General features: G+C 47.1%; 2 protein-coding genes and 3 long non-coding RNA genes across 5 annotated transcripts; all 5 read left to right on the forward strand.

The window, feature by feature from the left end:
* Positions 1 to 7782: 7782 nt before the first annotated feature.
* On the forward strand, positions 7783 to 8691 carry LOC149404141 (uncharacterized). The gene is made up of 4 exons (XR_016295499.1): positions 7783 to 7819; positions 7903 to 8045; positions 8141 to 8535; positions 8618 to 8691. It is a non-coding gene; the product is annotated as an uncharacterized LOC149404141 (long non-coding RNA).
* Positions 8692 to 8867: 176 nt separating this feature from the next.
* Positions 8868 to 10675, forward strand: LOC149404142 (uncharacterized). Its single transcript, XR_016295578.1, has 2 exons — positions 8868 to 8973; positions 10198 to 10675. It is a non-coding gene; the product is annotated as an uncharacterized LOC149404142 (long non-coding RNA).
* Positions 10676 to 34184: 23509 nt separating this feature from the next.
* On the forward strand, positions 34185 to 36213 carry LOC149404143 (uncharacterized). Its single transcript, XM_089605948.1, has 6 exons — positions 34185 to 34264; positions 34365 to 34571; positions 34670 to 34756; positions 35067 to 35252; positions 35610 to 35678; positions 35798 to 36213. The coding sequence occupies exons 1-4, from the start codon at positions 34185 to 34187 to the stop codon at positions 35068 to 35070; spliced, it is 378 nt and encodes a 125-aa protein (XP_089462074.1). The 3' UTR covers positions 35071 to 35252; positions 35610 to 35678; positions 35798 to 36213.
* Positions 36214 to 36236: 23 nt separating this feature from the next.
* On the forward strand, positions 36237 to 37474 carry LOC149404144 (uncharacterized). The gene is made up of 4 exons (XR_016294506.1): positions 36237 to 36544; positions 36695 to 36909; positions 36993 to 37075; positions 37166 to 37474. It is a non-coding gene; the product is annotated as an uncharacterized LOC149404144 (long non-coding RNA).
* A 7153-nt stretch (positions 37475 to 44627) lies between these two features.
* Positions 44628 to 45590, forward strand: LOC149404145 (uncharacterized). Its single transcript, XM_089607421.1, has one exon. The coding sequence runs from the start codon at positions 44628 to 44630 to the stop codon at positions 45588 to 45590; it is 963 nt and encodes a 320-aa protein (XP_089463547.1).
* The last annotated feature ends 25416 nt before the right edge of the window (positions 45591 to 71006 follow it).

Genomic DNA, 71006 nt, shown 5'->3' on the forward strand with positions numbered 1-71006 from the left:
CTCCAGGACCGGCCCTCCTCGGCCGGCGCTCCAAGGCCGGCCCTCCTCGGCCGGCGCTCCAAGGCCGGCCCTCCTCGGCCGGCGCTCCAAGGCCGGCCCTCCTCGGCCGGCGCTCCAAGGCCGGCCCTCCTCGGCCGGCGCTCCAGGACCGGCCCTCCTCGGCCGGCGCTCCAAGGCCGGCCCTCCTCGGCCGGCGCTCCAGGACCGGCCCTCCCCGGCCGGCGTTCCAAGGCCGGCCCTCCACGGCCGGCGCTCCAAGGCCGGCCTTCCAAGGCCGGCCCTCGGCCAAGGGGTTCCTCAAACACCTCTTGGCCGCCTATAAATAAGAGGGTCTCTCCCTCGACCCAGGTAATCCGAAATTTGAGTACTGAAACGCTGCCGAACTCATAACTCGCTCGTTTCTCTCAACTCTCGACCCCTAAACACTAAACCCTCTGTCAACCACCTCAATCCTACTAATGTTGAGCGTCGGAGAGGTAAACAGAGGCAACCCCTCTGTTTCCCCTTTGTAGTTCACACCTCTTCACTTGTGTTTCAGGTGCTTGGACGAGATAGACATTAATGACAGCTAAGGGACGACTTGAGATATCAAGTCCGACACGCTCGAGCCGGAGTGAGACCACTTGGTCCGGCCTTGGGTCTAACCATTTCCGGTTCCTAAATCGTTGTCCGAAAAACTACGACAACAGCAGTGATTGCGTCTTTGTCGTCAAAGCGGTCGACCTTATTCGATTCTTCAGTGAATCGGGCGAGGTATCGTCTAAGAGACTCGCCATTTTCTTGCTTGATTGACCACAAGTACATCTTGGTCTTCTTTTGGACCATAGATGTAGCGAAGCGTGACAGGAACATGTCCTTCAGGTCTTTGAACAATCGGATGCTTCCCGGCCTTAAGTTCTTGAACGACTCGAAGCCGGGTCCGGCGAGGGTAAGACTAAAAGCATGGCACATGGCGCCGGGAGCGACACCCTGCATCGTCATCCAGGTTTCATAATGCTAGATGTGGTAAGCAGGATCTGCTTTTCCATCATAAGGAGCGAGGTTCGGGAGTTTGAAATGTCCCGTGCATACCTCGGCCAATATCTAAGCCGTGAAAGGTGAGGAACTCTCCTCAACAACCCCATAGGCGCTTCCGTCTATTCCATGTTCTCGGAGATCTCGTACTTCATTTCGAAGATTGTGGATCATTGTGATCACATCGAGACCGGTAGTCGGAGTAACTCCCTATTCGGGAGGAGTTACCTGCCGCCTTTCATTTGTCCCTTGACCCGTGCGGCGGTTCCCGTTAGTTGGGGCCGCTACGGGGATGTTTGGCCGAGAGCTTAGTCGCTCTCTTAGGTCATTGCCACGCTCGATGCGTTGGGCGGTCAGGTGGTCCCTAAGATCAGGGCTGGTCGTACGGAGGCGCGCTCTCCGCGTACCTTGACTTTCCGCAGCATTCTCCCTTTGACCTAGTCGGTCGAGGGCCGAACATCGGGAATTCCCCTCATGAGAAGCTGCCGGCGCGTCGCCTGTCCGGGGTAGGGGATTCGAAGGACCGGCTTCAAACACGGCGGGGTGTTCCCCGTCCTTCGTGAGAGAAGTCTTGATATCCTCCGAATCGCCAGTACCCTCGTAATCAGGGTCGCGGTCGCGGCTTTCCTCGTTGAGGTTTTCAGGATCCCCGTTTGGAGTCATTGTGTCATGCGCGGGTTGCTTCGCAGCCAGTCGGCTGTGGTACCTCGCGTTCTTCGCCTTTAGTTGGCGGATATTCTCCTCCAGCTCCATGATGCGGTCGTCCCTGCTATCTGGAGATGGAGATGGTGAGCGAGTCGAGCTCTCTTCGTGGAGCGACTCTTCGTCACCATGCACGTGAGACCGCAAGAAATATTTTTTGGTCCCAGTGACGTTATCGGGGTTGTTATAGCCCTCAGAACGTATGGGTGGCTGACAACTCATCTTTTCTCAAGTTCGAGAAGGTTGAGTTCGTAGAAGAAAAGAAGAAGATGAACAGAAGGGATTTCGGGCTGAACAGATCGGGAAGTCCCCTCCTTTTAGCGCCAAAATGTTGTCGCACGAAAATGAACAACTATTATATACCTCGGGCGGTTCGATCCAAGGCCGGACCAAGTGATCGCACCCGGGCCAAAAGTGTGAACTCGAAAGTCTCGAGCTAGGTTTTCTCCGATCAACCCGCCTCTCGGGAGAGGTAGGGGGTGAGGAGGAGGAGTGACCGTGCCTTGGGTGTCGGCTGCCTATGTACCCGTGTGTGGGATCAGGTCATAACGTAGTTCAAGCGTGTAAGACGCAGTATGAGGCGCGGAGCCTTGGTGGAGAAGCGTACTCGACGAAGGAGACGGTGCGCGGAGGAGTCCTCGGCGACGTCTCAGAACCTCGGAGATCGCGGGCGCGAGAGAGAATGTGTGTTTTCTCTCTTTTGGAGACGTGGAAGACTCTAAGTCAAGAGTTCCTTATCGTGGCGGAGATTCCGGACGCGTAGGCGATTCCTAGTTGGAAATGCAGGACGCGTAGGCGATTTCTTGTCAGAAATGGCGGACGCGTCTAGTGTGCTAGACGCGTAGGCGATTTTCAGTCGAAAACCGTTAGAGCACTCGTGGGCTCAAGATTAATCGTTCGATCAAGAGAGGCGGCACTCGGGAGTCCCCGGAAAGCGCTTCAGAATCTCCGAGAACGAGAAATCGAGGAGAATCCGTTTCAGGCCAAGGATGGCATCCAGAGAAGCAGAGAGAAGTCTCAAGTTCCTTGAGAATGAATGGGATGCTTTTCCCCTAAGTGGGAGGGGGTTTATATAGGTGTTTGAGGGCCTTAGAAGGTCCCTTTTTCGTCCATGTGGGACTGGGGGCGCGCGCGCCGTCAAGTGGAGGCGCACGACGCGCGGCGCCCGGGTCACCAGGCGCGGCGCGGGACGTGCGACGTGGGATGCACGGCGCAGGGGGCGCGCGGCTTGCTGTGCGTTGCTGGCCGGCGCGCCTGCGCGCACGGTGCATGGCCCGTCTCGTCGGACTCTTGCAGGCCTTTAGCGGTGTTCGAATACCATTCTTGCCACGTGAAATATAAAGGTTTCCACTTGACGAGAGTGACTCGATTTGAGGACCAACTCGAGGCTCGACTCGAGGAACGACTCGAGGCTCGACTCGAGGAGAACGACTCAAGGCTCGACTCGAGGAGCGACTCAAGGCTCGACTCGAGGAACGACTCGAGGCTCGACTCGAGGAGAACGATTCGAGGCTCAACTCGAGGAACGACTCGAGGCTCGACTCGAGGAGAACGACTCGAGGAACGACTCGAGGCTCGACTCGAGGAGAACGACTCGAGGCTCGACTCGAGGAGGACGACTCGAGGATCGACTCGAGGAGCGACTCGAGGCTCGACTCGAGGAACGACTCGAGGCTCGACTCGAGGAGCGCGTCGAGGGGCGTGAGGATTTGGCACGAGGACTTGCCAGTCGACTCGTGACAGAAGGCTTGCCGCTCTTCGAGACCTCCGTCCTGACCATCGGCCCTTTGAACGGCGTGTCTTCTAGGCGTCTCGGGTTTTCCGAAAATGACCGACAACAGACGCCAAGCTTGTTCGCCAGCTCCAAGCCAACGATCAGAGCCTCGTACTCCGCCTCGTTGTTGGAAGCCTTGAACTTAAACCGCATGGCGTATCTCAATTTTTCCCTATCGAGATTTGTGAGTACAACGCCGGCGCCAGCCCCCCGGGCGTTTGACGCACCATCTACGTGCAAGTCCCAAACTAGTCCTATCGGGCTGTTGGTCCTCTTCTTCGACGACTCGTTGTGGTCGTTCTCCTTGTCTTCCTTGTTCTTGTTGCCTTTGTCGCCCTCGTCAATTGAGGGTGCGCCTGTGAATTCGGCTATGAAGTCGGCGAGGGCTTGGCCCTTGATGGCGGTTCTCGGTTGGAACTCAACCCCGTACTCGCTCAACTCCTGGGACCATATGGCCATTCAAGAGGAGGTCCCTTTTTGTAGGGCCTTCTCGATGGGATGTCCCGTGCGTACCACGATGGGGTGCGCTTGGAAGTAGGGTCAAAGTTTTCTCGCGCTCATGACAAGGGCGAGGGACAATCTCTCGATTTCCGGGTATCGGGTCTCGGCGTGGAGGAGCGCCTTGCTAACGTAATAGACCTGCCACTGCACTTTGTCTTCTTCGCGTATGAGAACTGCGCTCACGGCCCTACCGGAAACCGTGAGGTAGACATACAAGGTCTCGCCATCCTTCGGTTTTGCGAGGAACGGGGGGGGAGCTGAAGTAGGCTTTCATTTCACGTAACGCCGCCTCTCACTCCTCAGTCCACACAAACCCGTCGGTCTTCTTCAACGCCTTGAAAAACGGTTGGCACACATCGGTTGCCTTGGAAACGAATCGCGTCAGGGCGGCGATCCTTCCCATCAAACTCTGTACTTCTTTCACCTTTTGTGGTGACCTCATTACTAAGATTGCCCTAATCTTCTCCGGGTTGGCCTCAATCCCGCGACAGCTCACCATGTAGCCCAAGAACTTTCCGGACTCAACCCCAAAAGCGCACTTGTTGGGGTTGAGCTTCATCTTGTAGCGTCGCAGGATCGTGAACATCTCTCTAAGGTCTCGAACGTGGTCGTGGGCTTTGAGGCTTTTGACAAGCATATCGTCCACAAAGACCTCCATTGTTTTGCCAATTTGATTAGCGAATATTCGGTTCACCAGCCTTTGATACGTCGCTCCCGCGTTTTTGAGGCCAAAGGGCATGACCTTGTAGCAGTAGAGTCCATGGTTCGTAACAAAGGTGGTCTTGATCTGATCCGGCTCGTGCATGCGGATCTGATTGTAGCCTGAGTAGGCGTCCATGAAGCTCAACAACTCGTGGCATGCTGTGGCGTCCACAAGTTGCTCGATCCTCGGGAGAGGGAAGCTGTCTTTCGGGCAGGCTTTGTTGAGATCTTTGTAGTCGATACAGATCCGCCACTTCCCGTTTGGCTTCTTGACCATCACCACATTGGACACCCACTTGGGGTACTCCGTCTCCCTGATGAAGTCGGCGGCGAGAAGTTTGTCAACCTCTTCATCAATGGCTTGGTACCTCTCTCCGCTGAACGCCCGTTGCGGTTGAACGCGCTCAGCCACTCTCTTGTCGTCGTTGAGACGGTGAACCATTATCTCTGGGTCGATCCCCGGCATGTCGGCATGTGTCCACGCAAAGACATCTTTGAACTCGCAGAGGAAGGCGGCGAGCTGGGTTCGGACCTCGGATGGGAGTTGGGCGCCTACCTTGACTACTTGGTCAGGCTTGGCATTGTCCAACACGACGGGAACGAGGTCGTCCGGTTTCTCCACCTTTCGACGCTCGACATCGTCCCTCTGGTCCAGTTCTCCGAAGGTGCCTCCTTCCTCTATCTTGCATGGGAGCTTGTCCCCGAGCTGGAAGACGGTGCTCACCATCTTTTCCTTTTCCTTCCCGTCCACGCCTTGAATGTAGCACATTCTTGCCAACGATTGGTCTCCCAACATCATGGCTATTCCCTTATCAGTAGGGAATTTCATCATCAGGTGGTAAGTGGACGTAATGGCCTTCAACCGATTGAGGGTCGGGCGGCCGATTTTGATGTTGTAGGCAGAGGGTTGGTCCACGACCAGGAACGACACGATGTGGGTGACCTCGAGCCCCCCCGGTGTCCCGAAGGTTACCGGGAGGTCGATGGTTCCCTCCGTCATGACCCTCTCCGCGGCGAAGCCGAAGAGTGGAGTTGAGATCGGGGTCGATCTCATCCCGGATAGCTTCATCCTGTCCAGCGCCGACTTGAAGATTATATCGGCGGAGCTTCCATTGTGGATTAGGATTCTCCGGACGAGGTTGTTGGCGATCGGGGCTGAGACGACTATCGCGTCAATGTGTGGGTGGAGGACTCGTGCCGCCTCTTGGCCAGTGAAGAACATGGACTCGAATGGGGTCGGAGGAGGAGCCTCGTACATATGGTTGATGCAGTGCGCTATTTTCCCTTGGGAAACTTCACGCACGTACTTTTTCCTCTGTGAGGCCGAGTCTCCAAACTCCGGGCCGCCCATGATCGAGCCCACGACATGCAGTTGTGAGCTCTCCGGTTCCTCAATTGCTGCTCGGTCCGTGACGGTCACCGTCGCCGGACCCTTCCTTTCTTGCCGCGGGCGCTCTCCGTGTACCGCGGCCGCCCCGATCGTTCTCAGGACATATTCTTTCAACTTCCCAACTTGAATCAGGGCCTCGATCTGACGCTTGAGTTGGTAACATTCGGACGTCAGATGCCCGTGATCCTGGTGGTATTCACAAAACTTGCGTCGATCCCTCTTTGCGGGATCCTTCGTGAGAGGAGTTGGACTTCCCAGCTTGTCACGGTGCAGAGCCAGGATCCGCTCTTGCGGGGTATTCAGGGGGGTGAATGTCGAGAACTTTCGGAAGCTATCGACATGCGGTGATCTCGGCCCGGGGAGGGAGTGACCGTTAGGGGCCTGGCCTCCCTTGTTCCTCCTCTTTCGAGGGTCGGGACGATCTCCATCCTGGTCATCGCGGCGGCGACTACTTAGTCCCCCTGACTTCCGGCCGTCTCGGCCATCGAGATAGTCCTCGATTCCCATATACGTGCGGGCTCTTGACATTAGCTCCGCCATGTCTCGCGGGACTTTTCCAACAATAGACTTGAGCAAGTCGCTCGTGCGAACTCCCTCGGTGATTGCCGTGATGGCATTCTTGTCGTCGAAACCTTCGACCTTGTGAGATTCCTCGGTGAAGCGAGCGAAGTATTGTCTCAACGTCTCATCTCTCCCTTGCCGGATGGAGAGGAGGTGGGTCTTTGATTTCTTTTGCACCATGAGAGTGGCGAATCGCGCAAGGAAAGCCTCTCACAGAGCCCGGAAGGACGAGATGCTCCCCGGTCTCAAGCTTCGGAACCTCTCAAATCCCGACCCCGTTAGGGTCAGGCTAAAGGCTTGATAGAGGGTCGCGTTCGACTGTCCTTGCATTGTCATCCACGTCTCGTAGTGTTGGATCACTACAACAAATACAGTTTTCGGTGCGGATGACTTTTGGGTGCGACTTTTCGCACCTAAAAGTCGCACCAAAATTACTTTCGGGTGCGACTTTTCGCACTCAAATGTCACTAAAGTCGCACAAAAAATTTCGCTGATTTTTTTAAATTTGGGTGCGAAAAGTCGCACCCAAAAGCCCAAAACATACTTTTGGGTGCGACTTTGTCGCACCCAAAAGTCCAAAACATTTGGTCTAAAAATTTAGCGGGATTTTGTTCCCTCTTATTTGTTTGTTTTTTTTTAGGGATTCCCTCTTATTTGTTTTCACCAAAGAATCCGGAAAGGAAAAAAGAAAGAAGAAAAGAAAAGAAGAGAGAAAGGGAAAGAGAGAGACCGAGAGAATGAGAGAGAGAGAGAGAGCTGAGAGAAGAGTATCGGCCGATGGAGACCGAGAGACCGAGAGAGAGGAAGAGAGCGAGGGAGTGAGCCCGCGGAGGAAGAGCGAGGCTGACAGCCACCGTGACCGGGCCACTGGACGCGCGCGCGGGCTGAGAAGAAGCGAGCGCCGCCGCGAGCCGCTGAGCGCGCCGCCCACGAGGAGACGCCGGAGAGCGTGTCATACATTGTTTGCCCTATTGTGTTTTTGTTTCTAACCCCATATCTTTACACAGGCTTTGCGAGAAGGTTTTGATTCATTCGGATTCATCGGACATAGAGCTTTCAACACTCAATAAAACCCCAAATCCTTAACCTTAGAAAGCAAAGCATAAACCCCGGGGTGTGTCCTGGCGAGGTCCCTAACCACTCGTGCCCTTGGCGGAACAGAGAAACTGCCAACGGTGTCGTATATACGTACTGTGTAGTAGTAATTATTTTCTGCCCTGTTGTCGTGTACTTGTTTCTAACTCGATATCTTTCACAGGATTCACAAGATGGGTTTAATTCATTTGCTTCGTTCTTTGGCGAGTGAGATCGATGCGATTTGCAAGGCTGGTCGGAATCGAGAAAGACGGGAACCTCAAGCCAAGAGAAATAGAGCTTTCAACAGTCAATTAGTCCACCAGTGTTAGTGAACAATCTCCTATTTTATTTACTGATTTCTAATAGTGGTGTTATTATAAATAGTTATGTACTTACATGTAACAATTGCCTCAAGGAAGTCCTATTCACACTTGCGGAGGAGCTAATACTTGGGCTTACGTCAATACAAGCAGCGAGTTATTCTGTTTACCATGATCCTGTTCCTGGGTGACACTCAGATTAGTATGTATTAGACATTATCCAATACATTACACTGTATCTAATATCATATGTAATTGACCATGTTTTATTTCTTTTTATTTAATTTTGGGTTTGTTGCGACATTGAACTAGGATAGCTGGGCAACTTTGCTGAATATCCCAGGCATGAAGGAAGACTTGGGGCTTTGGATCCAAGCTTTATCTTATTCAAAGTTCTGTACTGTTTTGTTGTGAAGGAATGAGCGTTTTATGATTTCATTGGTTCGAGATACCTAGTTGAGAGCAATTTTAGGATTCGTGCCCAGCAAATTATGGTATGTGAAACAGCCATAGTTTCGGAACTGATGGAAATATTTGTTTGGTGTTCGAGTTCTGACCAATCTCGTGTTGAACCAGTTGCAGTGTACTGCCTTCGAAGACTCATGGAACTTTGAAATACGTGGTTTCTTAGCTTATCACCAAGAGAGAGGTACTTTGCAAAAGAAAACAAAAGAGTAGTAGATACTTTTTATAATATTATTGAATCACAGTGTTCATTAAGTGACAGACTGTTATCCACGTGTTCTTTCCATGTTGTCGAATTTCTTTTCTATCCAAAAGTCAAATTTAATGAACAGATCTTTTCAACTATGCTTTTTGTAGATCATGGATATGTCTTTTGATTATGGGGATCCAATTTGACCAGGCCTTCCTTGTTGATTACGAGGACTATGCAAGGATAGAGCGTGATGAGGAAACTCAGAAATTTTGAGGTAATTTGTTCATATTTTCCTTTCGAGTTTTTTTCCTGAACAACTTGAGATATCAAAAGAAAGTATTAATAATAAATTTGAATATCAAGCAAAACCATTCTCTTTTAGTCTTGTTTTTTTTATATTTGATTATATCTTGCATGTGTTGATATCTCGATGGACATCTATCTCAGAATTTACAAACATACTGGTAGATGTGTCGATATAACATGGTTTAAATGTATGTACTATTAGGCATAGGCTTTAGCCCATTGGCCTCTTGATAACATATAAATAAAGACCTCCTTAAGTGTCTGTTTACAGCAAACATTGCTTTTTCAAAGGACAACAAACATTTTCCAGTCCATAAAATTAGCATACCAGCTTTGCTCCTCCAGCACATTCACTGTATATTCTGCATATACTACGTAAATGTAGTTCCCTCATTTTTTTAATCTGCAAAAAATCAATTCCATGGGGGAATAAAAGGTAACACTTATGGTGGTGTTAATCTCGTTTAACGTGTTAACAACATATTACCCTCTGAGAAATCTCAACTCCGCTGTCACCTTCTTTGCTCTCCTCTGATGCTGCAGAAGTGAAAGCACAAATGTTTGTGTGTTTTCTTATTCTCTGTTCTTGGATTGTGTGCTTAGTATTTCTCATTAGATGAATAATGCCTGTCAAATTTGAGGATGATTTTCTGGCTTTTGGGACGATTTCGATTTTCGGTTTGATATTATCGTGTTAGGATTTTGGGCAAGGAGAGTTACGGATATCATCGTTTTTTTTAATCGATTCAGAAATTAGTTTGGCAGGAATTTACTTAACTGTACTTGGACACTTAACAGTGAATTTGGCTCAAGTAAATAAAATAAAATAAAAACTGTAGAATACAATACAGAAAACACCGTTGGAGTTAAAATCTTGCAGATTAGTCGTTTGAATTACAATGTTTTGTTTTGAATTTTTTTTAGATGTGAACAAGAGCTTGGAATTAATTGACCTACTAAGAGAGATCGTTATGATTTTAGGCAAGGAGAGTTACGAATATTATGGTTTTTTTAATCGATTCAGAAATTAGTTATGCAGAAATTTACTTAACTGTACTTGACACTTAACAGTGAATTTGGCTCAAATAATAATAATAATAATAATTAAAATGTAGAATACAATACAGAAAACACCATTGTAGTTAAAATCTTGCAGATTAGTCGTTTGACTTACAATGTTTTTTTTTTTTAGATGTGAACAAGAGCTTGGAATTAATCGACCTACCAAGAGAGATCGTTGCCGAGATCATGTCCCGAATTTCGACCAAATCGCTGATGCGGTTAAAGTTCGTCAGCAAGTCATGGTGCTCCGTGATTCGATGCCTCGCTGAGTGCCGAGAGATAAGGCGAGCATTGTCTCGACGCGATAGCTTCCGACTTCGAAACGTTCGCGGAGTGCCGAGAGTTTCGGGCGATGTTGTTGACGCTGCCACCGCCGTCCGGGGACTCGACGCTCCGCACGACAGTTCCCAGCGCATAGCCCATGTGGGTATATATGGTGATATTCACCTTTATTTTGTTTTAACTACCTGGTGATAGATTAAATTTTTTTGAATAAGGAAACTAGTTTGTCTTCTATACTGAAAATGTGAAATACATGATTCGGTCTCTTTAAACTGTTGATGGCATAACATTTATTGGGTTATGAGCAGTCATGTAGTTTTTGTGTTTGTGTGAGTGTATTTGTGTTTGTGTTTGTGAGTGTATGATTTGAGATACGAAATACGAATTGAAGTCACTTTTAAATCAGCTGACATCTAACATACTGTCAATAAATATGTTTTTTAATAGATTTAACGTCACTTTATAAACAAGCGTCGTCTAAAGTACTTTTTTTTTACTCAACAATGACTTTTGGGTGCGACTTTTCGCACCCAAAATTTGGCGGGTAGAGCTTTGGGTGCGACTTTTCGCACCCAAAAGTCAATAATACCCGCCAATAAGGTGTTATTGGGTGCGATTTTGGGTGCGGAAAGTCGCACCTAAATGTCGCACCCGAAAGTCATGACTTTTGGGTGCGACTTTTCGCACCCAAGACTTTTAGGTGCGAACTTTTGGGTGCGGAAAAGTCGCACCCAAAGTCGCACCCAAAGGTATCATTGGGTGCGACTTTTGACTTTTAGGTGCGAAAAAAGTCGCACCCAATGCTATTTTTTGTACTAGTGGATGTGGAAGTTTGGGTCCGTCCGCCCGTCGTAAGGGGGAATGGACGGCAGTTTGAAGTTCCCCACGCAAGGCTGCGCGAGGATTTGAGCGGCGAAGGGAGAGTACGACTCCTCAATCCCTCCGTATGGTCTTTGCCTCCCCGATTCCCTCATTTCGATGATTTGGCTTTGGAGGCTTTGAATCATCGTGACCATGTCAAGCCCGTTAGTTGGGCTGACCGTCGGGACCGCGTGAGTCGCCTGTTGGCGCTCGTTGGACACTTGGTCCCCGGCGTTGGCCTGAGGTCGGCCGAGAGTCACGGCGGGGAGAGCGTCCCTCTGAGAATTGAGCCTTTGGCGGAGATCTTCCCCTCGGGAGTTTCTCTGCGCTGTCAGGCGTTCTCTAAGGTCCAAGCTCGGCGCTTGGCGGGGCGAGGCCGCTCTTTTCCGGATTGTTCGGTGGGCGCTTCGGCTATCGGCCCCATCGTCCCCCAAGGTCGCTCTCTCCCCGGGGAGGGGCCGTATCCGGCCGCCTCTTGAAACCGAGGGGGCGAGTCCTCGGGAGTGTGACCGCGCTTGTTGCCGCACTGGGTGCAATGGTCCGGCCAAGCCGCCGTTCATCCTCTCGGACCGCGATGGGGCGAGGCTTGGCGTCGCCTCGTCGGTTCTTGACTCCCCCACGTAGTCGGGGTCGGAGTCATCCTGGGCGGATCTATCCTCGACGTCGTAGCCGAGGATATTGGCGATGAGCGAGCCGTCGACGCCGGTACGGTCTAGAAGCTCCGCGAGCCACCGAGCCGTGTCCTCTCGGAGCGCGACCTCGGGGTCGTTCACCGGGTCTTGGGGTTGGCTCTCGTTATCACGAGGTTGCCCTTCAAGACGGTGCGCGAGGTTTCGGAGACCATACCTCGAGCTCGTCGCTCGAGTACCAACGGAGGTGGTGGGAATGTGACTCATCTCTCGAGAGTCTCGTCGTCGAAGGTAAAAGAAGATTGGTAGAGGGAATGTGTCGCCAAGTTCGGGAGATCCCCTCCTTCTAGCGCCAAAATGTTGTCGCTCGTTTTCGGACAACTATTTAGGAGCCGAAAGTGGTAAGACCCAAGGCCAGACCAAGTGGTCTCACTCCGGCTAGAGTGTGTCGGACTTGGTATCCCAACTCGTCCCTTAGCTGTAGATGAAGCTCACCTCGTCTCGATACCTGAAAAGCAGTAGAGGATACGTGAACTACAAAGGGGAAACAGAGGGGTTGCCTCTGTTTACCTCTCCGACGGTCAACATTAGTAGGGTTGAGGTAGAATGTAGAGGGTTTAGGCGTTTAGAGGCCGAGACTTGAGAGAAACGAGCGAGGTACGAGTTCGACAGCGTTTCAGTACTCAAAGTCGGATCACCTGGACCAGGGGAGGAACCCCGGTATTTATAGGCGACCAAGGGGCATTTTGGGTATCCCCTTGGCCGAGGGCCGGCTCTGAGTCGGCCATGGAGGCAAGAGCCGGCTCTGAGTCGGCCACGGAGGCGAGGGTCGGCTCTGAGTCGACCATGGAGGCGAGGGTTGGCTCTGAGTCAACCAAGGAGGCGAGGGCCGGCTCTAAGTCAGCTATGGAGGCGAGGGCCGGCTCTGAGTCGACCATGGAGGCGAGGGCCGGCTCTGAGTCGGCCATAGAGGCGAGGGCCGGCTCTAAGTTGGCCATGGAGGCGAGGGCCGGCTCTAAGTCGGCCATGGAGGCGAGGGCCGGCTCTGGGCCAGCCATGGCCGGCCGTGGCCGAGCGCCGGCTCTGAGCCGGTCGTGGCCGAGCGTCGGCTCTGAGTCGGTCGTGGTCGGGCGCCGGCTCTGAGTCGGCCGTGGCCGAGCGCCGGCTCTGAGTCTGCTGTGCGTCGGGGAATATCTAGGCTTTACCGGACCGGGACGGACTGTTAACAGCTAAATTTCGTTCATGCCATAGTGTGAAAGAGAGTTTTATTTGTGCATTAATGCGTATAGATACTTGCCAAAAGAAAAAGAGGAAACAAATTTCCTATTTGAGGAATGCATTTGGGCGGCCAACTAAGGAGCAAACAAAAGAGGAAACAAATCCAAGGTCTTCAAGAAGAAGGCTTGGACGTCCACAATAGAGAAAGGGAAACTAGGTTTTTGCTCATGAATATGTGATATTCTATAGAAGAGGAAACTACCTTATTGAAGGTAATCCTTTCCCTATAAATAGAGCCATCATTCTCATTGTTTTCTCACTCCACATAAGTTAGAGATTTAGAGCTTCTTTCTCTAGACCTTGTGGCCACCCATTTCCGTCTTTCTCTCTAAGTTCTTTACGTTTTTGTTTTGGCACCTTGGTCCACATTTGACCTAGTGTTTTAGCTCTTCGACTCCAAGACTTGTTCTTCAGACGTCGTGTTTAAAAAGTGCCCACTCACTAATTCCTTTTTTCTCGAGTGATTTTAGTGATAGAAACTTTCGTGGTTGCTCGAGTTCCCGAGGAAAGAAGAGAGACGTGCTGCAAGGGGAGAAGAACGTTTCAACCTTCCGAAGGCTTCTCAACGTTAAAGCTCCTCAAACGTTAGTAAAATTGTACTTGCTCTTTGTCTAGGTTAGTAAAATTGTTTTAATCGTTTTAAAGAAAATTTTTAAATTCTGCCGCTTGCTCGAAGCGTTAACTTTTTCTTAACTCTAGATCAATTCCAACAAGCCTAGACTTCGCTTGAGCAAGTTTCTCTTGTGCAACTCCCTAACGCCGGATGAAGTCGTGCAGGATCTTGTCACTCAACATGGCTCTCACGTACGCCTATAACAACAAGCAAAAACAAAGGTCAAATATGAACCTGCACCAAAAAAAAGGAAAGATCTCAAACGCCCTTGAAAAACTAATGTTCATGACTCGTAATTCACGAGCCATGAATTTGGGGGACTAATGTTATCGGTCGTTTTCGGGAAACCGGAAAAACAAAAACATACGGCGCCCGCCGGGCCCGATCAATGCACATGTCGGCCCGCGCACGCGACCTTTCCGGGCCCCCAGCCCACGTGCACATAGCTCTCAACCTCGGCCTATTGGCCTGCGCGCGCCCCTGCTCCCTCGTCCGCGCGCCCTGCCCCCCCCCCCCCCTCCCCCCGGTCGCACGTGCCTTGCTTCCTCGGCCGCACGCACTCTGCTCCCCCTGGTCGCGCACGCCCTGCTCCCTCGCCCGCGCGCGCCTTTATCCCCTGGTCACGCACGTCCTGCTCCTCCGATCTCCTGCCCGCGCGCGCACCCCGTGCCCTGCTCCCCCGGTCACGCACGCCCTGCTCCCCTGGTCTCCTGCCCGCGCGCGCACCCCGTGCCCTGCCAGTCCTATGTGCGTGCCTCGCGCCCTGCCAGGCCTGCGCGCGCGCCTCGCGGCTTGCCCTTCCGTGGGCTTCCCAGAAGGTCGGCCCATGGCCTTCCCCACACCTATAAATACCCCCGCCCCCTCACTTGAGGGGAGGGGTACACAAATCTCTGTACAGAGAATTTTCTTGAGAACGTTATCCCTCTTACCCGCGCCCCGGGCCCTGCTGGGCCTGCGCACCTGCCCCCCGCCCTGCCGGGCCTATGCATGCGCCTCGTGCCCCGCTCTCGGCCTTCCTATGGGCCCCCATAGAGGCCAGCCCATAGCCTCCTCCAATCTCTCTAAATATCACCCCCCTCTTCACTTGAGGGGGACCTTGAAAAATCTCTTTTTGGAGACGATTCTCTCTACCCTCTCTGCTCTCTTGTGACATTCCAAGAGTTCTCTCCCATTCTCCAAGCTCGGCTCAAAAATCCAAGAACCTCACGTTGAAAACAAGGTGCGCGTTCAACTTTTGAGACCCGAGTATTCACAACGCATAAGCTGCGCCTCGCTTCTTGACCCTTGAGTTAGAACTCTAAGCTACGAGTCAAGCGACCACTCTAAAGTCTTCAATAGAAGCTACGAGTCTGGTCATTCTCTAAAGTTTTAAGTTCTTAAACTCCGAGTCCAAGATAGTCACAACCCTCACATTGAACTACGTTCTGACTAGATCCCGAACTGCGGGTACTTAGGAAGCCAACATTTGGCACAGTCATGTTGTCAATGGTGCCCACAAGAAGAGTTGTAGTCTTTACTTATGTACATTAGATGTAATAAACTCTCATGAAGACTCTTGCTTGTAATTGCTAATTTATTAATAAAAGTTGAAACGTTCATTCATTCTTCCTTGCCTGAAGCTTTATGATAAAACCTTAGTCTTTAGTCCATAAACAAACATAACAACACATGAAGAAACAAATGTATATTTTCATGAACAAACTCTTCATGGCTTGCTTAAAACAATACATTCGCAATCTAAGGATCAAAAGGAATATTGATCTCAGTACGATTGTTAGGAGAATCTATGATGTCTGGTTCTGGGACATTGAGAGTTGGAGACTCTATAGTTCTTCTAGGTATCTTCCGAAGGTACTGAATTGACCAGTGCACTTCTAGAGACAAGATAAGAACAAACCATTAAACCTCTTATGTCTCGAAGTCACTACGTATGAATTGCATCATACTTACCTCAATCCTGAAATGAGACATGCCAATTCATAGCTTACGTATTCTCATTTGAGAAAGTCAGAGCTCGGATTCACTATGTTATTCTTAACAGGACCTATTGGTGAAGTACTAAGTTATGAACATGTCGTGAGTAAGTTTGTGAAGATCTCATAGATATGGAATTCATGTACAATATTGCTGAAATGCAATCTATATCACCTCATGCTTTGCTCCTTGGAATGTGAATAAATGAACTGGCCAGTGTCCAAATTGAGTCATGACACTTTTGTATGAATCAATGTAACTTGTTAGCTCCTCGTCAATACATTGTTTCTAACTTATTCACAAGCGACAAAGGAGTTGAGGAAATAACAGCTAGAAGGGTAAAATGGTAATTTTGTAAATCTCGACTAGCTGATGATATTAATGAAGGGTAAACATAGACAATATTCAGTGGATCCACTCATCACAATTTAGTTGAATTCTTGAGTAGAAAATAAATTCATTTGAACCGAGAGATTTTCAATGTCAACTCTTTAGTGGAGTCAGTTGACAATAAGCTAAAGTTGGAAAAGGTTTGTGAACTTTTAAGTCCAAGTATTTTTGCTCAAGCTTTGGTCATTTGGATCCAAGAGGTCACTTTCACAAATCATATCGAGTAGGAATAGTTAAACTAGAAGCTAAGTCAAAACAAGAACGAGACAAATTTTACGAAAATTGTCAAAAGGGTATTTTTGTCTTTTTGGACATAGGACGAAATGATTGTCAATAAATTTTTTGACATTGTCATATGATGACAAATATCACTCCGCCATTAAAAGTTATTTGGGCCTAGATGATTAATTTCATTTCATGGAATTTTACTTATGGGCTTTTCTTATGTTGTCATGAACAAATGAAGAAACATCTAGAAGCATGTTCTAGAATGCCAAAACCGTCCAACCCAAGGCAAGAGAGAGGAATTATTTTGTGCCTTAATGTATGATGATACTTGCCAAAAGAAAAAGAGGAAACAAATTTGCTTCTATAAGCAAGTATAATTTCGGCCAACTAAGGAGCAAGTAAATGAGGAAACAAATCAAAGGTGTCCTGTGAACATCTTGGACGTGCAACATAGTGGGAAAAGAGGAAATAACATTTTCTCATGAATATGTGATATTCTATAGTAAAGAGAAAACTATCTTTTGAAGGTAATCCTCCTCCTATAAATACCCCACCTCATTCTCATTATTTCTCATCCCACATAAGTTAGAGATTGAGAGACTCTCTCTCTAGACCTTGTGGCCGCCCCTCCCCTTTCTCTCTCTAGTTTTCTTTCGTTTTTGTTTTGGCACCTAGGTCAAATTTGACCTAGTGTTTTAGCTCTTCGACTCTTAGACTTGTTCTTGAGTGGTCGTCTTTAAAAGTGCCCACACACTGATTCCTTTCTTTCTCGAGTGATTATTATGATAGAAACTTTCGTGGTTGCTCGAGTTCCCGAGGAAAGAAGAGAGATGTGTTGTGTGGGGCGACGAACGTTTCAACCTTCCTAAGGCTTCTCAATGTTCAATCTTCTCAAAGGTGAGTAAACATATAATGCTCATTAATAGTTTTAATTTATATGTACTTGCTCTTTGTCTAGGTTAGTAAAATCGTTTTACTTGTTTTAAAGAAAATTTTTAAATTTCGCCGCTTGCTCGAAGCGTTAAATCTTTTCTTAACCCTAGATTATTTCCAACAGGTCACACCTCCCAAAACACACATCCGGGTTTGGAGGGTGTAACTCTGTCTTCGAGTTCACACTCTGGCTCGGGCGCGATCACTTGGTCCGGCCGTGGATCTAACCGCCCGATGTCTTAAATCGTTGTTCATTTTTGTATGACAACAGACTTAAGAGAGTGTCTCGATCCTGGATTCAAAGGTTTGATTAAGTGGTCAAGACCTATGGTTTCGAACAAAACATTTATGAGCCTTGTGTATACAAGTACTCAAAAGTAAGGTTGTGGTTTTCTTAGTGCTTTATGTGGATGACATCCTACTGATAGGAAGAAAAATAGTGTTGTTGTGTAACATAAATACTTGGCCTGCAAAGCCATTCCAAATGAAGGATTTTGGGGCATGCTGCTTTTGTTCTAGGGATCCAAATCATTCATGATAGGAAGAACAAACTACTAGCTCTGTCTCAAGGTACTTGTGTTGCTAAGATACTTGCTCGCTTCTCGATGCAAAATTATCATGGCGTGTTATTACCAATGCATTCAGGAATATTCCTATCTAAAGAGCAATATCCTAAGACACTGCTAAAAGTGGAGGACATGAGTCGAATTCAATATGCTTCAGCTGTTGGGAGCTTAATGTATGTTATGTTGTGTATGAGATTCGAGATACGCTATGCAGTTGGAGTTGTTAGTAGATACCAGTCTAACCCTGGTCATGATCACTGGGTAGCTGTTAAACACATTCTGAAATATCTTAAGAGAATTAGGGATATGATGCTTGTGTACACAAGTAATGACCTTGTGGTACAAAGATACACTGACTCTAATTTTCAAGTAGACCGTGACATGTTGAAGTCGATGTCTGGGTCAGTGTTCACTCTCAATGGAGGAGCAATTTCCTTGAGAAGCGTAAACCAATCTAGTATCGCAGACTCTACTATGGAAGCTGAATATATTGCAGCTTCCGAGGCATCAAAAGAGGTTGTTTGGCTTAAGAATTTCTTAGACAAACTGGAAGTAGTTTCGGACATGAATGAGCCTATGCAACTTCGTTGTGACAACAATGGAGCAATTGCAAACTTAAAGGAACCTCGTAGCCATAATAGAGGAAAGCATATAGAATGAAAATACCACCTGATAAGGGAGATAGTCCAGAGGGGAGACGTGGTTGTCGTAAAGATCTCTACGCTGGATAACATCGCGGATCCAATAACTAAGGGGCTGTTTGAATGTGTGTTTGTTAAACACATAAAAGGGATGGGTCTTAGAAACATGTCATATATTCTGTAGGTGAAAGTGGGTTGTTAGGAATTGTTGCCTACGAGAAGATTTTAAATGTAATTCTCGCTGAATTATTAATAAAATAAAGTTCGATATTTATTATCTATTTGAATTGAAAGCGGTTATTTCTTATAAAAGATCTATCTAACATTCATCAATTCATAGTCTCCGTATTAAACTGGATCGCATGCTAGGCATCCGAGTTCGGACGGTGAAATAAAACATGGTCGATTATTGCCTGGACAGCTGAATCTAAAATCATATAGCTAAACATGAGTGAAGGTTGATCACATGGCGGGAGCATTCTGCACTTGAGGTAAGTGTACAACTAGGACACACTTTAGTTGTTGATGTGTCGTTTAAAGACCGTTACAATACACTAACCAGGTTCGCTATGATCGTGTTGGAATTGATCTAGGGTTTAAGAAAAAGTTTAACGCTTCGCAAAGCGGCGGAATTTTAAAAATTTTCTTTTCAAGTAAAACGGGTTTTACTAACCTAGCAAAGAGCAAGAACATGTAAATAAATACTATTATGAGCATAGAAGTTTACTAACTGTTGTCGCCGTTTTCCGGACAACGATTTAGAAGCCACAGGCGGTTAGACCCAAGGCCGGACCAAGTGGCCTCGCCTGGGCTTGAGCGTGTCGGACTCGGTGTCCCGAGTCTTTCCCTTGGCTGTCGGTGGTGTCTGAGCTCGCCGGGGTACCTAGAAGGGATGAGAGAACCGTGAGCTAAGAAGGGGAAACAGAGGGGGTGCCTCTATTTACCTCTCCGACGCTCAACATTAGTGGGATTGAGGTGGATAATAGAGGGTTTAAGTGTTTAGGGGCCGAGACTTGAGAGAAACGAGCGAAAGGTGAGTTCGGCAGCGTTTCCTTTCTCAAACTTGGATTACCTCTTGAAGAGAGTGGGCCTCTCGTATTTATAGGCGACCAAGGGGTCATTGGTGGGCCCCTTGGCCGAGTGAAGCAAATGGCCGAGGAGAGTCCATGGCCGAGGATAGCCATTGGCCGAGGATAGCCCATGGCCGAGGATGGCCCATGGCCGAGGATAGCCATTGGCCGAGGATAGCCTATGGCCGAGGATAGCCATTGGCCGAGGATAGCCCATGGCCGAGGATGGCCCATGGCCGAGGATAGCCATTGGCCGAGGATAGCCCATGGCCGAGGATAGCCATTGGCCGAGGATAGCCCATGGCCAAGGATAGCCCATGGCCGAGGATAATGTAGGGCGGCGTCACTGGTGGGCCCCTCGGCTGGGGACAGCATGGGCTCGGCAGGGGATAACATAGACTGGCGCTATTGATGTGCCCCCTGACCGAGGATAACATAGGCTGGCGTCATTGGCGTGTCCCTGGGCTGAGGACAACATGGGCTGGCATCATTGGTGGGCCCCTTGGCCGAGGATAACATAAGCTCGGCCGAGGATGGCATAGGGCCGAGGATAGGCTTGTGAGGCCGAGATCGCTCGTGAGGCCGAGGTCGAACGGTCGAGCTGAGGCCGAGGTCGAGCTCGCCAGGCCGAGGTCGAGCTGAGGCCGACGTCGAGCTGAGGCCGAGGTCGAGCTCGTCAGGCCGAGGTCGAGCTGAGGGCGAGGTCGAGCTGAGGCCGAGGTCGAGCTCGCCAGACCGAGATCGAGCTGAGGCCGAGGTCGAGCTCGCCAGACCGAGATCGAGCTGAGGCCGAGGTCGAGCTCGTCAGGCCGAGATCGGGCTAAGGTCGAGCGGAGGCAGAGGTCGAGCTCGTCAGACTCATCTTTGGCCCCCTGGCCATGGGACCCCGTGGACGCCCGCGGGCGCCGTCGACCCGGAACAGACCGACAACATTAGCCCCCCGAGTTTGCGGTCGAGCGTAGGTCGAGTGGAAACTCAATGCTTATGCCGCCGTGTGGACGCGGGACGAACACTCTCGGGTTTGCGAGTGTGCCGCAAAAGGGCCTTTAATGCATCGCGTGGGAAAGCCTTTGTGCGTCGCGAGGGACGGCTTTTGTTTTGGGTTGATCGTGCGTGGCTTATTTTCTCAACCTACCAATGAAGGTGTGATCGATTTGCACGGCTTTACTGTGCGTGGCTTATTTTCTCGACCTACCCTTGAAGGCGTGATCGATTAGCATGATTTTATTGTGCGTGGCTTATTTTCTCGACCTACCAATGAAGGCGTGATCGATTAGCACGACTTTATTGTGCGTGGCTTATTTTCTCGACCTACCAATGAAGGCGTGATCGATTAGCACGACTTTATTGTGCGTGGCTTATTTTCTCGACCTACCAATGAAGGCGTGATCGATTTGCACGGCTTTATTGTGCGTGGCTTATTTTCTCGACCTACCAATGAAGGCGTGATCGATTTGCACAGCTTTATTGTGCGTGGCTTATTTTCTCGACCTACCAATAAATGCGTGATCGATTAGCACGACTTTATTGTGCGCGGCTTATTTTCTCGACCTACCATTGAAGGCGTGATCGATTTGCACGACTTGGGCCTCGGGGGGCCTTGGCGTCACGTTTGTGTGACCGGGTTTCCCGCGGACGCTGGCTAGACCAGTTACGTCCGGTGGACGCAGGCCTTTGAAACCCATTCGTAACTCGCTGCCTATCGGCGCACGAGTTGGGCGGCGAACGTGGTGCCACATTCGTGTGGCAAGGTGTCCAGTGGACGCTGGCTAGGCCAGATACGTCCGGCGGACGCAAGCCTTTGAAACCCATTTGTAACTCGCTGCCTTCCGGCTCACGAGCTGGGCGGCGAGCGCGGTGCCACATTCGGGACTCGACTCGAGGACTCATGTAGAGTCTGCACGAGGAGACATGTGGCGAGTGTTCTCGTGGACGCTGGCTAGACCAGATACGCCCGGCGGGCGCAAGCCTTTGAAACCCATTTGTAACTTGCTGCCTACCGGTGCACGAGCTGGGCGGCGAGCGTGATCTCGGGACTCAACTCGAGGACTCATGTAGAGCCTGTACGAGGAGTTACGTGAAGGATCGGGATGAGGAGTATCGGTCGACTCGTTGACTTGGACCCAACTCGAGGAACGAGTTCGTCTCGATGAGCGAGCTCGACTCGAGGAGCGAACTGGGCTCGAGGAGCGAGCTCGACTCGAGGAGCGAACTGGACTCGAGGGGCGAGCTCGACCCGAGGTGCTGTGTGAGAAGCCGGCACGAGGAGTATTAGTCGACTCGCGGACTCGGAGCTCGACACGAGGAGCGAATTGGATTCGAGGAGCGAGCTCGACTCGCGGAGCGAATTGGACTCGAGGAGCGACCTCAACCCGAGGGATTGCGTGAAGAGTCGGCGAGGAGTATCAGTCGACTCGCGGACTCGGAGCTCGACTCGAGGAGCGAATTGGACTCGAGGAGCGAGCTCGACTCGAGGAGCGAACTGGACTCGAGGAGCGAGCTCGACTCGAGGACTTGCGTGAAGAGTCGGCGAGGAGTATCAGTCGACTCGCGGACTCGGAGCTCGACTCGAGGAGCGAATTGGAATCGAGGAGCGAGCTCGACTCGAGGACTTGCGTGAAGAGTCGGCGAGGAGTATCAGTCGACTCGCGGACTCGGAACTCGACTCGAGGAGCGAACTGCACTCGAGGAGCGAGCTCGACTCGAGGAGCGAACTGGACTCGAGGAGCGAGCTCGACTCGAGGAATTGCGTGAAGAGTCGGCAAGGAGTATCAGTCGACTCGCGGACTCGGAGCTCGACTCGATGAGCGAACTGGACTCGAGGAGCGAGCTCGACCCGAGGAGCGAGCTCGACTCGAGGAGCGAACTGGACTCGAGGAGCGAGCTCGACTCGAGGACTTGCGTGAAGAGTCGGCGAGGAGTATCAGTCGACTCGCGGACTCGGAACACGACTCGAGGAGCGAACTGGACTCGAGGAGCGAGCTCGACCCGAGGAGCCAGCTCGACTCGAGGAGCGAACTAGACTCGAGGAGCGAGCTTGACTCGAGGAATTGCGTGAAGAGTCGGCGAGGAATATCAGTCGACTCGCGGACTCGGAACTCGACTCGAGGAGCGAACTGGACTCGAGGAGCGCGCTCGACTCGAGGAGCGAGCTCGACTCGAGGAGCGAGCTCGACTCGAGGAATTGCGTGAAGAGTCGGCGAGGAGTATCAGTCGACTCGCAGACTCGGAGCTCGACTCGAGGAGCGAATTGGATTTGAGGAGCGAGCTCGACTCGCGAAGCGAATTGGACTCGAGGAGCGAGCTTGACCTGAGGAATTACGTGAAGAGTTGGCGAGGAGTATCAGTCGACTCGCGGACTCGGAGCTCGACTCGAGGAGCGAACTGGACTCGAGGAGCGAGCTCGACTCGGGGACTTGCGTTAAGAGTCGGCACGAGGAGTATCAGTCGACTCGCGGACTCGGAACACGACTCGAGGAGCGAACTGGACTCGAGGAGCGAGCTCGACCCGAGGAGCCAGCTCGACTCGAGGAGCGAACTAGACTCGAGGAGCGAGCTTGACTCGAGGAATTGCGTGAAGAGTCGGCGAGGAGTATCAGTCGACTCGCGGACTCGGAGCTCGACTCGAGGAGCGAACTGGACTCGAGGAGCGAGCTCGACTCGGGGACTTGCGTTAAGAGTCGGCACGAGGAGTATCAGTCGACTCGCGGACTCGGAGCTCGACTCGAGGAGCGAACTGGACTCGAGGAGCGAGCTCGACCCGAGGAGCGAGCTCGACTCGAGGAGCGAATTGGACTCGAGGAGCGAGCTCGACACGAGGAGCGAGCTCTACTCGAGGAGCGAACTGGACTCGAGGAGCGAGCTCGACTCGGGGACTTGCGTGAAGAGTCGGTACGAGGAGTATCGGTTGACTCGTGGACTCTAACTCGACTCGAGGAATGTACCCATCTCGAGGTGTTATGTGAGGAGTCTCTCTTTTGGACGTCCGGCCTAACCATCGACCCCTTGAGACTTTACCATTATTTTTTGTTTTCTGTTTCGAGAGAGTTGGCCCAACACGTTTGGGTGAACTGACGAACCGAATCCAAAGACGTTTGATGAAGTGGTGAGCTCGACAGACGAGGTGACGACCTCGACCAGGCAAACTGGAGAGCTCGGCGAACTGACGAACTCGACATGGCGAACTGGCGAGCTCGACTTGGCGAACTGACGACCTCGACTAGGGGAACTGGAGAGCTCGGCGAACTGACTAGCTCGACATGGCGAACAGGCGAGCTCGACTTGGCGAAGTGACGAGCTCGAATTGGCGAAGTGACGAGCTCGACTAGGCGAACTTATGAGCTCGACCAGGCGAACTGGAGAGCTTGGTGAATTGACGAGCTCGACTTGGCGAACTGGAGAGCTCGGCGTGGCGAACTGACGAGCTCCACTTGGCGAAGTGACGAGCTCGTAATCCCAACAATCCGTTACTCAACTCGAGGACTCGTGGAGTCTGCATGAGGAGTTACGTGAAGAATCGGCACGAGGAGTATCCGTCAACTCGGGGACTCGAACTCAACTCGAGGACTCATGTAGGGCCTGCACAAGGAGTTACGAGCTCGACTAGGCGAACTGACGAGCTCGACATGGCGAACTGGCGAGCTCGACCTGGCGAACTGACGAGCTCGAATTAGCGAAGTGACGAGCTCGACTAGGCGAAGTGACGAGCTCGACTTGGCGAAGTGACGAGCTCGACATGGCAAACTGGCAAGCTCGACTTGGCGAAGTGACGAGCTCGACTTGGCGAAGTGACGAGCTCGACTTGGCGAAGGGACGAGCTCGACTAGGCGAACTGACGAGCTCCGCAAACTGACGAGCTCGACATGGCGAACTGGCGAGCTCGACTTGGCGAAGTGACGAGCTCGACTTGGCGAAGTGACGAGCTCAACTTGGCGAAGGGACGAGCTCGACTAGGCGAACTGACGAGCTCGGCGAACTGACGAGCTCGACATGGCGAACTGGCGAGCTCGACTTGGCGAACTGATGAGCTCGACATGGCGAAGGGACAAGCTCGACTAGGCGAACTGACGAGCTCGACATGGCGAACTGGCGAGCTCGACTTGGCGAACTGACGAGCTCGACTTGGCGAAGTGACGAGCTCGACTTGGCGAAGGGACGAGCTCGACTAGGCGAACTGACGAGCTCGAAATGGCGAACTAGCGAGCTCGACTTGGCGAACTGACGAGCTCGACTTGGCGAAGGGACGAGCTCGACTAGGCGAACTGACGAGCTCGGCGAACTGACGAGCTCGACATGGCGAACTGGCGAGCTCGACTTGGCGAAGTGACGAGCTCGACTTGGCGAAGTGACGAGCTCGAAATCCCAACAATCCGCTACTCAACTCCAGGACTTGTGGAGTCTACACGAGGAGTTACGTGAAGAATCGGCACGAGGAGTATCGGTCAACTCGTGGACTCGGACTCTACTCGAGGACTCATGTAGGGCCTGCACGAGGAGTTACGAGCTCGACTAGGCGAACTGACGAGCTCGACCAGGCGAACTGGAGAGCTAGGTGAACTGACGAGCTCGGCGAACTGACGAGCTCGACATGGCGAACTGGCGAGCTCGACTTGGCGAAGTGACGAGCTCAAATTGGCGAAGTGACGAGCTCGACTTGGCGAAGGGACGAGCTCGACTAGGCGAACTGACGAGCTCGGCGAACTGACGAGCTCGACATGGCGAACTGGCGAGCTCGACTTGGCGAACTGACCAGCTCGACTTGGCGAAGTGACGCGCTCGAAATCCCAACAATCCGCTACTCAACTCGAGGACTCGTGGAGTCTGCACGAGGAGTATCGGTCAACTCGTGGACTCGGACTCTACTTGAGGACTCATGTAGGGCCTGCACGAGGAGTTACGAGCTCGACTAGGCGAACTGACGAGCTCGACCAGGCGAACTGGAGAGCTAGGCGAACTGACGAGCTCGGCGAACTGACGAGCTCGATATGGCGAACTGGCGAGCTCGACTTGGTGAAGTGACGAGCTCGATTTGGCGAAGTGACGAGCTCGACTTGGCGAAGTGACGAGCTCGACTAGGCGAAGGGACGAGCTCGACTAGGCGAACTGACGAGCTCGACATGGCGAACTGGCGAGCTCGACTTGGCGAACTAACGAGCTCGACTTGGCGAAGTGACGAGCTCGACTAGGCGAACTGACGAGCTCGACATGGCGAACTAGCGAGCTCGACTTGGCAAATTGACGAGCTCGAATTGGTGAAGTGACGAGCTCGACTAGGCGAACTGACGAGCTCGGCGAACTGACGAGCTCGACATGGCGAACTGGCGAGCCCGACTTGGCGAACTGACAAGCTCGAAATCCCAACAATCCGTTACTCAACTCGAGGACTCGTGGAGTCTGCACGAGGAGTTACGTGATAAGTCTTTCCTTGGGACCTCCGGCCTAACCATCGGCCCCTTGAGACTTTGTTATACTTTTTTTTTTGTTTTTGAGTTGTTTTTTATTGAGTATTGAGCATTGATCCCTGTTAGCCCCCCGAGTTTCTTGCGTTTGTGAGACGAAGGCCAAGAAACTCTCGTGTTGGAGGTATACAATAGTGTGCGTTACGATAACCCTTTATTGCAATAAAGGGGATCGTTACGGGTAGTCATGGCACTTGGCCTTCTTTTAAGAAAAAAGTAAATTATATTTTTGAAATAAAAGCGATCACGAGGTCGATCGAGTTCGGTCGTGAGTTTAAGGGTCGAAGTAACGACGATCAAGGCTTGCTAGCAGATGCGACGAATTCCTTGAGATCCCCACCTCGAATCAGGGAATCAATTTGCTTCCTAAGTTGGTAGCATTCAGTGGTCGCGTGTCCGTGATCTTGGTGATAGTCGCATTGCTTGCTTCTGTCCCGCGTCGCGGGATCTGTCTTCAGCGGGGCCGGGGATCCTAGCTTTTCCTGGTGTAAGCTCAGGATTCGGTCGGGCGTCGCGTTGAGAGGGACGAAGGATTGCTTCGGGATAGGGATGGGAAGGCCATTAGGGGCTCGATCTTTTCTACGCCTCTTCCTTCGCGAGCTGGGAGCGATGGCCGATGCGGCGAGTGTGGCGGCGCGTTTCACTTTGGGTGCCTAGCTCGCGATCTCGCGTCGGCCGTTGAGTTTTTCTCTCAAGTCGAACTTGTGACCTTCTCTTTGAGAACTGAGGCGGTCTCTCAAGTCTCCGGAGGCCGTCCCTATCACCCTTGGTAAGGGCGTGTCATTCAGGCGACGCCCTTGATGGAGGCCGCGACCATCGACGTTGTCATCTTCACAAGGGTTTTGGACGCGGACGGTGAGCTTGGAGCGTCCCTTCCGGGACCTCGAGACTGAGCGTCCTCGGGTATTGCGTGAGCTTTGACGCCTTGGCGTGGTCGCCCGAGGGTGTCCCCTCGAGGGCGCGTGCGCGTGCTCATCAAAAAGTTGACGTCTTGGCGCGGTCGCCCGAGGGTGTCCCCTTGGAAGCGTGCGCGAGCGTCCCCTTTTGTGAACAGCGTGGTCGAGGTTGGCCTCGTGGTTGACGTCATCGACGTCGTTGGAGTCGAGGAGGTCGGCGATGAGCGCGCCGGTGACGCCGGGGCGGTCTAGGAGCTCGGCGAGCCTTCGAGCTGCGTCCTCGATGTCGTTGGAGTCGAGGAGGTCGGCGACTAGCCGCCGGTGACGCCGGGGCGGTCTAGGAGCTCGGCGAGCCTTCGAGCCGCGTCCTCTCGGACTGTGGCCTCGGGGTCATTCGCCGGGTCTCGGGGCTGGCTCTCATTATCATGAGGTTGCCCTTCGAGACGGCGCACAGAACTTTGGGGGTTGTGCCTCGAGCTAGTCGCTCGGGCGCCCATGGAGGTGACGGGCAATTGACTCATCTCTCGAGAGTTTTGCCGTTGAAGGATGAAGAAGAGTAGTAGAGGGAATGCGTCGCCAAGGTCGAGAGATCCCCTCCTTCTAGCGCCAAAATGTTATCTCCGTTTTCCGGACAACGATTTAGAAGCCATAGGCGGTTAGACCCAAGGCCGGACCAAGTGGCCTCGCCTGGGCTTGAGCGTCTCGGACTCGGTGTCCCGAGTCTTTCCCTTGGCTGTCGGTGGTGTCTGAGCTCGCCGGGGTACCTAGAAGGGATGAGAGAACCGTGAGCTAAGAAGGGGAAACATAGGGGGTGCCTCTGTTTACCTCTCTGACGCTCAACATTAGTGGGATTGAGGTGGATAATAGAGGGTTTAAGTGTTTAGGGGCCGAGACTTGAGAGAAACGAGCGAAAGGTGAGTTCGGCAGCGTTTCCTTTCTCAAACTTGGATTACCTCTTGAAGAGAGTGGGCCTCTCGTATTTATAGGCGACCAAGGGGTCATTGGTGGGCCCCTTGGCCGAGTGAAGCAAATGGCCGAGGACAGTCCATGGCCGAGGATAGCCATTGGCTGAGGATAGCCCATGGCCGAGGATGGCCCATGGCCGAGGATAGCCATTGGCCGAGGATAGCCCATGGCCGAGTATAGCCATTGGCCGAGGATAGCCCATGGCCGAGGAGGGCCCATGGCCGAGGATAGCCATTGGCCGAGGATAGCCCATGGCCGAGGATAGCCATTGGCCGAGGATAGCCCATGGCCGAGGATAGCCCATGGCCGAGGATAATGTAGGGCGGCGTCACTGGTGGGCCCCTCGGCTGGGGACAGCATGGGCTCGGCAGGGGATAACATAGACTGGCGCTATTGATGTGCCCCCTGACCGAGGATAACATAGGCTGGCGTCATTGGCGTGCCCCTGGGATGAGGACAACATGGGCTGGCGTCATTGGTGGGCCCCTTGGCCGAGGATAACATAAGCTCGGCCGAGGATGGCATAGGGCCGAGGATAGGCTTGTGAGGCCGAGGTCGCTCGTGAGGCCGAGGTCAAACGGTCGAGCTGAGGCCGAGGTCGAGCTGAGGCCGAGGTCGAGCTCGTCAGGCCGAGGTCGAGTTGAGGGCGAGGTCGAGGCCGCCAGCCGAGGTCGAGCTGAGGTCGAGGTCGAGCTCGCCAGGCCGAGGTCGAGCTGAGGCTGAGGCCGAGCTCGTCAGGGCGAGGTCGGGCTGAGGTCGAGCTCGTCAGATTCATCTTTGGCCCCCTGGCCATGGGACCCCGCGGACGCCCGCGGGCGCCGTCGACCCGGAACGGACCGACAACACTAACCTTTCTTGAAGCTTGAACTTTGAGAAGCTTTTGGAAAGTTGCAACGCTCGTCTGCCTCGCAGCATGTCTCTCTTTCTTTCCTCGGCGACTCGAGCAACCACGAAAGTTTCTATCACTAAATCACTCGAAATAAAAGGAATCAGTGAGTGGGCACTTTTAAACACTACGACTTAAGAACGAGCCTTGAAGTCGCAGAGCTAAACTTAAGGTCAAATGAGGATCTAGCTGCCAAAAGAATAAAACGAAATTGACTAGAGAGAGAGAGGAGAGGGGCGGCCAAGGTTCTAGAGAGAGAGTCACTCAAATCTCACAAACTTGGATGAATAGAATGCGAGGAATGAGGGTCCTATTTATAGGAGAAGGGTTGGCCTTGGAAAGAAGTAGTTTCCTCTTATTTTCCAAGCCTTTATGAGCAATCCCTTATTGCCCAAATCTCCAAAATGGGCGCCTACCTCAAGTCAATCCCCAAGGGATTAGTTTCCTCTTTTGTTTCCCTCTTGGTTGCCTTGGCCGAAATACTTGTTTCCTCATAGAGGAAATTTGTTTCCTCTTTTTCTTTTGTCAAGTATCTTGATACATTTATGCACAAAAATATTATCTCTTTCCTTGGGTATGTTGGGCGCCTATCACCTTCTAGAAGGGGCTTCTAGAAGCTTTTCCATTTCGTTCATGAAAACATGAAAAAGACCCATTAAGAATTTTCATTAAAATTCTTATGAAATGAAATTAATCCACAAGGCCCAATTGAACTAACTTCGCCGAGTGATATCAAGTCATCAAATGACCTTGTCAAAAAATTTATTGACATTCATTTCATCCTATGTCTCAAAATACCAAAATACCCTTTTGACAATTTTCGTTCTTGTTTTGACTTAGCTTCCAGTTTAACTATTTCTATTCGATGTGATTCGTGACAGTGACCTCATGGATCCAAATGAACAAAGCTTGAGCTAAATACTTGGACTCAAAAGTTCACAAACCTTTTTCCAAGTCTAGCTTAATGTCAACTGACTCCACTAAAGAGTTGACACTGAAAATCTCTCGGTTCAAATGAATTATTTTCTACTCAAGAATTCAACCTAATTGTAATGAGTGGATCCACAGAATATTATCAGTGTTTACCCTTCATGAATATCATCAGCTAGTCGGGATTTACAAAATTACCATTTTACCCTTCTAGCTGTTATTTCCTCAACTCCTTTGTCGCTTGTGAATAAGTTAGAAACAATGTATTGACGAGGAGCTAACAAGTATAATTGTTTCATCCAAAAGAGTCAAGACTCAGTTTGGACACTGGCCAGCTCATTTATTCACACTCCAAGGAACAAAGCATGAGGTGATATACATTGCATTTCAGCAATCTTGTACATGAATTCCATATCTATGAGAACTTCACAAAGTTACTCATGACATTCTCACAACTTAGTACTTCACCAATACGCCTTGTTCGAAATCACATAGTGAGTCCGAACTCCGACTTTCTCAAATGAGAATACGTAAGGTGTGAAATGGCATGTCTCATTTCAGGATTAAGGTAAGCACGATGCAATTCATACGTAGTGACTTCGAGACATAAGAGGTTAAATGGTTTGTTCTTATCTTGTCTCTAGAAGTGCAGTGGTCAATTCAGTACCTTCGGAAGATAACTAGAAGAACTATAGAGTCTTCAACTCTCAATGCCTCATAACCAGACATCATAGATTCTTCTAACAATCATACTGGGGTCAATAGTCCTTTGACCCTTAGATTGCGAATATATCGTTTTAAGAAAACTACGAAGAGTTTGTTCATGCAAATCTACATTTGTCTATTCGGAAGTTGTTAGGTTTGTTTATGGACTAAAGACTAATGTTTTATCATAAAGCTTCAAACAGACAAGGAGGAATGAATGAACGTTTCAACTTTTTATTAATGAATAAGCAATTACAAGCAAGAGTCTTCGTAAGACTATATGACATCAAATGTACATAAATACACACTACAACTCTTCTTGTGGGCACCATTGACAATAGATCGTCACAATGAGACTTGATCTGAATCTTGAAGTGATCATGGACTATATTGTCGGGTTCTTTGACTCATTCGTTAAAGGATACTGAGACGCTGATTAAACTTATGTCTTAAGAATCCGGAATATGATCTGAGCGGAAAATGATTCACATATCCCGAAAGAAGGTAAATGTTCAGTCACCTAAGGGTTGATTCTAGAACCGATAGGTTGCGGGCACTTCCAAAGTAAGTAATGTTCGAAAGAATCTTTCGCAGGGGAAACAACGGTGATTAGGGAATATAAGTATCAAGAAAGGTATAAGGGAGTAATTAATCTTTCTCGATACTGGTTAAACCCGAAGGATCTTGATCACGAACTGACTATATCAGTGGCCACTTGTCACGATGAGTAAATATAATTCTAGTATAAAGAAGGGTCCAGTCTTGTCCTACGTAGTGGAGTATTTGATCAAGATTAAACGAATCGATGGAAAAAAGAGAAAGGACAATTTCGTCCTTTTCATCGGATTTCTCAACCTTCTATTACTAGGTCCATAGTCCCTGATTCGCCTCTGATAAAGACATATAAGATCTCTCTTGTAATAATGAATATCGTTATTAGAATCTCAAATCTGTAAATTGTTAGCAGTATCCATTCTGAAATTTATCTATTTGATGAATTAAATATTTATTGTGGAATTAACTATTTATTGTTGGAACAAGTAAAAAGTTAATTGAATTTTAAGTTGGACCTTATGGACACTGTAAAATTCGAAATTTCTTAGCCAAGTACCAGTCAACATGAGCGCCTACTTTGGGTGGAAAATACTTAATATTCTCTCTTTAATTACTTGCTAGATTTATGTGAAAGAAATAAGGTAATTAAATAAAGAGATAATAATAATTATTGAGATATTCTCTTTCCATTAAATAAGGAAATAAGATATTGTCATTTATTCTCTCTCATAATTAATTTCATAATATCTAGGAGATTAATAATGGTAGAGATATTCTCTACATTAAATAAGGAAATAAGATATTGTCCTCATTATTCTCAAATATCTAGATTCCTTATATATGGGAGAAAAATAAGGAAATAAATATCCTAGATCGTGATCCAATGGATGAGAGAAAAATGTAGGATTTGTAGTCAAGATCCAATGGCTCATGCTTAACTACAAAATATGAAAGAAGAGAGGAAAATAAAATATATCTAGGAGATTCCTAAAATATATCCTTTCTACCACTATAAATACGGGTCTAAGAGAAAGCAAAAATCACTCAAGCTGATAGCTAAAAATTCGACCAACACTCCCTGTGTTGGACGAAATTCTCTCTCCCTCGGAATTCTGTGATTCCATTCCCATATACACGTACGATCTGAAATCATAAATCAGAGTCGTATTGAGATTCAGAGTGTGCCCAGACTTTCTTCTTATACGTCCGGAGATTACTTTTTGGAACACTACTGTATCATCTTTTGAATGCCATATGACGAGAGTACTAAAGCCATTCCCGGATATATGATCGTGGGAGCTAAAACTAGAAGATCGAGTTATTGGAGCTTAAAACGGGAACTTGAAAAACTCGATTAAAGTTTCTATAGCCAAGGAGAAACCCGTAAGTTTTTCTAATGACTCTTCTGTTTAATTCGGTTGCTTGATATTGCTCTCATGCATAATATTAATTAAAGTAAATCTAGATAATGTAATATAACCTTAATTAATTAGCTAAGTAGCGTAATTAATTTTTTCCGCATGGTTATATGGGTGCATAATCAGCAATAATGTGATCGCCAAATTATTATGTATGAATACTGTACATGATATCTTTGAAATAGTTTATGCGAATAAAAAAATACAAAGTTCTCAACATAACAAAAATACAAAGTTTTGAACAAAATAAAAAACAAAACAAAATACGACAAAAGTCAACCTCTCCAAGTGTATGTCTTCTTGTTATTGGCGAAACAATGACATTTGGCACATTTTTCGATGAATAACAACTTTTTCACCTTAGAGGGGTATCGATTAACATTTCGCCTTTCTTGTGTACTTTTTTTCAGCCGACCGCCTAGTTTCTTTTCAATAGGTAACTCCACCTTCATATTTTTTATCTCATCCAAAATTTTCTATTGCTCTTCATTACTAACATGATATATGGCTTCTTTGTAATTCTCCTTCTATGTCTCCTTTAAATAGAAGAGAAAGCATAACATGTAGATGTCGATATTTCGATGTTGTGCACCTGCGATGGCATGCTCGCAAGAGATTCCCAGTTGTTGTGGTAGTCCGCAAGTGCAAATCTTTGCCAACAAATCTATGTCAATATCACATCTTGCATCTTTAACATGACACTTATATAGACCAGGTCCATACGCCACGACGTAATGTGCCTTGTTATTTACATGTGTGGGATCATTTTGAAACTTTGTTACTATTACAATATCCAATTTGTCGGCAATCTTTTGCCGATCAAAAAATCAGGTCTAAAGTGTAAATCAAATGAATTCAAGCAACATTGCAATTGGAACCGTCCAAGCATTTCTCGTAATACTGTTGAATCTTTCGGCATTATACCTTTTCGGTCGTACCTAGTACATACACAAATGTAGTATATTAACAACTATATGTATATTATCAAAAAATACATATTGAAAAAGGAAGAGTTTTAACGTTTCTAGGCAAAGATCTGGCCCACCGATCAATATCTACTTCCTAAAGATACTTTTCCATCTCTTCATTATTTTGTCTCACCTGTCTAAAATGACTTTAAAATGCTATCTTAATTAATGCGAAAGCGTAATGGTGGAGTTCAATCACGACAATGATCATTCTTAAACTTATGCTGAACATTCAGGTTTAGATGATGGTAGCATGATGCATGAGGCACTACTACAAATGTTGGATTCAACAACCCATTTTCTACAACGCTTAAAATAAGTGTTGTAGAAACTAGGGATTCTACAACGCTTAACATAAGTGTTGTAGTAAGTTGGTGTTTCTACAACGCTTATGGCTAAGCGTTGTAGAAACTGGGTGTTTCTACAACGCTTACGGCTAAGCGTTGTAGAAACTGGGTGTTTCTACAACGCTTACGGCTAAACATTGTAGAAATTGGGTGTTTCTACAACGCTTACGGCTAAGCGTTGTAGAAGTTTGGTGTTTCTACAACGCTTATTATAAGAGTTGTAAAATTTCAGCATATTTCAAATCTCCCACAACGCTTAACCGATCCGTTGTAGAATCCTCGCTGCGGCGACGTATTTTTTTCGCCGCGGCGAGACCTTTCTACAACGGATCGACTAAACGTTGTAGGAATATTAACATTTGGTGAACCTCGCAACGGCAAGAATTCTTCTTTGGTGCGGCAAGAATGTCCTACAACGGATAGGATATCCGTTGTAGGAGTTTATGAAATATTAGTTATTAATATCAGTCTTTTCCTAATGCTTATCTTTGGACTTTATGGAATCTTCTTATGTGCGAGTTTTATGGCCTCCAAATCCATAAATCGCATCTTCGCGTCCTTAAACCAGCTTCCTAGTCCTCCTCCTCCTTCACTGCGTCTCAGGTAACGCTTCTCAATCTCTTCTCTTTCTGTACTGTATCGTCGTCATCGATTTTCTCACACACTCTAAGATGTAGTAGTTCAATATTGTACTCTTAACCAGGCGTGCCATAAACTATGCCGAGAACGAAGAGTTGTGGGACGAGAACGTCGTCGGAAAAACAATGTCGACGTTCATCAACAACTCAAACCCTTGGTCGAACGGCGTCGAGTCCTCTCTCTCCGAGCTCTGTCCTGTTCGCTCCGAGTCCACTGTGATTCAGACTCTGAATCTCATCAAAAGCTCCGATGACACCTCCGAGTTCATCAGGTGGACGCAAGGAATGGGGTTTCCCCCCACGGAGTAATCTTTCTCCTGCATTTGCCTTCTCCCAAATCTGATTCACGTCGCTCTCCCTCTTGCTCCAGATCTCGCTCCAGATCCTTCTATTCCTCTTCATCTCCCTCTCGCTCCGCTAGCTCTCGCAGCCGATCCCCTCCTCCGTCTTGCAAAAGGTTCAACTCTCTCTCTCTCTCTAGGGTTCAGCTCAGCGAGATTTCCGAGGAGGATCTCTGCAATGGAAATCTTCTTCTCGTGCCTTCGCCTTCTCCAAAACCTTCTGATTCAAGAGGGACGTATTGACGATGCTCGCCAACTGTTCGACGAAATGCAATTGTTATGTTGTGGCAGCAATAATTGGAGACTGTAATATATTGTGTTGTGTTAAGCATGATGTATAAATTAACTCGGATGGTGTTAGGGTTTGAGTACTGTATTTTGGCATTGCGAAATTGCATTGAGATTTCCTTTCTACTGAACTTGCAGGTGAAAGACATGCTTCTATGGAGTTGCCGAGAAAACTCTCTTGCATGACTAGTCTGTTATTCAACCGCAGTGAAAGGCCTTAAAGTCTCTAGGCTGAGAATAGTTCACTCCGATGGGTTTAGGCGTAATTGCCATGGCGATGGTGCTCAGATGAATCTTTTTTCTCGATTCGGTAGAGTCATCAAGGTTATCGCAATAAATTTCTTTAATCAAATAATGATAGACAACTTAATTTATTTTGTGTTCAAATTTGTTCGGAATGAAGTAATATGCCAATTCTATTTTGAGCTCGTTTGAAGATCCTGAGAAGATTTTGGACAAAACTCTTGTCGATATGAACACAGATTTGATCAAGATGCATCAAGCCTATTTAAATTCAGTCTTATTCTTTGATAGAGCAGTAGATTTGAATATATTTGACTGGACCATTTAACTTCAGTCTTATTATTCTGTCTAGTATAATTTAATTTTTAGAAAAGCCTTGAAGTAGCATTAGATTTCTAATCATAATTATTGATATTATTCCACTGGTATTAAATTCAGGTATTCGGCTTTATCGCTCTGGAAAATCATTTTTGCTTAATCAACTTCTCACTCTTTCATGCGATGAAGGTGCAATTCTCTAACCATTATCGACATCTAGCTATTGCATGGATCTCTTTTTATTAGACTTTGTGTGATTCAACTAGGGTGAGAGATTATAACTCAGAAATTCTAAATTGTTTCCGCAGGATTTGGTGTTGGCCATTTGCGTGACACACAAACAAATGGTATTTTATTTGGACCTCAATATCACATGCGTTCGTTTGTTAAAACAAGTGGCAATTTTTTATATCTAGTAATAGAACTCGAGCTTGCAAAAGGATGGCCTAGTGTATGCAAAAATTATTTTGCTGTCGTTGCATAAGACCCTGGGACATGTTTAGTGACTTATGTATCTTACAAGGATATGGATATGGGGAACCCTTGTAGAAGTGGATGTAATTGGAACAAAAACATCTGTACTTTATCTCGATACAGAGGGATTTGAGAGCATTGGGAACTCAAATATATATGATGATCGGTATTTAAAAAAAATTGTCACTAAATCTTTTTTTTCTTCGTCGGATGTAGCCTTTCCTAGCTCGCCTTTTCTTCTTTTGAGTTTGTTAGGCTGCTTGCAGTATTTTTGCCCTTGCCGCTGTCTTGAGTTCTGTACTTGTTTATAATCTGCCTGAGACGGTTAGTGGCTAAATTTCTCTTCTAATTATCTTTAGCTTTATCTATCACCAAAAAATAAAAATAAAAAGAACTTCTTTACTTTAAAGAAAGAAAAGAAGTTATACCATCACTTTTTCTAGTACCTCAATTTTGAGGTTATTCGTGTAGTTTGTAATAGGGCCCAATTTATTTTTTGAAAATTCGCGAGGCTGAAATTTTTTATGGAAGGAGACGAGGATCTTGCTCGTGAAGCTCTTAAACGACGGAAATCTTATGTTGTACGTATTCTTTATACACATATTTCGAATGGAATTTGAGTATTTTTTTCTTTCTTTTTTTGGTAATAAATGGAAGGACAACGCAAATGCGTGAAAACTCATCTTGATCAACAGAAGAGCATTGTTGATAATCTTGTCTCCAATACGCAGGTGAGTTGCGTGTCGATTCGCAAGTTTTTGGGACGAATTTTACATTTTATGGAGAAATATAACTTAGAGAGTCAGAGACGTGTGGTGGTCGAGTTTTCATCACTTTCTATCGAGAAACACAAAAATTAATTCTTTTTCCAACATCTATTGGAGAGCAAAATGCAAGAGGCGAGAGCGAAGAAAGACATCCTCAAGGCACAAGCTCAATCTGCAAAGTATGTCTTCACTATCATTCATTGTTTTATTTATCTTTGGCACGGATCATCAGTTTGAGTTGAGTTTGAACAAATCGACTTAGGACTTCGACCAAAGTAAGTGAATTATTGGGCAACGTTGGCACGAGCAGTGCTCCCGACGCTTTCAACAAGATGGAGGAAAAAGGTTTGCTCAATTTTTGTCACATTGTTAATTCGTCATCTAAACATGATTGAAAGAGAAGCTAACGGGTAAAAGCCATTCTCGTCGCTGCAGTGATGTCCATGGAATCTCAAGCTGAGGCTATGAATGAATTAACCGCTGATGATCTTGAGAGCAAGGTAGAATAGGATCTTCCCAGGGTTGTACTCTCTTTTTAAGTTTTTACTATAAGTATTGTTTTTGTAGTGTCACGGTTCCGATTATTGGAGGGCAATTTTGTAAATTTTCCCTTGTGTGAATTTTCTCTGACAATTTCAAGATATATATTTTTTCCACGCTGGTGTAATATAAAATATATTCATTTAATTGCTATGACATTCTGGAAAATATTGTGGTCGAAATAAAAGAAACACAAGTTTGTAAAAAGAATATTTCAAGTCGCTCAATTAAAAAGCGACTTCTAATCCTCGCCGCGGCGAGAAATGTACATCACCGCGGCGAGATATTTTGGAAGCCTTGAAGCTTCTACAACGGATCCGAAGCGTTGTAGAAGCCTTGAAGCTTCTACAACGGATCCTAAGCGTTGTAGAAACCTTGAAGCTTCTACAACGGATCTCTAAGCGTTGTAGAAGCCTTGAAGCTTCTACAACGGATCCCTAAGCGTTGTAGAAGCTTCTACAACGCAGGATTCTACAATGCTTAATAAGCGTTGTAGAATCATTCTACAACTGTTTTTAAGCGTTGTAGAATCCCAGTTTTGTAGTAGTGAGGACACCACGGAACACAACCTCGACGCCATGTATAATGCTAACATGTCTATCAAATATAAACGCTAAATTTTTTACATATTCATCGATAGCTTCTTTCAGCTTCCTCAAAAAAGAAATCCACGTAGCATGACACTCGCTGTCCATGACTCCAAATGCATTGGATATCACTATAAAAAATAGATTTTTAGATGCTACTTTTATCGCATCCAATACTTCGTAGCTAAAGGTTTTGCATAAAACATTTTAAATGCGAAGTACCTTGTAGCCATGAGAGTTACACACGCACACACTTTATAACAAGTACCTTGAAGCCATCAAGGGCACTCTACACAAGCTTAGATATCTCTAAAAAAAAAGTCTTGCTGAGGAAGTTAAAAAAAGTCCTGCAAAATGCAATTTCTTCCCAGCAAAGCATTCAAGCCCAAACAAGGCGGCAATACCCGCGTCCTCGACCTTCTAGTATACCCATGTACATATACCCATGTACTATATAGCACAAATGATTTAATATAATAAAACATATACAAAATTATATACGTGTACTCCACAAATAGTATTGAGTGTTATCTTTATGCGATCTCTTCTTTGTGTTATAGACTATTTTAGCTGTGTAATAAAAGCATAAATAACATGCACTAAACTAAATCCACATTATGATACTTCTTTCTCCGATGGATTTTTTTTTTTTTTTTTTTTTACAAATTCAAAGAACTATCCAATATATAACAACAAAGCCAATATCTTTTTTTCTTAATTCTTTTTTTTTTTTAATATTCTTTGTCATTGTCATTGTAGTGTCCCCGTAAGCTTATCCTTGGACATAAAGATCGAAGTCGTGTACTTCAGGCTACACACCTTCAAAAACTCTGCGGCTCTCTGCTGCATAATCAAATCACAGACGTTCATTAATAGACGTGTTGTTACGTTGTTTTGTTGGCTTTATTTTTTAGTGCAAGTGGTATGGAAAGATGTCGGGTGTTATGTTGTCACTTCTGGTTTGACATCTTTCCTCGTGTGTGCAGACAGTATTTCAGGCAAGTTTCCAGTTTTGACAGATTGCCTCGCTGGTGTCTTATTGCTGAGTTATTGCCTCGCTGCTGTCTTCATTACAAGATATCTGCCTCGCTGGAGCCTTCATTGCAAGATATCCTTCGCTGCTATCTTCATTGCACGAATATTCACTTTGTTGGAGTCTTTACTTTGTGATATTTGCTTGAGGCCGGGTAAGGAAACCCGAGATACCTTCCAGGATTGTACAGCTGCTATAAAAGTCATGCGCTCTCCCTTAGCAGCCTTGATGCTTTATTAAAATACCTAGAGCTCCTAGACGTGCAAGACCGGCGGATTGGGAGGCTTTGTGTTTTAATAAGAGCGGTGTAATTCCTCAAACACTATTCCACAAAGATTGAGTGTTTGTGAGATTTGGGTTTTGTGTTCTCGTGATTGAAGGTTCACGATCTGCTGAAGACTAAAGGTCATCCGAGCCAGGAGGTTGCTCGAAGGGTGGAATTGAGACGGAGCTCAAATTTAGGGGGAGTCCCTGTCTAGGTGATCACTGGTAGTAATAGTCTCTAGGTTTTACTGATTTGTTGATTGTAATCAGATATAAACCTTGTGTGTACTATTGACTACAAGATAGTGAAAATCCTTTCCACTGGCAGCGTGCCCCCAGATGTAGGTGTGTTTCACCGAACTGGGTAACCATATCGTGTGTTATTTGTTTACTGCTTTTTGTTGTTTATCCATATCTGTGTTCAAGCAAGTTGTCGGACACATTGTCAACACATTGTGTGCGACATCTTGTCTTTGCGACTAATCAGAATTTTCAATTGGTATCAGAGCAGGCACCTTGATCTCTTAGGTGGTTTCCTGTATTTTCTTTCTGATTGCCTACTATGGATAGTTCCCGAGAAAGAGGTTCTGTCAATCGCCCTCCAGTACTCGACGGAACCAACTATGGTTATTGGAAGGCACGCATGACTGCCTTCATGAAGTCCCTTGATAGCAGAACCTGGAAAGCAGTGATACACGGGTGGGAAGCTCCTGTTCAGGCTGATGACAAAGGAGTCCCTATTGGTGCAAAACCGGAAAAAGACTGGACTCCTGCTGAAGAGGAGGCGGCCCTTGGTAACTCACGTGCTCTAAATGCTATATTTAATGGGGTCGATACAAATGTTTTCAGGTTGATAAATACATGCACTAGTGCCAAAGAGGCCTGGGAAATCCTTGCTGTTGCGTATGAGGGTACCACAAAGGTCCGTGAGCAAAAGCTTCAATACCTCACAACCAATTTTGAAGCCCTTACTATGCTTGAGGATGAATCTGTTGCTGAATTCAACATTCGCATCCGAGACCTTGCCAATGAATCCTACTCTCTTGGGAAACCCATGACCGACGAAGATCTTGTTCGGAAAACTCTGAGAGCTTTGAGTCCCAGATTCAAAATGAAGATCACGGCTATTGAAGAAGTCCATGACCTCAAAACCCTGAAGTTTGATGAACTTATGGGATCTCTCATGACATTTGAGCTCTCCCTGCCCAAGACAGAGAAGAAACACAAAGGGGTGGCCCTAAAAGTCTCTATTCATAAACAAAAGGATCAGGTATACTCAGATTCTGATAGTGACATTGACGATACTATAGCTATGCTTGCAAGAAATTATAGCAGGGTCATGAAGAGATTCAACCAGATGAATGGAAAAAATGTCTCACAAGATGTTAAGGACAAGTTTCAACAAAGATTCCAGAAGGATGTCAACCCTCACAGGAACAGTGATAGCGGTGAACGACCTGGCAAAGGCAAAGGCATTCAGTGCCACGAATGTGAAGGTTTCGGACATATTCAAAAGGAGTGTCCTAATTTCCTCAAGAAACAGGAAAAGGGGTACAACGCTACCTTTTCGGATGAAGATAGCGACTCTGATAAGATAAGTAATTTTGTGGCCTTTACTGCTCATGAGTCTACTGATAAATTTGGTGAATGTTCTCAGAAAATTGTTCTAGATGGAGAACTATCTGACGATGCCATGAATGACGCATACAATACCTTGCACACCAAATGGGTTGAGGAGTCTCAGATTCTCGACAAACAGAGTGCTCTTATTCTCACTCTGACTGAAGACAAGGCAAGGCTTCTAGAGACGATTGTGGATCTAAAGAAGGAAGTCAGTCGGCTGAATGGAGAGCTGGATCAGATGACTAAATCAGTCAGGATGCTGAACTCCGGCACCGACAGCCTTGATAAAATTCTCACAGTTGGAAAGCCTGCAAAGAACATGAAGGAGCTTGGGTATACTCACGGTGCTTCCACGTCTCAGACTACTTTTGTCCCTCAAAAGTCGGCTGTTGGAAAGTCTGCAAAGAACATGAAGGGGCTTGGGTATACTCACGGTGCTTCCACGTCTCAGACTACTTTTTTCCCTCAAAAGTCTGCTGCCCAGATGCCGCGAAATATGCCTCAGACATCTGTTCGTGACAAGTTCCAGAATCAGCATCAGCAACATCCTTATAGACCAACCAGGTCTCTTGTCAACAGACCTCGTTGGGTCTGCCATCACTGTGGACGTAGGGGTCATATTCGGCCATTTTGTTATCGTTTATATGGGAGGAATCTTCATCGGCATCAATCATCCCATAGGCAAGCTCAACCAAGTCGTTCCCCCTCATCTCGTATGGAATGGAGAGTGAAAAATGAGTCATATCGCGCCAACCTTGCTTACACCTCTCAGCGTGCCTTCACTGGTAACGATTGGTACTTTGACAGTGGTTGTTCTCGACACATGACAGGTGACCAAACCTTTTTATCCAACATAAAACCTTACTCTAACTGTCATGTTACTTTTGGTGATGGAGTGAAGGCAAAGATTATTGGAAAAGGTCAACTTAATTATCTTGGTTTGTCTTGCTTAACAGAGGCTTTGTTGGTTGAAGGCCTCACTGCTAATCTTATTAGCATTAGCCAACTTTGTGACTTGAGCTTACGTGATGATTTTACTCGTGATGAGTGTGTTGTGATAAATGAGGAACAGGTTGAGCTTATGAAAGGAACCAGGACTCCGGACGACTGTTACATGTGGTCCCCGGTCAAAGTCTCTCAAGTCACCAAGTGTCTCATGTCCAAGGCAGATGAAGCTAGGATAGGAAAACGGGTTCAGAAGTCGCACAAGATGGTGCAACATCTTACCACTTCGCGTGTTCTGGAGCTCCCACACATGGACTTGATGGGTCCTATGCAAACTGAAAGTCTCAGTGGAAAAGGGCAAGTGCAAAGAGACAAAGGAGAAAGCATAGAAGGAATAGCTCCTGAATTTTCTGGCCCCATCATCCCACAACAAAATGAGGTTATTGAAATAAAGAATCGGACTCTTCAGGAAATGGCTCGATTGATGATGCTTGCCAAAGATATTCCTCTACTCTTGAGGGCTGAAGCACTCAACACAGTTTGCCATATTCATAACAGAGTTATCATTCGTTCGGGCACTACTGTAACTCAGTATGAGATATGGAGGGGGAGAAAGAACGTCGAGTACTTCCATGTCTTTGGCTCTGTGTGCTACATCCTTGCTGGTCGGGCTCCTCGTCGTAAGCTTTATTCCAAAAGTGATGAAGGTATCTCTCTTGGGTATTCCAGAAATAGTTGTGCTTATTGTGCCTTTATCAAACGCACCAAGTTTATGATGGAGTCTATAAATGTGGTTGTTAATGACGTTTATGATGATTTTGAAAGTGCTGATGATGAGGATGAAGTTTTATCTAGTAGCACAGATGTCAGGACAGATGTTGGTGACAAAGTGGTCGACATTGTGACTAAAGACGATTCTCCTCGGGATAAGTCGTTCCCTGACAAGGAGACTGAAGCTGTGCCGCAAAGATGTGCTCCTTCTACAGTTATTCAGAAAAATCATCATGTTGAAGAGGTCATTGGTGATATTGAAGATGGGATACGTTTTATTGGAAGCCTTTCATATCTCACCACCAGCCGTCTAGATATTGCTTACTGTGTTGGTGTGTGTGCTCTGTATCAAGCTAATCCTAAAGTTAGCCATCTTTCTCGGGCTAAGCACACTGTAAGGTACATCTCTGGAACTGCTGACTTTGAGCTCTTATATTCCTGTGCTGCTACCTCTACTATTGTGGGATACCGTGACATTGACTGGGTAGGAAGTGCAGTTGATAGAAAAAGCATCTCAGAGTCTGAATATATTGTAGCGGGTAGCAGCAATACTCTACCTTTGTGGTTTAAACAAATGAGTGCTGAGTATGGTGTCGGCCAAGATGTCAAGACATTGTTCTGCAACAACATCAGTGGTATGATTATCTCTAAAAATCAATTAGCTGACATTTTTGCTAAGGTTTTGGATGTTGACAGTCTTGAAGATCTTCGGTCCTCACTTTGGTTATGCGTTATTGATCAATAGCAATTAAAGTTTATCGGGGGAATTTTTGGTCTTAACCTATGTGCTAATCCTTCGTTGATCCTTGTTCGCATTACTATTGTGTTTTTTCGCTCATGGGCCCATGTTTCTGGTTGGCCCATTCGACTGATTTGCCGGGCTAAAATGCCAATTGTTGTCTCTCTGGGCCTAAGAACAATCAAGGCCCTCCTTAAGTCACGACGTCGTTTTACTCCCTACCATGATTTCATTCATGCAGACGGTTACACTCTCGAGAAAGAAAGGGAAGTTTCCACCTGTTCGAACTTTGAAATTTCTCATTTTTCTTCGCTGATCTTGAGCTGTGTTTCGCTTACCCTCATTGACGGTTATCTGTGTGACAGTTTCCTTATTTCTATTTCCAAAATGGTGGGTACAAGAAGCGGGATCAGTACCTCTACTCTCTCTGGAAAAGTCAAAGCCACAATGAGGAAGAAAAATGTCGGGACAAGAAAGCCCGGTGCTGAGAGCAACATGCATGGAGTTAGGGTTCGAGGTCTGAAACCCAGCATATGCGCCGATGGTCAGGCCGGAGGTGCGATCGCTGGGTCATCAGTGCCTCCTGAGAACCTATCTCTATCTGCCGCCAGACGCGCAATTCTGAAGAAAGTTGCTCTCTCTATCACTGACATCACAGGAGAAGCTAGTTCCAGCAGTTCGTCTGAGGAAGAAAGAAGAAGTGTCGATGCTCCTGATGAAGAAACCCCCTCCGGTGTATCCCCCGTCGAAAGCCCTCACAAGGTTGTGCTAGGTAATCCTGCTGTCTCTGCCTCTCCTATTGATAGGGTTTCGCTGCCTCATCCTCAAGAGCCTACTCCTAAAGATGCCATTGGGGGCATGTTAGGCTTAAGTAAAGATGTTTCGCAAGATGTGCCTACATCTTCTCAGAGGCAAGAAAGAACGTCCGACCCTGTCCAGGATGTTGGAGAGGATATCCTTGCTTCTCTAAAAAAGAAAGTTCAGAAAGATGACGATGTGTGTCTAGCCACTCTTCTCTCAGAGAAGAAAAAGAAGAAAAGAAAGCTGGTGGAAGAAGCTGCTCCCACTACCATCCCGGCTAAAAAGAAGATGAAGAAACCGGTGAAGATGGGCTTGAACAAGAAGAAGCTGAAGGGAAAGTCTATTGAAGAAACAATGCCAGATGTCCTGAAGGATTTGGAAGAGGAAGAAGATGTTGCCCGTCCTGAAGGGGTGTCTCTCATCTCCAGGAAATCTGTCGGAGGCCAAAAGCTTCCCAAGGATCTCCCCGCCGCTCCTCTGGACAATGTCTCCTTCCATGAGGAAGATCGTGTCAGAAAATGAAGGTATGTCTATCACAGATCTATTTTTCCGGAAAAGGAATTGTCTAAGGAGGCCCTGAAGATTGATGTGATCATGGAACTCTTGTCCGACGCTCAACTTGGGAAAACTGTCTCTGGGATCGGGCCTTATTATCCCAGACTGGTGAAAGAGTGCATTGTGAATCTGTCCTCTGAGATTGACCAGCCTCATCACCCTGAGTTTGGGAAATTCTATGTTCGTGGCCATTGCTTTGATATATCGTCCACTGCCATCAACGAGTTTCTGGATAGAGGAAAAATTGTCACTGCTGATCGGCTTCCTTCCTTGGATGAGGTTGCCAAAGAGCTCACTAACGATGATAAGAAGACTTGGCCCACCAAGGGTTCTCTGCCTTCCTCAGATCTCTCAGCGAAGTATTCTGTTCTGTACAGAATTGGGATTGCGAATTGGGCCCCTTCATCTCACGGCTCCAGTATCAACTCCGATCTGGCATGCCTCATTTATCAGATTGGTACTCGGGCGTCCTTCGACTTTGGGGAGTTTGTTTTCAGTCACCTGGCGAAGCATGCTAAGTCATATGCAGTAAAGCTTCCTATTGGCTTCCTTTCGCTCCTGTCTGGCTTGCTGGTTGCTCAGAAGAAGGATCTGCTCAGGGCTGACGATGTTGCAGGTAAACCTCCCAGTGAACTCTCTTTCAGTCCTAAGTTGTTTGAAGGGAAACATGCCAGGGACCTTGTCATGCCTTCTGTCGCAACATCTGTCCCGGCTGGTGGTACCATCAAAGTGGCTCCCCTGTCAGAAAATGCCAAGAGCGATATTCTCAAGGGTTTGTTGGAAGAAGTTGCTGCTCTTAAGGAAGTCATTGCTATCTCTTCTCGAAGAAAGACTGCGTGTGAGCGTCTTATCTCTGTCATGACTCTCCCTTCTGCCATGGATGGTGCTTCCACTTCTCAACCAAGTCCCTCTACGTGTCCTGATGAACAAGAATCAGAAGATGCTGTCAGCAGCGACTCTCAAAGTTCTCTTGCCAACGATGTCTCTAATCCCTCTGGTTAATTTTTTTTTTTGGTCTGTAACATCTAACCTCTTTTTAGACACCTTTATGTTGGTTTCTTCGCATGCTACTGTGTTTCAGAGTGATGTTTTCTCTCTGGATGGTTTGTAAGACAGCTCTATCGTACCTTTTCTGTTGAATGATATGCTGCTCTTCTAGTTCTCATTACCTTTACAGGCTGTTTTTCCTCCCTCTGTGTTGGTCGATCCTTGCCTTTGGTATCTTTTTGAGGCAATCAGGGGGAGAGGCGTCATGAGGTCATTTATTTTGACTCTCGTTTTGGTTATGACGCTTGTATGAGAACTGGTCCTGGAAGTGCTTGCCTAAAAAATAGCCAAAGGGGGAGATTGTTGTTACGTTGTTTTGTTGGCTTTATTTTTTAGTGCAAGTGGTATGGAAAGATGTCGGGTGTTATGTTGTCACTTCTGGTTTGACATCTTTCCTCGTGTGTGCAGACAGTATTTCAGGCAAGTTTCCAGTTTTGACAGATTGCCTCGCTAGTGTCTTATTGCTGAGTTATTGCCTCGCTGCTGTCTTCATTACAAGATATCTGCCTCGCTGGAGCCTTCATTGCAAGATATCCTTCGCTGCTATCTTCATTGCACGAATATTCACTTTGTTGGAGTCTTTACTTTGTGATATTCGCTTGAGGCCGGGTAAGGAAACCCGAGATACCTTCCAGGATTGTACAGCTGCTATAAAAGCCATGCGCTCTCCCTTAGCAGCCTTGACGCTTTATTAAAATACCTAGAGCTCCTAGACGTGCAAGACCGGCGGATTGGGAGGCTTTGTGTTTTAATAAGAGCGGTGTAATTCCTTAAACACTATTCCACAAAGATTGAGTGTTTGTGAGATTTGGGTTTTGTGTTCTCGTGATTGAAGGTTCACGATCTGCTGAAGACTAAAGGTCATCCGAGCCAGGAGGTTGCTCGAAGGGTGGAATTGAGACGGAGCTCAAATTCAGGGGGAGTCCCTGTCTAGGTGATCACTGGTAGTAATAGTCTCTAGGTTTTATTGATTAGTTGATTGTAATCAGATATAAACCTTGTGTGTACTATTGACTACAAGATAGTGAAAATCCTTTCCACTGGCAGCGTGCCCCCAGATGTAGGTGTGTTTCACCGAACTGGGTAACCATATCGTGTGTTATTTGTTTACTGCTTTTTGTTGTTTATCCATATCTGTGTTCAAGCAAGTTGTCGGACACATTGTCAACACATTGTGTGCGACATCTTGACTTTGCGACTAATCAGAATTTTCAAGACGTATCAAGCGGGAAGTCTACTCCTCAGCGACTTGCCGGAACAGTCTCGTCGCCTCCACGTACTTGCATTTCAACCTCGGAAACACGACAAAGAACCACCACGTGCCTTGTTCAGGTTACAACGCACTAAAGTTGTTTAATTTTTCCAACTCTATCATATTCAATTAAATAACTAAACTCAATCAGAGTCAAACAAAGGTGTTGGAAAAATGTTGGTATTTAATACCAAATTAATGGTTGATTTGTGGCAACAATTTGAGTGGGGTCCACACATCGGATTTGAATAATTCTAAGTGCTACGTATTCCTTGTAATGAGGGGTATAAGATTGAATATTTTTTTTGCCAAAATCGGACCTAGGATGAATGAGAAATTGATGCTCAAAAAAACAAATTTATGTTGTGTTGTGGAAGGGAATTGCAAGAGTCTCACATTGGTTGGGGATGTGTGTTGTGCTAGTGTATAAATACTATCATCTATCCTTTAGTGGATAACCAAGTGCGAGAGAGGAGAATGTGGGTGGGTTAACTTAACACCTCACGCTCGCGCACACACACACACGCACCGCCGCCGAGCCGAGCCAGGCCAAGCCTGGGTTTCGGGTTTTGGGAATGTCTATGTCTCGGGCTCGGAATCGGATTGGGCTTGGGCTTGGGTCTAATCCTCATCTTTTTATTTCAAATTTCATTTCCGGATTGGGCTTGGGCCTACGCTACCATGCATTCACGTGGACACTTTACATACGCTACCATGCATTCACGTGGACACTTTCCATACGCTACCATGCATTCACGTGGACACTTTGCATCAGAGGAAAAACGTCTGACCTTTGAGTTCCATTGTAACATCTGACCCTTGAGAGTTGAAACCTCTCATTTATCTGAGGTAAAGAACTATTATGGACCTTAATGGTGGACATTTTTTGGAGCTAAAGCTCAGGTCTCTGTGCCAATAAAAGGTAGAGCCTTTATCTCATTTGAACACACCTGAAGTGAGAGATTTCCTTCTTATTCCCTACTGTTCCCTCTCTCTGATTGTTCCCATTAGAATTTTGTTTCTTCCTTTTGTCCGAACTTGGTAATAGTTCTTCTTCGGTTCTAGTTCATTGTTCGACGTACTAAGTGGTACCTTAGTTCGTCGAGATTATCGTTGTACCCTGGGAAGCCTTGCTCAAGTGGTCTAGTACCGGTGGGAGAGCAACAAAGCTTCAACGAAACAATCTAACAGTCCTCGACATTTTCCTCTCAGTTTCATCTTGTTTTCGGTGAAGGTTTATTAACTTATTGTTGTTCATCTTCATCTGTTCAGTTTGTCCAAAGACTTGTGGGAGTTACTGGATCGGAAGTACAAGACCGAGGATGGGGGCTCAAAGAAGTATATCGTGGGCCGCTTCCTCGAATACAAAATGGTGGACATCAAGACTGTTGTCAGTCACGTTCTAGAGCTACAACTTATCTTTCACGAGATTCAAGCCGAAGAAATGAACATCAGCAAGTCGTTCCAAGTCGCCTCCGTCATTGAGAAGCTACCTTTACGATGGAAGGACTTCAAAAACTACCTCAAGCACAAGTAAGAGGAGATGAGTCTTGAAGACCTGGTTGTTTGCCTCCGAATCGGGGAAGACAACCGCGGCTCAGACAAGAGATTCAAGATGACTTCTGAGAGAGCCAACGTGGTCGAGCATGGTGAAAACTCGAAGGGAAAGAAGCCCGCCAACAAAGGCAACACAAATTTGTTGGCAAGTGCTTCAATTACGACAAGGAAGATCACCGCGCCGTGGATTGTCGGAAGCCAAAGAAGAGCAAGAAGGAGGCCAATGTTGTGGAAGTCGAAGGTGACGACAAGTTCCTCATCGCCATGGTCTCCGAGGTGAATCTGGTGGGCTGCAACCCCAAGTCTTGGTGACTAGATTATGGTGCTACCTGCCATGTTTGCCACGAGAAGAGCGCGTTTTGCTCTCTCGACGAGACTCCAATCGGGGAGAAAGTGTACATGGGAAACTCTTCCACCTCCGAAATCATGGGTGTTGGACATGTGATCCTCAAGCTGACTTCCTAATGTTCTCTATGTGCCCGACTTGAGGAGGAATTTAATTTCGGGTTTTTTGCTTTGTAACCATGGTTTCAAGCTTGTCTTTGAAGGACAAAGGATTGTTGTTAGTTGTTGTCGCACAAAAATGAACAACGATTGAATACCTCGGGCGGTTCGATCCAAGGCCGGACCAAGTGATCACACTCGGGCCAAAAGTGTGAACTCGAAAGTCTCGAGCTAGGTTTTCTCCGATCAACCCGCCCCTCGGAAGAGGGAAAGGGTGAGGAGGAGGAGTGACCGTGCCTTTGTGGTGTAGGCTGCCTACGTACCCGTGTGTGGGATCAGGTCAGAACGTAGTTCAGGGCGTGCGTGACGCAACGTGAGGCATGGAGCCTTGATGGAGAAGCGTGCTCGATGAAGGAGACGGTGTGCGGAGGAGTCCTCGGTGATGTCTCAGAACTTCGGAGATCGCGTACGCGTCTAGTTGAGAACCCTAGGGGCGTGCATAGGCACTGGAGGGCGTTCGATCAGAGAGAGCGACGTCCGGGAGTCCCCGAGAGTGCTTCAGAACCTCTGAGAATGAGAGAGACTTGTGGGAATGCTTCAGGCCAAAGTTGGCATCAAAAGAAGCATAGCAGAGAATTGGATTGCTTCCCCCTCAGTGGGAGGGGGTTTTTATAGGTGTTTGATGGCCTTAAGAGGGTCCTTCGGCGTCCATGTGGGACTAGGGGCGCGTACCTCATCAAGTGGAGGTGCACAAGGGATGTGCGGCGCGCGACCCGCGTGCGCGTGGGATGCGCCGCACAGCGAGCGGCGCCCGCTGGGCCAGGTCTTCGTGGGCTTTTCGCGGCCGTCGTTCTACCGGCCCCGTCAAGTCATCATGGGTTTCGCATCCCGCGTTTGCGACATGAATGTACCCATTTGGCGGGTGGGATCAGACTCGAGGCTCGTCTCGAGGAGACCGACTCCGATCTCGGCTTCAAGGAGCGAGGCTTGATTCGAGGAGAATGACTCGAGGCTCGACTCAAGGAGATAGGCTCGACTTGAGGAGACCGACCCGAACCTCAACTCGAGGATCGAGGCTCGACTCGAGGAGACTGACTCAAGTCTTAACTGGAGGAGCGAGGCTCGACTCAAGGAGTTTATTCAAGTCTCGACTCGAGGGGCTAAGCTCGACCCAAGGGGCTAAGAGTTCGGCGTGAGGGCTTGTTGGTCGACACGTGATGGAGGGCTTGCCGCTTTCCAGGACCTCCGGCCTAACTATCGGCCCTTCGAGCGGCGTGCCTTTCTTGACACTTCGGGTTTTCCGAAAATGACCGACAACATTAGCCCTCAAGTTCTTTGCCGGGAGGTCCCTGGCAATGAACTTTATGTTTTTTGCTTGGGTGTTTGAGGAAAACTTATTCAAAATCCCCGTCACCAAAGGAAAGTTTTCTCTTTCCTATTCTTTCTCTTTCCTTTTTTTTACAACCGCGCGGTCTGTGCGGCGCTACTCGCATGGCGCGCAGTCGTGGCGCGCGGGGCTGGTGCACTTGCGCGGGGGAGTTCGACTTTTTTGGACGTTTTCCTCCGTTTTTTTCCTTGTGGGAGTAGGATTTGGACTCCTACCCCCTTAGGAGCCTATAAATAAGCCTTCCCCCTCCCTCATTCTTCCACTTTATTTTTTCTCTCTTTCTCTACACTTTTTTCTTTTCTACACGCTCGCATTATTGATATCCCTTCCCTTTTCTCAACTGAGGATCCCGAGATTGATTTCTCTCTCTTGTTTCAGGTCTCTGAACATGCAGAGGATGACTTCTTCGCGGGATTGGGGGAAGTTCCTTTGCACGTGGAAGAGAATCCAAGTAGAGTGGAGCAGTGGCTTGAAGAAGGCGACCCGGGCGCGACTGCACCCGTTCCTCTGCCTCGGGAGGAGTGCGTGCCGACTGGGCGTGGCACAGATGGAAACGCCGACCCTCCTACGTCCGGGGAACCCGCACCTCGCCTTGTGATCAACTTGGTCGGCGAGGGGGCACACGACAAGCCCCGTCCTGACTCGCCAAAGTCCGACTTGGATTCTCATGGCACGCCGGGAGATGTTGTGGGTGCGAATGAGATGACTCCGCTAGAGTCGGTCCTCGATGAGATTGACTGCGTGGACGACTTTGGTCCCGAGTCAGAAGATCCCGAAGGTCATTCACAGGCATATCCGGGGGCCGAGGGCCTCGCACCGGACCGTCCTGAGGGGCCGCTGGCCACTGCTGCGGCCATGTTGGGGGGTGGAGGCCCTTCCTTGGAGCCAGAGGGTACTCAGCCTGAGACCCCTGACGCAGAGGCGATAGTGTCGGCGAGGTCGCTTGCTAGGACGGAGTGGTATCCCGAGGAAGGCTTTGCTGCTCCCGAGGGCTTCGATTGTTCGGGGGTCGATGCTTCGAGATCGCTCACCTACCGGACATTCATCGGTCTCAGGGAGGCATTTGCCATTCCATCGTCCATGGCGCTTCTCCGCCCCTTACAGGGTAATCGTCCCTTTCGCCCTCGCCATGGATTTACCGCAGTTTCGGTCGCGAGTCTCAAATGTGGGTTGCGATTGCCGTTCCTACCCATCATTCAGCAGCTCCTCGCCCGATTCGGGGTGCATGCCTGTCAGATGAGTCCGACATGTTATCGCATCGTGGCAATGTGTCACATGGAGTGGCATTGTTAGACTGAGCGGGCGATGACCGTGAATGACTTCCGCAATCTCGTCGCGGTCTTTCCCGCGCCCGGGAAACCCAGTTTCTTCATGGCCCGCGATCGCCGAAATACTAAGCTGATCACGGACTCGGAGAAGCATAATCAGAGACCATGGGTGTGGGTTTCGGCCGAGGCCTTTGGCGATGCACCACCTCGGTTTGGGCCCTTGACCGAGTTTTCTGCCGATGCGGGGGCCGATGATCTCGACTTCATGAAGGAGATCCGGGGAATTTCGGAGGCTCGGAAGGTTGTTGAACGATTCCGTTCACCTGAGCTGATGGCTTCTACCGGATGGTTCCCGCCTTTTCCTCCTGTCTGTGACGACAGTCAGCAGGCGGAGAGCGCCCCTAGCGTTGTGTCATCCCCCTCAAGCAGCGGTCTTCTAGGTATTTCGACATTTTCTCTTTCTGTTTTTTGCTTTTAGTCTAGGGTTCTGACTTTGTTGCATTTGTAGCCTCCTCGACTAGGGTGAGGGCGAGGACGCGCTTAGCGAAGGCCTCTCGGGACCCAAAGTCGTTGGTGGCAATCCGTTCTCGGATTGCGGCACGGAACGGTCGAGAGAAGCCCGATACAGGTTATCCGACGGAGAGCGGCCCTCGTGCTTCTTTGAAGCGACCCTCTTCCTCGGCTCTTCCAGACACGTCTTCGGACTCGAAGCGCGTAAATTCGATGGTCGAAGTGGAGGCCGTGGAGGTTAGAGGGGAATGTTCCCTGGGTCTCGCTCAATCTTCGATGAAGATGTGGAAGAGCGTCGTGGCCAGCAGCGACGTGGAGTTCTTTCGTCATCGCATCTGTGACGCACAGAGAGTAAGTTTCTCTCGCTTTTACCCTCCTACTTTGTTCTGCTAGGGCCTTGTTTTTTGCTGACTTGTCTTTCCGCCTTCTCAGGTGCTTGCTCGAGCGACCCGAGACGAGAAGATCCTTCACGACCTTATTCGACGGATGGCCCTTGCCCAAGAGGAGCTTGCTCAAGTGAAGACTCAGCTGTCCCGTGCCGAGCGAGGCTCTCACTCAAAGGCAGAGTTCGCGAGTCTCCGCGAGCAGCTTCAAAAGGCCCGCGTGGAGTTGGGGGTTACCCGCGGAAAGTGTGACCGTGCTAAGTTGGCCGTGGCAACAATGGCTGAGGAGCTAACGTCACAATGGCTGAGGAGCTAACGTCGCAGTTGGAGTCGCGTACAGAAGAAATAGGTATTCTTCAGGGCCAACTTTCATCAAGCGAAGCTGCCTGTGTTCGAGCGGAGCGTGAGCGCGACTCCTTGGCGGAGGAAATGGCTCGGGTCACCGCGGAGAAAGCTGCAGCAGAACAGCTTGCATCTGACCTTCAAGACAATTTGACGTAGGGGTCGAAGAGGCGAGACACGCGGCGGCGGTGGAGTGTCGGGACGCCACAGCTACCGAGAATGCTTCTCGGGGGGTCACCTTCCACTTCTTCGACTCGCTGTTCCCACCACTCGACGTGGCCGATCCTATTGGCAACGATCCCGCAGAGTGATATATTTTCTTTATTATTATTTGTTCATGCAAGTGTTTAGCGCATGCTTTCTTTTAGGTTTTTCCTTTCAGCGCACTTGTCTTAGCGCTTGCTTTCTAGGATTTTCGGGGCGGTTGCCCTTTCTGTGATGAAACATTATTTATTTTTATGAACGTTTTTGCTCTTTTTTTTGTCATGGTGTGCTTTGATAGGCAAGTGTTTATGTCAATGGTCTGGCCAGTTCTTTTATCTCAGCAGGATCTCACTTCAGACGCGCCAGCCGCTTGGATGGTTTGCGTTCTGTAAGTTTTTTCAACTGCGAGTCAGCCATGCTACGTAGGCACCTTATGTATGCCGGGTAGGTGTCTTGATTGCGCCACGTAGGCGTCTTCGGTTGCGCCATCTAGGCATCTTAGATGCGCCATGTAGGCATCTTAAGTGCGCCATGTAGGTGTCTTAGGTGCGCCATGTAGGCGTCTTAGGTGCGCCATGTAGGCGTCTTAGGTGCGTCTCGAGAGACGACTTGGTTGCGCCATGTAGGCGTCTTACGTGCGCCATGTAGGCATCTTAGGTGCGCCATGTAGGCGTCTTAAAGACGTCTCGAGGGACGACTTGGTTGCGCCATGTAGGCGTCTTAAGCGTGCCATGTAGGCGTCTTAGGTGCGCCATGTAGGCGTCTTAGGTGCGCCATGTAGGCGTCTTAAATGCGTCTCGTGGGATGACTTTGTTGCGCCATGTAGGCGTCTTACGTGCGCCATGTAGGCGTCTTAGGTGCGCCGTGTAGGTGTCTTACGTGCGCCATGTAGGCGTCTTAAATGCGTCTCGAGGGACGACTTGGTTGCGCCATGGAGGCCTCTTACGTGCACCATGTAGGCATCTTCAGTGCGCTATGTAGGCGTCTTAAGTGCGCCATGTAGGCGTCTTAAGCGCGTCTCGAGAGACGACTTGGTTGTGCCATGTAGGCGTCTTTCGTGCCCCAGTAGGGGTCTTTGGTGCGCGTTGTAGGCGTCTTAACCGCGTCTCGAGAGACAACTTGGTTGCGCCATGTAGGCGTCTTACGTGCGCCATGTAGGCGTCTTAGGTGCGCCATGTAGGCGTCTTAAATGCATCTCGAGGGACGACTTGGTTGCGCCATGTAGGCGTCTTACGTGCGCCATGTAGGCGTCTTAAGTGTGCCATGTAGGCGTCTTAAGTGCGCCATGTAGGCGTCTTAGGTGCGCCATGTAGGCTTCTTACGTGCGCCATGTGGGCGTCTTAAAATTTTTTGGTGGAGCGTGTTCTTTTGAGGGGTTCCTTATCGTTGCTAGCCCCCCCAAGTTTTAGGGTTATAAGTATAATTTTTGATAACCAGAAAACCTGCACAAAACGAATTTTGAAAGGGAAAACTCGAATTTAATTACGTTTGCGAAAAATTTAAAATTCTAAAACATTGGCTCGCATGCCTTATTGAAAATGGGAAATAAAAGCGATAAAACATGGGGAATGCTAGCTACTGGTAGTACTGCCTCAAGTGTTCCGCATTCCACGGGTGGCGGATCGGAGTTTCATCCGTGTGCTCGATGTAGTATGTCCCGTCGTGAATGACTTTGCAGAGTCTATAGGGGCATTCCCAGTTCGGGCCTAGGACACCGGCGCCTTGAACTTGTGTATTCTGAAATACCCGTCTGAGTACAAGGCTTCCGATGGCAAAGGTTCGCCTTTTTATCTTGGAGTTGTAGTATCTTTCAACCTTGTGCTTCTGTGCAGTGAGGCGGCTGAATGCTTCTAACCTCTTTTCGTCGATCAAATCCAACTCCATGCGCAAGGCTTCGCCATTGTTTGCTTCGTCGAATGTATCAACTCAGAATATGGGGATCTCGGTTTCGATCGGAACCACGGGCTCGATCCCATATGCGAGGGAGAATGGCGTTTCGTCGGTGGCGTTTCGCGCGGTCGTCCTGTAAGCCCATAGGACGAACGGAAATTCCTCGGCCCAAGCGCCTTTTCTGTCTTCAAGCTTCTTTTTAAGATTGCTCTTGATAGTCTTATTGACTGCTTCGACCTGGCCATTGGCCTGAGGATGACGCGGCGAGGAGAAGGTCTTGCTGATCTTTAATTGATCGCATATATCTCTTACTCGTGCGTTATCGAATTGTGCGCCATTGTCGGTCACAATCGAGGCGGGGATACCGTGGCTCATATGATGCTTTTCCAGATTAAGTTTGTCGTGTTTGCTTCAGTTATTCTGGCGAGTGGCTCGGCCTCTACCCACTTAGTGAAGTAGTCTATGGCGATTATGGCATACTCGTATTGCCTCGGTGCTCTAGGGAGCTTGCCAATGATGTCCATGCCCCATTTCGCAAAGGGACGCGGGACGATGATGCTGCTTAATCTGGTTGGCGGCTGTCGCGGGATTTCCGAGAAGCGTTGGCACTTGTCGCAGCACCTTGCTCAGTCATAAGCATCTCTCTTCATGGTAGGCCAGAAATAGCCTTGCTTAAGCGCTTTGAGCGTGAGGGAAGTTCTAGCGGCGTGGTTCCCACAGATGCCCTCATGTATTTCGTGGAAGACCTTGGTCGACTCAACGCTATTGAGGCATCGGAGCAACGGTGTTGAGTAACCGCGCTTATAGAGCACGTCATCTCGAAGCGTGTACTTGGATGCTAAGACACTCAGCTTATCGGCTTCTTGGCGGTCTTTGGGAAGTTCCCCTCTTCGCAGAAACTCGATAATCGGGTCCATCCAAGTAGGCTGAGATGCTACTTCTATGGTCCTGATCTCGTCTCGGGAGACGGATGGCTGAGGGAGAAATTCGATGGGTACGGTTCCCAACCCATCTTCGTCGATGCCAGATCCAAGGCGACCAAGTGCGTCAGCCTCTGAATTTTGTTCTCTCGGGATTTGGTGAATCTCGAACCAAGAGAAGGCATCGAGTTTGGAGTTTGTCATAGCCAGATACGCAACCATATTAGGTTCCTTGGCAGTATAATCTCCTTTAACCTGGTTCACGATCAGCTGCGAGTCGCAGTGTATTCGCAGGTTTTGTGAGCCGAGCTTTTGCGCTAGCTCTATCCCCACAATGAGTGCCTCATATTCGACTTCATTGTTGGAGGGCGTAACGTAACTTTTCCCCGTCAGGGTTAATCAAGATTATTCCGGTGCCAGCCACCTGAGCATTAGATGCTCCATCTATGTACAACTCCCAGATGGGACCCGTCAGGTCATCCTTTCTTTTTCGAGTTAATGCATCATCGTTTAAGTTATTTTCCGCTCTTCCCATATCGGGAGTATAAGAGAATTCTGCCACAAAATCGGCTAAGGCCTGACCCTTTATAGCCATTCTTGGGTGGAACTCAATCTCGTACTCGCTCAATTCTTGGGACCAGATCGCCATGCGAGTCGATGTTCCCCTTTGAAGAGCTTTACGGATTGGATGCTCGGTTCGCACCGCGATTGGGTGAGCTTGGAAATACGGACGTAGCTTCTTTGCTGCCGTTACGAGAGCCAGAGAAAGTATCTCTATCTCGGTGTAGCATGTTTCCGCGTCGAGTAAGGCTTTGCTCATGTAGTAGACCGGCCATTGGACCTTGTCTTCTTCGCGGACAAGAACAACACTTATAGCTCTTTCAGAGACGGCGAGATACAAGTACAACATCTTGCCCACTTTTGGTTTAGAGAGGAATGGTGGGGACCCAAAGTAGGCCTTCATTTCCTGGAAGGCTTTTTCACATTCGTCCGTCCACTCAAAGTCGTCCGTCTTCTTTAGAGCTTTGAAGAACGGTTGACACTTGTCGGTGGCTTTAGACACGAAGCGTGTTAGAGCAGCAACCCGACCGGTCAGGCTTTGCACCTCTTTGACTCGTCTTGGAGACTTCATTTCAATGAGTGCCTTGATTTTTTCGGGATTCGCCTCTACCCCTCGTCGGCTGACGATGTATTCGAGGAATTTCCCGGACTCAACCCTGAACACGCATTTGTTGGGATTGAGTTTCATTTTATGTCGGCGGAGGATTGTGAACATCTCCCTTAGGTCGTGTATGTGATTAGTTGCCAGTAGGCTTTTAACGAGCATTTCATCCACGTACACTTCTGTTGGAATCGATCTAGGGTTTAAGAAAATAATTAACGCTTCGGTAAGCGGCGGAATTTTAAAAAATTTCTTTTACAAGTAAAAACGGTTTTTTACTAACCTAGATAAAAGAGCAAGTACACATAATTAAAAACTATTATGAGCTAAGAAGTTTACTAACCTTTCTTGAAGCTTGATCCTTGAGAAGCTCTTAGAAAGTTGCAACGCTCGTCTCCCCTCGCAGCACGTCTCTCTTTCTTTCCTCGGCACCTCGAGCAACCACGAAAGTTTCTATCACTAAATCACTCGAGAGAAAAGGAATTAGTGAGTGGGCACTTTTAAACACTACGACTTAAGAACGAGTCTTGAAGTCGCAGAGCTAAACACTAGGTCGAATGAGGACCTAGGTGCCAAAACAAAAAATCGAAAATAAACTAGAGAGAGAGAGAGAGAGGAGTCGGCCACAAGTTCTAGAGAGAGAGGCTCTCAATCTCTAACTTATGTGGAATGAATAAAATGAAAGGAATGAGGGTCCTATTTATAGGAGAGGGGTTGGCCTTGGAAAGAAGTAGTTTCCTCTTATTTTCCAAGCCTTTATGAGCAATCTTTTATTACCCATTCCTATCAACATAGGCACCCACCTCATTCAATCCACAAGGGATTAGTTTCCTCTTTTGTTTCCCTTCTTGGTTGCCTTGGCCGATTCTCCTTGTTTCCTCATAGAGGAAATTTGTTTCCTCTTTTTCTTTTGGCAAGTATCTTGATACATTTATGCACAAAATAATCTCTCTTTCTCTTGGGTATTTGGGCGCCCATTTCACATCTAGAAGGAGCTTCTAGAAGCTTCTTCATTTGTTCATAACAACATGAGAAAGGCCCATTAAGAATCTTCAATAAAATTCTTATGAAATGAAATTAATTCACAAGGCCCAATAAATCTAATTTTGGCCGAGTGATACTTGTCATCAAATGACCTTGTCAAAAAAATTTATTGACATTTATTTCATCTTATGTCTCAAAAGACAAAAATACCCTTTTACCAATTTTCGTTCTTGTTTTGACTTAGCTTCCAATTTAACTATTCCTACTCGATGTGATTCGTGACAGTGACCTCTTGGACCCAAATGAACAAAGCTTGAGCTAAACACTTGGACTCAAAAGTTCACAAACCTTTTCCAAGTTTAGCTTAATGCCCACTGACTCCACTAAAGAGTTGACACTAAAAATCTCTCGGTTCAAATGAATTTATTTTGTACTCAAGAATTCAACCTAATTATGATGAGCGCATCCACTGAATATTATCTATGTTTACCCTTCATGAATGTCATCAGCTAGTCGAGATTTACTAAATTACCATTTTACCCTTCTAGCTGTTATTTCCTCAACTCCTTTGTCACTTGTGAATAAGTTAGAAACAATGTATTGACGAGGAGCTAACAAGTCACATTGTTTCATCCAAAAGAGTCAGGACTTAATTTGGACACTGGCCAGTTCATTTATTCACACCCCAAGGAACAAAGCATGAGGTGACATACATTGCATTTCAGCAATCTTGTACATGAATTCCATATCTATGAGAACTTCACAAAGTTACTCATGACATTCTCACAACTTAGTACTTCACCAATAGGCCCTGTTCGGAATCACATAGTGAGTCCGAACTCTGACTTTCTCAAATGAGAATACATAAGCTGTGAAATGGCATGTCTCATTTCAGGATTAAGGTAAGCATGATGCAATTCATACATAGTGACTTCGAGACATAAGAGGTTAAATGGTTTGTTCTTATCTTGTCTCTAGAAGTGCACTGGTCAATTCAGTACCTTCGGAAGATACCTAGAAGAACTATAGAGTCTCCAACTCTCAATGCCTCATAACCAGACATCATAGATTCTTCTAACAATCGTACTGAGGTCAATAGTCCTTTGACCCTAAGATTGCAAATATATCGTTTTAAGCAAACTACGAAGAGTTTGTTCATGCAAATCTACATTTGTCTCTTCGTAAGTTGTTAAGTTTGTTTATGGACTAAAAGACTAATGTTTTATCATAAAGCTTCAAACAAAGAAAGAATGAGTGAACGTTTCAACTTTATATTAATGAATAAGCAATTACAAGCAAGAGTCTTCGTAAGACTATATGACATCAAATGTACATAAATAGACACTATTACTCTTCTTGTGGGCACCATTGACAACAAACTCCCACTTGACTCAAAGAAGATGTGAGTAGTCCTACATGCCTAATCCCTCTCGAAGTTGGTCGAAGACCATGTTCGCTAGGGCCTTGGTGAATGGATCTGCCAGAGATCTACTTCACCTCCACGTCTCCGCGCTGCGCGATCTCTCGAATCAAATGGTATTTCCTCTCAATATGCTTAGAGCGCTTATGGCTTCGAGGTTCCTTTGAGTTAGCGACAGCCCCACTATTATCACAATAAAGGGTCATGGGCTCGTCAACGTTTGGAACAACTTCCAAATACTTAAGGAATTTTCTAAGCCATACAGCCTCTTTGGATGCTTCACAAGCAGCCACATATTTTGCTTCCATTGTGGCGTCAGCAATGCAAGATTGCTAAATACTTCTCCACACAACAGCTCCACCATTAAGGATGAACACAGATCCCAAAGTGGATTTCCTTGAATCCTTATCCGCTTGAAAATCGGAGTCGGTATATCCCGTCATAGTCAGGTCAGTACCTGAGTATGTAAGCATCAAGTTCCTAGTTCTTCCAAGATACTTAAGAGCATGCTTAATAGCAATCCAGTGCTCGGATCCAGGGTTGGATTGGAAACGGCTAATTACGCCAACGGCGAAACAGATGTCAGGTCTAGTGCAAAGCATAGCATACATGAGGCTTCCTACGGCAGAGGCGTAAGGAATTTTTCTCATGTCTTCAATCTCTTGTGCAGTCTTGGGAGGTCTACAAGTTTCCAGACATTGTTGACATACATCGAGTGCATTTCAACTTTCATGGCGTCAAGCAAAAGGTTTGATTCAGAACAAGCCATCGCTTGGCTATAGGAAACAGGATCATCCATGTCAGAGACGGCTACAAGAGAGTCTCCATAAGACATGTACCTGTCAGGCTTTTGAGTAGCCCTCCCACTATGTCGAAGTACTACTTGACGAGATTCTGATGAGTTAGGTTGTGTTTCAGTTGGGGTAAGAACAGTTCTTACAGATGAGGTAGAAGCTTCCTCACCCAACTTTTCTTCAAGCACAATGTTGCTTCTAGGTTTTGCATCCTTCTTAAAGTCCTCCTCAAGGAAACGAGCATTCGTGCTAACGAAAGTCTTATCGTCCTCGGGACTATAGAAGATGAAACCCATGGTTTCCTTTGGATATCCCACAAACAAGCACAATTCTGACCTACTAGCCAACTTGCTAGTCTTTTGCCTTAGCACGTGTGCAGGGCAACCCCAAATTCGGATGTGGCCCAAACATACTTTACGGCCAGTCCATCGTTCATAGGAGTACCAGGAACCGTCTTGGACGGAACTTGGTTCAGAATGTAAGCGGCTGTTTCGAGGGCATATCCCCAAAAGGAAAGAGGGAGTGATGAGTAACTCATCATTGATCTAACCATCTCCATAAGAGTTCGGTTCCTTCTCTCTGACACTCCGTTTTGTTGAGGTGTGTCAGGTGCAGTAAGCTGAGAAGCGATTCCTTCTTCTTTAAGAAAGTCATCGAACTCTCCAGACATATACTCACCACCTCGATCAGATCGAAGGATTTTGATCACTTTGCCAGTTTGCTTTTCCACTAAAGCCCTAAAGACCTTAAATACGTTAAAGGTCTCGGATTTGTGTTTGAGCAAATAGACAAACCCATATCGTGAGTAATCATCAGTGAAGGTAACGAAGTATTCGTATCCTCCACGTGCCTGTTGGATGAGCGGACCACATACATCAGAATGTATTAGTTCTAGCAACTCATTGGCTCTTCGACCCTTATCCGAGAAAGGTCGCTTAGTCATTTTTCATTCTATGCAGGATTCACAAGTAGGTAGTGAACCTATTGCAGAGGCTTGGAGTGGACCATCCCTCACAAGTCTCTTAATCCTATCTAGACTGATATGACCAAGTCTTAAGTGCCATAGGTGTGTTGATTTTGTTAGATCGGAGGATTCAGAAAGTTTGATCCTCTTTGGCTCCCTAATTAGATCATTATCTATTTCGGTGTCGAAAAGACAAGAATGAGTGGGATAGATGTAGAAAAGAGCATTCTTCATACATGCATCAGTGACAAAAGAATTATCAGGAAACGAAATTCGAATTCCATTCTTAATGAACTTTAAACAATAATCTTGCTCACGAAGACGAGCAACGGATATTAAGTTCTTCCCAAAGGTAGGAACAAAATAAACATTATTCAAGTTTAAAGTGCGGTCTTCAAAAGACAGCGTCACAGATCCCACAGCCTTCGCAGACACCAAGCTCCCATCACCCCATTTGAAACAGAACTCGCCTTCCTCTAAGCTTTTGGTTTTCTTGAAACCATTCAAGGAACAACAAATATGGTTAGTAGCAGCGGAGTCAAGAATCCACGTTGATACATTATCAGCTACTAAGCATGCTTCAGTAACTAGTACAATACTATGTTCCTTTGCTTTGAGATAGGCAGGACAGTTCTTTTTATCGGCCTTGTAAGGTCTCTTCACAGTTCCAGAGGCGGAGGCTTTTTGCTCAGTAGCATGTGCCTCTCCTTGATTCCTCTTTCTCTTAGTGAGACCTACAGCAGTGTGAAGTTCCTTCGTAAGCTTGGTAACAGTGTACTAGCTTGTTAATTGAGTAGTTCATCTTGGAGGTATCAAGAGATGCGGGGAGAGTTTCTAAGATCACATTTATGACATTCTTCCCATCAATCTCAGATCCTAGGATTTCCATTTTACTCGGATTACTAATGATCAATATCATAAAGTCTCCAACAGGAGTCCTAGCCTTCATGCGACAGTTCATAAATTGTCGGACTGCTTTTTGCCTTGCTTGACGCCTTTGCCCTCCAAACATCTCATGGAGATTGGCGAGCATGTCGGCGGCAGTCTCGATGTCACGATGTTGTTGTTGCAACACATTGTTCATTGATGCTAAGATATAGCACCTCACAATCTCATCGGAGTAGAGCCAGGCCGCCAAGGCGTCTTTGTCCTCTTGAGTTGAATCATTATTCGTCAGAGGAGGACACGGGGTGGTGAGTACCCATTTGTGCTTGGTAAGGATTATTTCGAGGTTATGTTTCGAATCTACGTAGTTTTCGTTTTCGAGTTTGTTCGAGGAAAAGATGAACGAGAGAAGGTTGAGAGACATATTGCCTATAAAAGTTGAAACAAGTTTATGATTAGTCTTTGGTTTAGGATTTAAGTTTGTTTAAGACTTTATAAAATCCAAAGGTGTTATAAACCAAACGATAATTTACTCCTTCGAGGGAAGGCCGCAAAAAATCTCCATTTATGAGTAAATGACACATCATTAATGCTTAGCCAAGATGTCAATACACCAAATTTTGACTAGCCACCTTGTAAATTGGTTTGATCACTCACATCCTTTCGCAGGGCCTCGAGGGGGATTGCTAGGGATTGAGTCTAAGTGCTTAACCAACCACTTAGTCCAAAAGATTGACTTTGAAAAACAATCCGCCGAGGGGAGGTCTTGTCTCATTGTCTCACTTTCGGATTTAGCTCTTTGAGCAATGATCAGTGCAAAGCGCCCTTGAGTACTCTCATTTAAGAGAGGGCCACGAGGGTGACTCTTAGTCTTGCGACACTTGCACTTTTCATTAGTGTTGGAGATCATGGGTTACAAACAACAAGTATAACCCTCCCACTTAGTTTTTGGAGTTGGTTCACCGAATCTTATAAGTTCGGAAACAGATTTCCTAGTTAGAGAGCGACAGAGCGGACAACTAGAAGAGAATCCTAGATCGACATGTTCAGAGCAGTATTAGTGCATAAAGGCACAAGGTACATACTCGATCTTTGCCTATTTTCTATTTCGGGAAAGTGCGTGAGGGAAGTGTGAACTTCAACTCACTCGAACACTTGAAAGTTTGAGATTACACATCTTTTTATTTTTCGGCTTGTCTACAAGGAGACCTCCCACTCAAATTTTCAAGAGCATATAGATTTTGAACATATGTGATATAGATATAGTTTTGAAAACATTTTGAAAATTTATTTGATTTGGATGACAAAATATTTTTCAAGTTTGAAAGTGAAAACGGTTTTTCAAAATTCAAACTAGTTTTGTAAAAACTCAATTTCAATTAAACTTTCAAAAATAAAAACAATTTAATCTTACACATCATGTTTATAATCATATGAAAAACATTTTTGCTCAAGAAAATTTTCTCATTAGAGTTCTATAACTCATGGTAGTGGGGTTTAAAAATCCGGATTTCTAAAAAAACTGGAGTTTCAGCACAGCCGCGCACCTCGGAGTTAAATCGCCATATCTGGCGGCTCCGTTGTCCTTTTGAGCCGAAACCGGTGGCATTGGACAGACGACAGACAGAGATTTAATTTGATTTAAGAATCAATAAATTTAGATTTCTGAGCATAGAGTTATACCACTTTTAATGCTGGTTTACTCCAGCTCGAAGAAAAAGAAATAATTAAAGCTTGGTCCTTTTTAGGTGCGAAAAAGAATCGAGTGTAACGGAACGTTTTATGAAGGTTGTTAAAGCTTTTATTTGTGTTTTATTAGCAAGGTAATAACAAGGCATAAAATAAATAACAACAAGCATAAAACGATTCAAGTAAAAATAAGAAACTAGTAAGACAAGAAAACTAGTCACAAAATTTTACTCGAAATTTCTCAAACCTTTAAAACACGTTTTTCAATATAAAAATTAAAAACTTTTAGAACTGATTCTAATGTGTGTTTTAATATCATCCCAAACTCATAGAAAATCAACATGATTTTTAATTTAAAGGCATGAGCAATAAATTAAAAAAAATCTAAGATAACAATTCTGACTTGTCACAAAATTAGTAAACTTTCGAAAACGATTTTCAAGCTCATATTTTTAAATACATGTACATGCTAATCTTTGACCATAGCTCTGATACCATTGGTTGGAATTGATCTAGGGTTTAAGAAAATAATTAACGCTTCGGTAAGCGGTGGAATTTTAAAAATTTTCTTTTACAAGTAAAAACGATTTTTTACTAACCTAGACAAAAGAGCAAGTACACGTAATTAAAAACTATTATGAGCTAAGAAGTTTACTAACCTTTCTTGAATCTTGATCCTTGAGAAGCTCTTAGAAAGTTGCAACGCTCGTCTCCCCTCGCAGCACGTCTCTCTTTCTTTCCTCGGCACCTCGAGCAACCACGAAAGTTTCTATCACTAAATCACTCGAGAGAAAAGGAATTAGTGAGTGGGCACTTTTAAACACTACGACTTAAGAACGAGTCTTGAAGTCGCAGAGCTAAACACTAGGTCGAATGAGGACCTAGGTGCCAAAACAAAAAATCGAAAATAAACTAGAGAGAGAGAGAGAGGAGTCGGCCACAAGTTCTAGAGAGAGAGGCTCTCAATCTCTAACTTATGTGGAATGAATAAAATGAAGGGAATGAGGGTCCTATTTATAGGAGAGGGGTTGGCCTTGGAAAGAAGTAGTTTCCTCTTATTTTCCAAGCCTTTATGAGCAATCTTTTATTACCCATTCCTATCAACATAGGCGCCCACCTCATTCAATCCACAAGGGATTAGTTTCCTCTTTTGTTTCCCTTCTTGGTTGCCTTGGCCGATTCTCCTTGTTTCCTCATAGAGGAAATTTGTTTCCTCTTTTTCTTTTGGCAAGTATCTTGATACATTTATGCACAAAATAATCTCTCTTTCTCTTGGGTATTTGGGCGCCCATTTCACATCTAGAAGGAGCTTCTAGAAGCTTCTTCATTTGTTCATGACAACATGAGAAAGGCCCATTAAGAATTTTCAATAAAATTCTTATGAAATGAAATTAATCCACAAGGCCCAATGATCAAGTCATGGCCGAGTGATGCATGTCATCAAATGACCTTGTCAAAAAATTTATTGACATTCATTTCATCATATGTCTCAAAAGACAAAAATACCCTTTTGACAATTTTCGTTCTTGTTTTGACTTAGCTTCCAGTTTAACTATTCCTACTCGATGTGATTCGTGACAGTGACCTCATGGACCCAAATGAACAAAGCTTGAGCTAAACACTTGGACTCAAAAGTTCACAAAACTTTTCCAAGTTTAGCTTAATGCCAACTGACTCCACTAAAGAGTTGACACTGAAAATCTCTCGGTTCAAATGAATTTATTTTATACTCAAGAATTCAACCTAATTATGATGAGCGGATCCACTGAATATTATCTATGTTTACCCTTCATGAATGTCATCAGCTAGTCGGAATTTACTAAATTACCATTTTACCCTTCTAGCTGTTTTTTCCTCAACTCCTTTGTCGCTTGTGAATAAGTTAGAAACAATGTATTGACGAGGAGCTAACAAGTCACATTGTTTCATCCAAAAGAGTCGGGACTCAATTTGGACACTCGCCAGTTCATTTATTCACACTCCAAGGAACAAAGCATGAGGTGACATACATTGCATTTCAGCAATCTTGTACATGAATTCCATATCTATGAGAACTTCACAAAGTTACTCATGACATTCTCACAACTTAGTACTTCACCAATAGGCCCTGTTCGGAATCACATAGTGAGTCCGAACTCTGACTTTCTCAAATGAGAATACGTAAGCTGTGAAATGGCATGTCTCATTTCAGGATTAAGGTAAGCATGATGCAATTCATACAGAGTGACTTCGAGACATAAGAGGTTAAATGGTTTGTTCTTATCTTGTCTCTAGAAGTGCACTGGTCAATTCAGTACCTTCGGAAGATACCTAGAAGAACTATAGAGTCTCCAACTCTCAATGCCTCATAACCAGACATCATAGATTCTTCTAACAATCGTACTGAGGTCAATAGTCATTTGACCCTAAGATTGCGAATATATCGTTTTAAGCAAACTACGAAGAGTTTGTTCATGCAAATCTACATTTGTCTCTTCGTAAGTTGTTAAGTTTGTTTATGGACTAAAAGACTAAGGTTTTATCATAAAGCTTCAAACAAAGAAAGAATGAGTGAACGTTACAACTTTATATTAATGAATAAGCAATTACAAGCAAGAGTGTTCGTAAGACTATATGACATCAAATGTACATAAATAGACACTACTACTCTTCTTGTGGGCACCATTGACAACAACTTCCATGGTCTTGCCGATTTGATCGGCGAAGATCCGATTTACCAAGCGCTGGTACGTTGCTCCCGCGTTCTTAAGGCCGAAAGGCATGACCTTATAACAGTAGAGACCTCGATCGGTGACAAAGGTTGTCTTAATTTGATCGGGCTCGTGCATTCGAATTTGGTTGTAGCCCGAATAAGCGTCCATGAAGCTGAGAAGTTCATGGCCAGCCGTGGCGTCTACCAGTTGTTCGATACGCGGGAGTTGAAAGCAGTCCTTAGGGCAGGCTTTGTTAAGATCTTTTTAATCTATACAAATTCGCCACTTCCCATTAGGTTTCTTCACCATTACCATGTTGGCGACCCACTTGGGGTACTTAGCCTCTCGGATGAAGTTTGTGGCCAGAAGTTTCTCGACCTCTTCATTTATGGCCAGGTATCGTTCTAGATTGAACGTCTGTCTAGCCTGCACCTTTTCAGCAACCCTTGGGTCGTCGTTTAATCGGAGTACTATTATCTCGGGATCAATTTCGGGCATGTCCGCATGAGTCCATGGGAAGACATCCTTGAATTCTCGGAGGAAGGCAGTGAGATGGGTTTTGATGGCGAGTGGAAGCCGGAAGTCGACCTTTACAACCTGATCAGGTTTAGATTCGTCAAGGACGATCGACACAAGATCATCAGAGGTTTCCACCTTAAGTGTTTCGACTTCATCCCGAGGGTCAAGTTCTCCGAACTTCCTTGCGTCCCTTAGGTCGCATGGGTAATCGTCTTCCAGTTGGAAGATTGTGTTGACCATTTTTCCAGCTGATTTACCATTAACTCCTTGCACGTAGCATATCCTGGCTTGGGATTGGTCTCCAGCCATGATGCCAATTCCCTCTTCGGTTGGGAATTTCACCAGTAGGTGATACGTGGAAGTGATTGCCCTTAGTCGGTTCAACGTGGGTCGCCCGATGATCAAGTTATAGGGCGACTCCTGATCAACCACTAGGAATGGGACCATATGAACGGCCTCAATGCCTCAAGGGGTCCCGAAGGTGACCGGCAGATCGATGATGCCTTCGGTCATAACCTTTTCTCCAGTGAACCCAAGCAAGGGCGTTTGGGTCGGAGTCGGGCGTAGCCCCCCGAGCTTCATGCGTTCTAGGGTGGACTTGAAAATTATGTCGGCAGCACTGCCGTTGTCGATGAGAACCCTTTTCACCAAGTTATTGGCCACTTGGGCTTTGAGCACAATCGCGTCATTGTGCGGATGCACAACTCGCTTGGCTTCTTCATTGGTGAAATACATCGTCTCGTGAGGCACGGACGGAGGTTCTTCATACGTAAAGTTGACGTGCGTATCAGCGTCTTCCTGAGCCACGGCCCTAAGGAGTTTTTTTCGTTGTCGGGCTGAATCTCCATCTTGTGGACCTCCCAATATGGTGGTCACCACGTGGAGTTGTGGATTGGCGTTGGCAGTAGCCGCGGTTCGGTCGGCAGAAGCGGCTATTCCTCCTCCTTTACCAGACTGTGGTCTGTTTGTGGTGGGGCCCGCAGCGCTAATCATGCGTAACACAAACTCTTTTAGCTCACCCCGTTGGATCAAAGCCTCGATTTGCCTTTTAAGGTTATAGCATTCCGAGGTCAAATGACCGTATTCTTGATGGAACTCACAATATCTAGATCGATCGCGAGTTGCGGGATCTTTTTTCATTGGAACCGGGGGTGTGAACTTGTCACGTGCCAGAGCCAGGATCCGTTCTGGCGCTGTATTCAACGGCGTGAACGAAGAATCGGGCGAGGTATCGCCTAAGAGATTCTTTAGTGAATCGGGCGAGGTATCGCCTAAGAGACTCGCCACACTCTTGCCTGATTGACCACAGGTACATCTTGGTCTTCTTTTGGACCATAGATGTGGCGAACCGTGCTAGGAACATATCCTTCAGGTCTTTGAAGGAGTGGATGCTTCGCGGCCTTAAGTTCTTGAACCACTCGAAACCGGGTCCGGCAAGGGTAAGACTAAAAGCTTGGCACATAGCGCCGGGAGAGACACCCTACATCGTCATCCAGGTTTCGTAGTGCTGGATGTGGTAAGCAGGATCTGCTTTTCCATCATAGGGAGCGAGGTTCGGGAGTTTGAAATTCCCCGTACAAACCTCGGCCAGTATCTGAGCCGTGAAAGGCGAGAAATTCTCCTCAACGACTCCATAGGTGCTTCCGCCTATTCCATATTCTCGGAGATCTCGTACCTCATTCCGAAGATTGTGGATCATAGTAACCACGTCGAGACCGGTCGTTGGAGTAACCCCTTGTTCAGGAGGAGTTACTTGTCGCCTTTCGTTAGACCCTTGACCTGCACGGCGGTTCCCGTTAGTTGGGGCTGCCAGCGGGATGTTGGTTCTAGAGCTTATTCGCTCTCTCAGATCATTGCCACGCCCAATGCGTTGAGCAGTGAGGTGGTCCCTAAGATCAGGGCTGGTCGTACGGAGGCGCAGGCTTCGTCTGCGACGACGCGCTCTCCGCGTGCCCTGACTTTCTGCAACATTCTCCCTTTGACCTAGTCGGTCGAGGGCTGACCGTCGGGAATTCCCCTCTTGAGAAGCTGCCGGCGCGTCGCCTGTCCGGGATAGGGGATTCGAAGGACCGGCTTCAAACATGGTGGGGAGTCCCCCGTTCTTCGTGAGAAGTCTCGTTATCCTCCGAATCGCCAGTACCCTCGTAATCAGGGTCGCGGTCGCGACTTTCCTTGTTGAGGTTCTCAGGATCCCCGTTGGGGGTCACCGTATCATGCGTAGGTCACTTTGCAGCCATTCGGCTGTGCTACCTCACGTTCTTCGCCTTTAGTTGGCGTATATTCTCCTCCAACTCCATGACGCGGTTGTCCCTGCTATTTGGAGATGGAGATAGTGAGCGGGTCGAGCTCTCTTCATGGAGCGACTCTTCGTCACCATGCGCTCGGGAGCGCAAGAAGTATTTTTTGGTCCCAGTGATGTTATCGGGGTTGTTCACACCCTCAGAATGTACGGGTGGCTGATTACTCATCTTTTTTCAAGTCCGAGAAAGTCGAGTTTTCAAGAGAAAAGAAGAAGATGGATAGAAGGGATTGCGGGCTGAACAACGATTGAATACCTCAGGCGGTTCGATCCAAGGCCGGACCAAGTGATCACACCCGGGCCAAAAGTGTGAACTCAAAAGTCTCGAGCTAGGTTTTCTCTGATCAACCCGCCCCTCGGAAGAGGGAAAGGGTGAGGAGAAGGAGTGACCGTGCCTTTGTGGTGTAGACTGCCTACGTACCCGTGTGTGGGATCAGGTCAAAACGTAGTTCAGGGCATGCGTGACGCAGCGTGAGGCGCGGAGCCTTGATGGAGAAGCGTGCTCGACGAAGGAGACGGTGCGCGGAGGAGTCCTCGGCGACGTCTCAGAACTTCGGAGATCGCGTACGTATCTAGCGTGTTAAACGCTTTAAGAGACTTTAGTTGAGAACCCTAGGGGCGTGCCTGGGCACTGGAGGGCGTTCGATCAGAGGGAGCGACGTCCGTGAGTCCCCGAGAGTGCTTCAGAACTTCTGAGAACGAGAGAGACTTGTGGGAATGCTTCAGGCCAAAGTTGGCATCAAAAGCAGCAGATGAGAGCGAGAATTCGAGCGTATCGATAGGAGAGAATTGGATTGCTTCCCCCTCAGTGGGAGGGGGTTTTTATAGGTGTTTGACGGCCTTAAGAGGGTCCTTCGGCGTCCATGTGGGACTAGGGGTGCGTACCTCATCAAGTGAAGGCGCACAAGGGATGTGCAGCGCGCCATGCGCGGCGCGCGGCGCAGCAGGCGCGGCGCGCGCTGGGCCGTGTCTTCGTGAGCATTTCGCGGCCGTCGTTCTACCGAGCCAGTCAAGTCATCATGGGTTTCGCATCCCGCGTTTGCGACACGAATGTACCCATTTGACGGGTGGGATCCGACTCGAGGCTCGTCTCGAGGAGACCGACTCCGATCTCGACTTCGAGGAGCGAGGCTTGATTCGAGGAGAATGACTCGAGGCTCGACTTGAGGAGACCGACCCGAACCTCAACTCGAGGAGCGAGGCTCGCCTCGAGGAGACTGACTCATGTCTCAACTCGAGGAGCGGGGCTCGACTCAAGGAGTTTATTCAAGTCTCTACTCGAGGGGCTAAGCTCGACCCAAGGGGCTAAGAGTTCGGCGTGAGGGCTTGTTGGTCGACATGTGATGGAGGGCTTGCCGCTTTCCAAGACCTCCGGCCTGACCATCGGCCCTTCGAGCGGCGTGCCTTTCTTGACGCTTCGGGTTTTCCGAAAACGACCGACAACCTTAGTAAGAACGGAATGTATGTTGGCAAGGGTTATGCTCAAGACAACATGTGGAAAATGAATGTAATCTCCATTCATGGCAAAGACAAAGTTAATGAGAATGCATCTACTTCCACTTATATGCTTGAGTCATCTAGTTTATCGCATGTTAGACTTGGTCATGTGAATTTTGACAGGTTGCGTAAATTAATTAATTTGGATTGTATCCCCAAATTTAATATTGACTCAAAACACAAATGCGAAATATGTGTTGAAGCAAAACTAACGATAACATCCTTTCATAGTGTGGAAAGACAAAACGAATCACTTGAATTAATTCATACCGATTTATGTGATTTAAAATTCATGCCAACGAGAGGTG

The sequence above is a fragment of the Urtica dioica genome, chromosome 2 (assembly GCF_054948205.1).
Source record: "Urtica dioica subsp. dioica isolate 48M chromosome 2, U.dioica_male_clone48M_v1_H2, whole genome shotgun sequence".
NCBI lineage: Eukaryota > Viridiplantae > Streptophyta > Magnoliopsida > Rosales > Urticaceae > Urtica > Urtica dioica.

What these genes read in the sequence shown, in the direction of transcription:
- LOC149404145 (XM_089607421.1), top strand. Translation starts at nt 44,628, where the DNA reads ATGGAACTCTTGTCCGACGCTCAACTTGGGAAAACTGTCTCTGGGATC.
- LOC149404143 (XM_089605948.1), top strand. Translation starts at nt 34,185, where the DNA reads ATGGCCTCCAAATCCATAAATCGCATCTTCGCGTCCTTAAACCAGCTT. An exon ending in CCTCCTTCACTGCGTCTCAG is followed by an intron (nt 34,265 to 34,364) that starts GTAACGCTTCTC and finishes ACTCTTAACCAG; the next exon opens with GCGTGCCATAAACTATGCCG. An exon ending in GACACCTCCGAGTTCATCAG is followed by an intron (nt 34,572 to 34,669) that starts GTGGACGCAAGG and finishes CTCTTGCTCCAG; the next exon opens with ATCTCGCTCCAGATCCTTCT.